This window comes from Camellia sinensis, chromosome 3 (assembly GCF_055761805.1).
Source record: "Camellia sinensis isolate YWXY chromosome 3, ASM5576180v1, whole genome shotgun sequence".
Taxonomy (NCBI): domain Eukaryota; kingdom Viridiplantae; phylum Streptophyta; class Magnoliopsida; order Ericales; family Theaceae; genus Camellia; species Camellia sinensis.
Genome location: NC_138963.1, coordinates 83,680,775 through 83,747,493, shown reverse-complemented (window position 1 = coordinate 83,747,493; position 66,719 = coordinate 83,680,775). Strand labels below are relative to the sequence as shown.

General features: G+C 38.2%; 2 protein-coding genes and 1 pseudogene across 3 annotated transcripts; 2 read left to right on the top strand and 1 right to left on the bottom strand.

Annotated features, from left to right (window-relative positions):
• Positions 1–15,856: 15,856 nt before the first annotated feature.
• On the top strand, positions 15,857–24,885 carry LOC145822641 (chaperone protein dnaJ 20, chloroplastic-like). The gene is made up of 2 exons (XM_082920191.1): positions 15,857–16,496; positions 24,478–24,885. Exons 1-2 carry the CDS (start codon positions 15,999–16,001, stop codon positions 24,619–24,621), a joined length of 642 nt encoding a protein of 213 aa, XP_082776317.1. The 5' UTR covers positions 15,857–15,998; the 3' UTR covers positions 24,622–24,885.
• A 14,813-nt stretch (positions 24,886–39,698) lies between these two features.
• LOC145821647 (uncharacterized) lies at positions 39,699–41,019 on the bottom strand. Its single transcript, XM_082918189.1, has 2 exons — positions 40,618–41,019; positions 39,699–40,535 (listed from the first exon to the last, which is right to left on the bottom strand). The coding sequence occupies exons 1-2, from the start codon at positions 41,017–41,019 to the stop codon at positions 39,699–39,701; spliced, it is 1,239 nt and encodes a 412-aa protein (XP_082774315.1).
• Positions 41,020–48,340: 7,321 nt separating this feature from the next.
• On the top strand, positions 48,341–52,790 carry LOC145822640 (fructose-bisphosphate aldolase 3, chloroplastic-like; annotated as a pseudogene). The gene is made up of 5 exons (XR_014364231.1): positions 48,341–50,870; positions 50,964–51,073; positions 51,173–51,263; positions 51,995–52,262; positions 52,533–52,790. The product of XR_014364231.1 is annotated as a fructose-bisphosphate aldolase 3, chloroplastic-like (transcript).
• The last annotated feature ends 13,929 nt before the right edge of the window (positions 52,791–66,719 follow it).

Genomic DNA, 66,719 nt, shown 5'->3' with positions numbered 1-66,719 from the left:
GCTTTAGCCTACTTGCGAGTAGCAAATTTCAAACTGTTTTTCAAACAAACAGATATGCAATGCTTCATTCCAATTTAGGCAATTTGGTCTATACTTGCTTGTTATGCGCATAACATAGTAAATCTAGGCTAATAACCGGAATAAGAACACATAACGTTTTCAAAAACGGATATCACGGTTAGTAGAGGCCGATCTTTGGATCGGGTGAGAGGGGGTGCTCATAGCTGACCTTCCCCAATCGTACCCAAGCTCCGGAGCCGAGGCAACTTTGGTGATGACGGACACGTGGCCTTTGGCACCGAGTCAGGGTTTCCTAAATTCCCCCATAAAAAAATATTTAGGTGACGACTCTGTATCTGGAAAAGCAGTCCATGTTTGGCACTTCTTTCAAAATCTATTTTTCTCAAAACAATTTGCCGGATTTGGACTCTTTGGTTCAGATTTAGAACCGTGACAATTTGAGAGTCCTGAACTGTAGTGAACCCAAAACGAACAGAACGAGACTCGTCCTCTTAGGGCGTTCGGCGACGTCTACAAGAACAAATGCAACTAGTCAGCCACCACCAACTACAACTGAGAAGGGTACTATACCTCCAAATGGAAAAGGCACTAGAAGAGGAGCATTTGCAATTGGAAGGGTGCTCGAATTAGGAGAGGCAATGGTGTTAGAAAGGGTGAACATGTTGCAATGGGTGCTCTAATTGGGAAGGGCAATGGTGTTAGAAGGGGTACTGCTACAACAAGTGGAAAAGGTAACGGTGTTGCTGCTACACAAGGAAGGGGTACTGCTGCAACTATTGGCAAAAAAATATGGGTGTTGTGCTACACAAGGAAGAGGTTGTCCACCTGGCTTTGAAAGGGCTGCTACTGCTGGTCTACCTAGCTTTGGAAGGGCTGTTGCTGCTAGTGAAAATCTTAAGTGATTCGTAATTAGATCAAGATTTAATTCCTCCAATTCCCAATTATTCAAAACACGCAATATAAATCAACAAGCGCTTACGAAAGTGGTTTAGATTGTTGTTTTCGAAAAATAATAAATCGACACAAACGATTTTTACGTGAAAAAACCACAATTGAAGCACCTCCAATTATGATAAAAAAAAACCACGGGTGAATACCACTTAATCAATCCACTACTGAAGAAAGAAAGATTACAAAGACAATCAACAAATTACCAAACGCATCAAATTTGTCTTCAAACCTTCTGTAACTCTTTCGTCACAGCCTTCGTCTCAGAATTGATCAGTATGAAGTTGAATCCACAACTTCTAATGTCAAATCAACGACTATGTACAGTGTCAAACTCCTTTGATGCTCCACGCTTAAATCCCCAGATTCCACCGAAGAAGAACACTCTTAAATATGAAGTAACAAACTCCTTGATGTATGTATCTTAGATCATAGGTTTCAAACCCTCTCTAATATATCAAGGAAAACTAGCAAACACCTTCAGAAGAAAACCTCAAACGAAACCCTAAGACTCTTAAAGAAGATCTAGGAAAAGTAACCCTAGAATTGGACCAACAAGCGAATATATAGAAACAGAGATCGTACGGTCCGCTTGCGCGTGGGAATGGACGCTCAAGCGGGGACTCTATATCGCGTGTTCCAACCCAGGGTTCACGCTCGAGCGAAAGATCCCACGCTCGAGCGTACAAACACATCCCTCAGTATTTTTGCACACACGCGAAATACTGTGAGTGTGTAAACTCCACTCGAGCGGGAAGAAAAAAACTGGAAAATGACAATCTGATTATAACCTTAGTTTTTTCCATGAAATTTGACAACAAGGGTCCTAACAATCTCCCCCTTTGTCAAATCCCGAACAAAACCATTCTAAAACAATTTTCCTAACAAAAACACCATAAAAAAAACAAACAAAACTAACACCAAAGACCATGCAATTATGTGATCAATGTCTTTGAGCAAACCACCTGAAAAAAAAACAACCACACAAACCAAAAAACTGTGGAACTGTATTAAATAACCAAATATAAAATAACAGAGAAACATACTATCCATCCATAAAAAAAAAACAATATACCCATCTGACCAACTGTATCAAGTATCAATTATATAAACAAGTATAGAAAAAACCGCTCCCATTTTTTGTCCGAGAGGGATCAAAAACTAAGCGAAACAGTAGCGAAAAGCAGGGCTGAACAACAATGATCACGGAGCGGGTGGCTGTGACTGTGACTGCATGTAGAGAAGAGACAGGATCTGAGATAACTGAGTAGAAGACTGTGCAACGGATTCCTCAACAAGCCAGGATGAGGCCTCCAATGCAGTGAACCGAGCATCGGCAGCAGTCTCGAGATCCGCGAGTCTAGCCTAAAAAATGTCCATCCACCCCTCGAGGCGATCAAAACATGAAACAACAGACTACTCAAAGTGCTGGAGCTGGCCCCGAACAATACGGACTGGATGCGGTTGCTCCCTCTCACCTACAGCATCACCTGCAGCAGCTACGTCGAACTCAGCCTCCTCTGCCATAGTAGCAGCATCACCTGTACCTGAACGACCCACCCTAGTAGAAACCCCCCGAACATGAGACTGACTCTGGGAGATAGTCTTTTTGGTAAAAGGCCGGGAAGGTGATGCAAACTCACCCTCATCAAACGTGGGAACCTCAAACTTGGCGAGAAGCCGGTTAATGAGGCATCCATAAGGGAGACCAAGGTTGTTACGCTCATATGCAGCAACCATCTTTTGGATTATCAAAGTGGCAAGATCAATGGAGGGATATTGTGCAAGACACTGAAAAATAAACCCTTGGTCCTGGTTGATTTCTGAGCTGTGGGTGGTGACGATAATATTGGCACACACAATGAGGTTGAACAAGCGAAACTGCGGTAGAAGCTCATTTTGTTTGATTAAGGAGCTGGAGGGCCAAGGACGAGAGGTACCACAGAGAGTAGTAGCCACCTCATTGAAATCACAAGTCGGATGCACAGAAAAAGGATAGAAGATGAGGAAGACTTTACTAATCCCTAAAAAGCTCTCTGATGAGATTAGTGGTGACTGTGACTGACTTGGATCGGACCCAAGTCTTGAATGACGGACGAATGTCATCAAGACTGTCCATGTTACAATAAAATTCACGAACCCAACTGAGGTTTTGAGGACCTGAGAAAGAGAGGATAGAATCTCCACCCAAGGGATCAAAAAGAGGACGGATATGGATAGACTCAAAGGAGTTAGGCTGAACATTGTGTTCGAGATGAACGGTACGGGATAGATAAGACTCTCAAATGGCTTTCTCAGCCGAGGGAAACCGGTCGGAGTTAAATGTAAGTCGAGGGGCAGTAGACTTCTTTCTCTTGAAAGTAGACATGACTAAACCAAGGACAAGCCAAAAGAATAAACCCACAACCCCTAACCCAAGACAAAAATGAAACCAAAAAAGAAAAACAAAACATTAGTAACACAGTCAAATCTATCAACATGAGTCAGACAAGTAAAGCTATAAGGCAATATGATCAAGGCATAGTATTCCCAATAGAGCAAAATGCAGGAAAGATGAATCATGGTGGGCAAGGCAGCCATATCCAAAAAAACAAATAGATGCAATGGAAAAACATTGATACAAACGACAGTGACAGACCTTAACCCAACATAATATGCCAAAGACTCAATAAAACAAGCAAGAGGCATACGACTAATAAGACCCAATAACTACGAAAACAAACATGAAAACAGAGATGAAATAGAAGATGGACATACCTTAGGTGTGCGAGAACAGAAATCAACAATGAAAAGGCCAAGGAAGACAATACACGGAAACGCCAAGGAGCCTTAGGAGAAAGGATGAAATTTGGGGAAGAATGAACTGAAGGGTCAAGGGAGGAAGTATTTAAACCAAATCAGTCCGCTCAAGTGGGAGCCAAAACACACATGGACAGGCTCGAGCACCAAAAACACCCTTGCAGATCTGCAAGACCTTGGAAAAATGTTGAAAGACTGAAATTCACGCTCAAGCGTGATATATTCCGCTCGAGCGGAGACAAAACACCAAGCTCCAAAACCCCCCTCCCTTTTTTTTTTTTTCTTTCAATGGAAATAAAAACAAAATCAGCTCAATCATAGAAGGGTGAACTGTATAACAAGGGAGAGTATAAATGGAAGACTGTAACACTGGGATGAAATGATCCACAACCATGAAGCCTGTATACTTGTTTATTTATTTTTTTTAAAAATATGAACCAGAAAATCATGAGCAAGTCAGATAATATTCAATCAATGATCATAAGCAACATGAGAATACATAACTCAATGAAAACAAGAGAGCTCACATATAAAATGTGTGTGTGTGTGATCCTTGAGAGGCCACAGAGCTAGAGTTAATCCTCGTAGTGATCAGATGGGTGGACCTTCGGCAAGAGTAACTAAACATCACAGAGAAAAGTCAAACCACTAGGAATCACAGGGTATTTGTTGAGTAAACACGGAGGCTCCCCCTCAATCAATGAGTCCCTTATTTTTTTGTTTATCATTATTATTTTTTCAACTTCACTTTCTTGTGGGCACTCACTGGTGGCATGCACGCTCTAGAGTGTGGAGACCAAACCAGAGAAGAATGAAATAAAAAAGGATGGCCTAGTTGGTGCCTCTAAGGTAGCCTTTTCCTAATGCCCGGACTACAACGAACTGAGGAAGAAATCGTGGAAGTGAAAAATGATGATAGATGGTTAAAAGACTCAACATTACCCATGATATACTAGTATAGGTCAATTTCTCTGAAAAAGTATAAGAAACACTGTTAGTGGTCCATAGAGAACTTTGATCGCTTGTGCGGAAAACCCTGCAACAGTTTATCTCAAGGATGTGTACAGAATGAGATCATGAAGTAAATGAGTATGGGCATTCAGAATGAGCTATAAACAAAGAAGAATGAGATCTTATAAGTAGCATGAGCAGTGTTCATATAAATTTTGATGCAAAGATAACAAGAATCAATGACTATGAAATTATAGCATCCAAGCACACAAAAAGCAATCACTCACTCCCCCTCAAGTAACAAGTAACACCCTAGTGACTGAGCACGACACCCAAGGTCTTTCTAAGGAACTTAAACCGAAAAAGATCAAGGGGTTTTGTAAAAATATCAGCTTTTTGATGCTCAGTGGGTACATGTTCAAGAACAACAAGGCCTTCTTCCACTAACTCTCGAATAAAATAATGACGAATGTCAATATGTTTGGTGCGAGAGTGTTGGATAGGATTTTTTGAAATGTTTATGGAACTTGTGTTATCACAGAAAAGAGTGAGAGTGTTCTGATCTATCCCATAATCATGAAGCATTTGCTTCATCCACAGCATTTGTGCACAACAACTCCCTGCAACAATGTACTCAGCTTCAGCAGTCGAAAGAGAGATGGCATTTGGCTTTTTGCTATGCCAGGCAACCAAATTATTCCCAAGGTAAAAACACCCCTCAGATGTACCTTTCCTATCAACAGCACACCCTTCCCAGTCGGCATCAGAAAAACCAGTAATGTCAGCTGTAGTATCAGTAGAAAACAAAACCCCATACCCCAATGTCCCATTATCATATTTAATGATGCATTTGACCACAAGAAGATGAGACTCTTTAGGACTGGCTTGGTAACGAGCACAAACACCTACACTGAAAGCAATATCAGGACGACTGGCTGTGAGGTAAAGAAGACTCCCTATCATACTCCTATAAAGGGTAGGATCAACATCAATACCAGAAGAATCTTTAGAAAAGTGAAGACTGGTGCTCATAGGAGTGCGTGCATGTTTGGCAAACTCAAGACCAAACTTTGACATAAGATTTTTGGCATAATTAGTCAGAGAAACAAACATACCCGAAGGAGACTGTTTAATTTGAAGACCCAAATAATATGACAACTCTCCCATCATGCTCATCTCAAACTCATGTGTCATGCAATTCGAAAAATATTTAACAAGATGATCAGCAGTGGATCCAAACACAATATCATCAACATAAATCTGAGCAACAAGAATATGAAACTTAGTATGTTTCAGAAATAAAGTCTTGTCCACACTACCGCTTTGAAAGTCATTATCAAGAAGAAAGGTAGTAAGTCTATCATACCAAACCTGAGGGGCTTGTTTCAATCCATGCAAAGCCTTTTCTAACTTGCAGGCATGATTTGGACATTTAGGGTCCTCAAACCCTTTTGGTTGCTCAACATATGCCTCTTCTTTTAAGTTCCCATTCAAAAAGGCACTTTTCACATCCATTTGATACAATTTGAAATCAAGAAAACATGCAACACCAAGTAAAATACGATTAGATTCGAGACGTGCAACTGGGGAAAACGTCTCATCATAGTCAACACCCTCCACTTGTGTGTAGCCTTGAGCAACCAGCCTAGCTTTATTTCTAACCATAGTACCATTCTCATCAGATTTATTTTTAAAGATCCGCTTGGTACCTATCACATTCATGTCTCTAGGTCTGGGAACTAGAGTCCAAACATTGTTACGTTCAAATTGACCTAATTCTTCATACATAGCGTTGACCTAACTATCATCTAGTAAGGCTTCTTTAATATTCTTAGGTTCAATTAATGAAACATAACACATATGAGATACCTCATCTCGAATCTGTCTTTGGGTTTTCATTCGATCCGATACTCTTCCAATCACCTGTTAAGCTGGATGATTCAATTTCACCCTTGCTGATGGTTTGAACTCAGGACTTGCGGTGACAGAAGCATCAGGAGTGATGTCTCTCCGTGCACTCTTTGGACTTTGACTTACTTGTGAGGATGGTGTTGGTTGAACTTCTTGTGCTTGGACCTCAGCTTCTCTTTGACTTTGTCGTTCAGTATCCAGGATTGGAGACTTACCATTGTCATCCTCATTTGTTGCTGGAGTAGGGGAACCTGTGTCATCTATAACCACATTGATTGATTCCATTAACAAAGAAGTTCACAGGTTATAGACTCGAAAAGCCCTACTAGTAGTTGAATACCCTAGAAAAATACATTCATCACTTCGGGAGTCAAATTTGCCCAAAGGCTCTCTATCTTTGAAAATGCAGCACTTACTCTCAAAAGTTTTAAAGTATTTTACATTAGGTTTCAATCCCTTCCACAATTCATATGGAGTTTGTAAAGTGTCGGGCCTTAAATATACGCGATTTATGACATAAACAGTAGTATTTAGGGCTTCAACCCAAAACTTTGGAGGAAGTTTCTTACTAAGGAGCATGACCCTAGCCATTTCTTGAACAACTCTGTTCTTCCTCTCAACCACTCCATTTTGTTGTGGAGTAATAGGTGTAGAAAATTCATGTTTAATTCCATGCATATCACAAAAATCCGAAAATGAACTATTTTCAAACTCATGACCATGATCAGTTCGGATTCTTATTATACGCCCAATGGAAATACCTTGTTCATTTTGGATTTTAAGGACTAAGGCCTGGAAAGCATCAAACATATCAGATTTTTCCCTTAAAAAATTTACCCACGAAAATCGAGTAAAATCATCAACAGTTAAAAAAATGTATCTTTTACCTCCAATGTTTTCAGTGCGAGTAGGTCCCATTAAATCCATGTGAACCAATTCAAGAGGACGTTTGGTTGTAAAGCTATTCACTTTTTTATGAGGGGCATGGGTTTGCTTCCCAAGTTGACATGGTCCACACACATGATTCAGATTCTTACCCAGTTTAGGTACTCCTCTCATAAGCTCTTTGTTGGCTATCTTAGTTAGGTCTTTGAAATTCATGTGACCTAATCTTTGATGCCACAAATTAATGTTACTTATGATAGCTGAGTGACAAGTGAGATCATTAGTAATAACAATCTCATAGCAGTTATCAAATGTGTGAACTCCATGCAAGACAACATTTCCCTTTTTATGCAAAATTTCACATTTATTTTTTGAAAACAATACTTCATGATAGGAATCACACATTTGACTGATGCTCAAAAGATTCGCTTTAAGACCATCAACAAGTAAAGCATTTTCAAGCTTGGGAAGACCAGCAACACTTATAGAGCCCTTACCAATGACTCTAGAAGTGCCACCATCTCCAAAGGTAACAATTCTTTCTTCATATTTTTCAAGAGAGGTGAAGTAGGATTTGTCACCTGACATGTGACGAGAGCACCCACTATCCAGATACCACATGCGTGAGTCACGTGCTTTTAGGGCAGTGTGAACAACTAAACAAGTCAAATCATCTTTTCTTACCCAAATCTTTTTGGTCTTAACAAAATAAGGTCTGGCGGTCTTGGTAAATGTCTTGGCATTGTGAACACTCTCATGAATCTTGGTATTCCGCCTAGACATGTAAGGTTGCCTCCTAACCCAAAAAGTATTCGAATTTCTACCCTTTTAAGACACCTTACCAAACAATTCAAAGCAATAAGGACGAATGTGGCCATACCTACCACAATGATGACAAATAAAGATAGGTTTTACCTCCTTTTTGTTGATCTTACCCCCGTTAGGTAGATAAAGAGAGGGATCACCCTGGTGTACCTTCAGTTTTCCCTTTGCTTGAGTTTTTAGGTCATGTGATGTAAAGGGCTGTCCCTTGTGAGCTGTTGCATTCCCATAGCCTAGCTCGCTTTCGTCACAACCTATTTTTTGAGACCCAAGGATGTCTTCTAATGATTTGGAACCTCTGTTCCACATAGCAATTGTGGCTCTAGCAATTCGGAGTTCTTCATCTTTCTAACAAACCAGCTCTTCCAATGTAGCTTGTGACATCTCAAGGCTTCCAAGCTTCTTTTCATATGTAGAATACACTTTCAAGAGTTCATTCCTTTCAATTTCACAAGATAGAAGTTTCCCACATAGGTCTTGCTTGTCACTGGAGATCTTGATGACATTCTGCTTTGCTATTACAAGTTCTCCTTTTAGCTTGACATTCTCGCTTTCACATGTTTTGAGCTTGAGAGTGAGTTTGTCATTGATTTTGGATAAATTCAAAGATTCATCGTAAAGCTTTTCGTAAGCTTGTTATAGATCATCACCATTAATCTCATCATTGTCTTCTGATGTTTCATCATTTTCTTTTTGCTCCTTATTCTCCTTGACCTCATCCAATCTAGCAACTAAGGCAGGAAAGTTGCTAGATGGTGGTGAAGATGAATCTCCATTTTCATGAAATTGGCTCAGAATGTCCCATGCATCTTTAGCCTTTATGTAGTGAGCAACCCGTTGTAATTCTTCATCAGAAATTGCTCCATGAATAGTAATTAGGACTCTCTGATTGCTCGGATTGTCAGTATTTTCAACATCCTCTTCAATGGCTTGCCAGCCTTCTGGGTCAAAAGCTTTCAGAAACGCCCTCATTCTGATCTTCCAATACAAGTAATTTCTCCCATCAAAGGTGGGAGCATGATGCAGATTCTGACCACGAGCAAATTCCACTGGTTTCGGAAGAGGTTGTGTGAAAGTGGACCAAAATGCCATGAAAGCACTATCCCCGTCTTCAACAGATTCAGTTTCTTCGGGTTCTTGCTCCGACCCGCTTTCATCATCCCAAGTTACTGTGTAAACTTTCTTTCGATTCTTTTTCGAAAGACATTCAAGGGCAATATGACCAAACCCTTGACATTCATAACACTTGACCCCTTGCCCTTTTACAATCTTCTTTTTAGTTTTTGGAGCAAGTTTTGGTGGAAAAGTTTTGAGTTTATCATTACTCTTGTCTTTTGAAATAGGGTCTCTGAAATTAGGTTTCTTTTTCTTTAAATTTTTTTTGAACTGTTTAGTAAACATAGCCATCATCTCAGACTCTAAATCAAACTCAGTCTCAGGAGTTTTTGTAGTCTCATGAGCACTAGTGAAAGCCACACTATCTTTTTGTTTTTTCTTAGAAATCTGGTGGGCTTCATAAGTCTGCAGGTTTCCAACCAACTGATCAAGCTTGAGGGTATCAACATTCTGAGTCTCCTCAATGGCTGTCACTTTTGATTGGAACCTCTCGGGTAATGACCTCAAAAATTTTCCAACAACTTTAGCTTTAGGGATTTTTTCACCGAGTGTGAAACAGGAATTCACGATGTCACTAAGTTAGCATAGAAATCATCAAACGTCTCATCATCACGCATAAAAAGGGTTTCAAAGGCAGATGTGAGACGTTGAAGTTTTGACCTTTTGACAGAAGTATATCTTCAAGAATGTCCCAAGCCTCTTTTACTACCTCACACATGTAGATACGACGAAACTCTTCAAGTGTGACGGAGCAAAAAAGGGAATTGAGAGCCTTACTGTTCTAACTCGAGTTTTGATAATCGGTTGTGTCCCATTTACCAAGGGATTTGGGAATCTCAATGCCATCAATGGTGACAGTAGGTTTACTCCACCCATAGAGTACACAGTGCCAAACTTTCTCATTGATGGATTTTAAAAACGCTCTCATACGAGTTTTCCAATAAGAATAGTTTGTACCATCAAGTAACGGAGGTCTATGGGTCGAGTTACCTTCACAAATTGAATCCATATCACCAATCACACAAAATCACACTCCTATAGTTTTGATAAAAACAAAGAGTGACCTGCTCTGATACCAATTGAAATCCTAAGTGATTCGTGATTAGATCAAGATTTAATTCCTCAAATTCCCGATTATTCAAAACACACAATCTAAATCAACATGCACTTACGAAAGTGGTTTAGATTGTTGTTTTCGAAAAACAATAAATCGAAACAAGCGATTTTTACGTGAAAAAACCACAATTGAAGCACCTCCAATTGTGATAAAAAAACCACGGGCGAAACGCCACTTAATCAATCCACTACTGAAGAAAGAAAGATTACAAAGACAATCAACAAATTACAAAACGCATCAAATTTGTCTTCAAACCTTCTGTAACTCTTTCGTCACAGCCTTCGTCTCGGAATTGATCAATATGAAGTTGAATCCACAACTTCTGATGTCAAATCAACGACCACGTACAGTATCAAACTCCTTTGATGCTCCAGGCTTAAATCCCTTGATTCCACCGAAGAAGAATACTCTTAAATATGAAGTAACAAACTCCTTGATGTATGTATCTTAGATCATAGGTTTCAAACCCTCTCTAATATATCAAGGAAAACTAGCAAACCCCTTCAGAAGAAAACCTCAAACGAAACCCTAAGACTCTTAAAGAAGATCTAGGAAAAGTAACCCTAGAATTGGACCAACAAGCGAATATACAGAAACAGAGATCGTGCGGTCCGCTCGCGCGTGGGAATGGACGCTCGAGCGGGGACTCTATATCGCGTGTTCCAACCTAGGGTTCACGCTCGAGCGGAAGATCCCACGCACGAGCGTACAAACACATCCCTCAGTATTTTTTATAGACATGCGAAATACTGTGAGTGTGTAAACTTCTCTCGAGCGGCACACTTTCCCTGCTCGAGCGGGAAAAACAAAACTGGAAAATAACAATCTGATTACAATCTTATTTTTTTCCATGGAATTTGACAACAAGGTTCCTAACAGCTAGTCCATTTGCAATTGGAAGGGCTACTGCTGCTTCAGTAGCTGGGACAGGTATTAGTGGAAATAGGCAATCAAGCTTGGCCAGTATCTTGAATAGGCTCAAAGCCAAGAAACCAGGAAAGGGTTCCACACAATAGTGTTTCTTTCACTATGTGTTTGTCACATATTTTGTCTACTTTTTGCGATTGTCTTACTCACACAACTCTTATTTTTTGTGGTTGACAACTTTTTAGGATTTGTGTTAGTTGTTGATATTGGTACTTGTCATGTTTAAACTATTCCACTAGTTGTAATGACATATTTTGTGACGCTTATTATAGGATACTTGAATTGTATCCTCATGGGATATTTTTTCATGTTTTGGTTATAATTGGGAATGGTAATTGTGTTATTTTGGTATGGTAATGCCAATTTTATTTTGGCCAATGTCGAAGTTGTTTCTTACAGGATAGTTTAATGGAAATTGTGTTGCACAAAGATAGTTGTAATGCCAGTTATATTGTTAATGTAATGCCTTTCCTTTTCTACAAACAGTACTTCATTTCAGTGCATTATAAACTTACAACCATACAACTATTACAAATCTCCAAACCACTTACAACTAGTTATAGGACAAACCCTTAAACCCTAAATACCATTTAGAACTAGTTACAGATTTTTTATTTTTTATTTTTTTTCATTTCATAGCCAACACTAGGACAGTGACAAACACAGGCATAAGATATAAACAAAAGCATCCCATCACATTCATCTTCATGACTCTTTGGTTAGCTTCCAACACCATCACCTTTGATCTTAAGAAACCATAATCTCCAAAGTTAACATCATCTCCAAATCTTGGCCTTTCTACTTCTTCCCTTGCAGAAGTCAAACACTACAACGAAATTGACTTTTCACGGCACCACATCAACGACATACAATGAATGCAAGCCGTAATTTCTCACTTTTATGACTTGCCTTTTTTGCATGTCGTAAATAATAGACTAACTACAACGTGTCTATTGTGCAAGCCGTTAATGGTAAAAATGATAATGTTTTTACGACTTGCATTGCGCGCCGTAATTAATAAAACTTTCTACGACATACATATAGCATGTCATTAATATATCAGTTATATACGACACACGTCTACCAGTCATTAAAAATAAGTCACTTTTTACGACTTACTATGTGGGTCGTGAATGGTATCCCAAAATACTTCAAGCGCCAAAACCCAATTTTTTTGGTGCCACTTATCAAAAAAAAAAAAATTAATTTATTTTTTTATTATCAAACAGACTGATACAATTCAAAAAAAAAAAAAAAAAGAACAAAAGAAAAGAAAAAAAAAAACACAGAGTTTCTAAGAAGAGAGAGAGACGTAGGTGAAGGGAAAAGGTTTCTTCAAACACTTTTTCAATCAATTGAATCAGTGGCGATCCATTGACGCAGTCTGCTTTAACTTACTACGAGAAGAAAGGTCCATTGACATAGTCTGCTATGACTGCTTCAACTTGGACTTGGCTTCAATTTGTAATCTGCTTCGACTGCTTCGACTTCGACTGGTAAGGCACTCTCTCTTCTCTTCCTTCTTCCTGAAACCCTTGTTTCGTCTCTCTCTCTCTGTCTCTCTCTCTCTCTATCTCTATCTCTGACTCTCTCTCTCTCTCTCTCGGTATATATATATATTTATATCCCCTCCTCCTTTATCTTCTCTGTTTTTCTATTTGTTTTTATGCACTATGGAATCTGTCTCTTTCTGTGCTTGAACTGATGGATGGATGAAATGCATCTGTTGTTTGTTTTTATATTGGGCGTTTCAGTTGTGAGAACTAGATTAATGTTGTAAGAGTTTTGAGCATTTGAATGAATATTTTATGCCTATGTGAGCAGTGTACTTTGCATCTAGCTTTATATCTTAAGTGGCTAGCTTACTGGTTCTAGCAAAGATTTTCTTGTCATAATGTCATTGTTGCACCATTATTTATTTATTCTTTTAATAATTTGCGGCAAAGGACTTGTTGCGTAATGTAGATGCTATGGATGTATGAACTGTGCTAGAGTGTTTGCAGGGCAGGATGCTTGACTCTGGACTTACAGTTTGGATTAGCACTATTTAACCCAAACAGATCTCATTAATAATTATTTAAAATAAAATTTAAGTGCACAAATTCCAATCACAACACACAATTTTCTCACATAAAGCGTCGTATTAAATAGTATCCAAATGCATCACTAAAAATTAAAAAAATTCATTCAATAATTAAGAGAAAATGGCACGAATCAATCATACCTATATAATTTAGCATAATCTCAATATTGGAATTGTCAGTAGGCTACAATAACACATATGCCAAATTAGGGCACAAACACATTCTCATGAAACTTATCAAATTTCTTGCTCAAAGCCTTCATTCGCTTCACATATCCCCGTAACTGCCAGTCCAAGATGTCAGTCCACTGTATCCAAACTCCAATATTCAACTTCCTGGGGTGCTAGCATATGATTGGGTGTGCGTTTGGGTGCCAACCTAGTTGAGATCCATTTGTTCGCTATGATGCTTGTGCACCCTCTCTTGTTTTTGTTGTAATCTTTTCCGTCAACAAAGTTTTCTTCTTAGTTTAGGTTCTTTAAGTGTCTAGTGGCTAGCATTTAACTGCCTGCTCATTGGCTTCTGGTTCTATCAAATACATGTTTTTTATAAGTAAATATTTCTGGTTTGATTAAACATATCATAACTTTACATCACTGTGAATCACTTGATTATTCTGAAGGTGAACCTTATTGTGAATTATGTAATATATATATATATATATATATATAATTTGTTGTGGCAATGTGCATCTGCACCTTATGCGGAAGTAGTTGCTTGTTTTCTATGAATTGGGAGGAATCAGTTGCTGCCTGATGGACTTGCTTTTTGATATCATTTTCTGCTATGTCCTATGTGAAGTTATTAATAGTATTTGAAACTGGAAGTAGTGGCAAACCTAGTTTGGTTTCCCCTAATGTGTGAGTATGCCAACATAGGTTCTTTGTTAAAAGTCTTTTTTATTGGGGGCAAGATCTAAACTAGTGGCGGTTCCTCTTAGATACACATAGTCATTTCTCTGTGTTAGAAGTTAGAAATGTTCAACAATTCTTACACCATGAACTAGGTTCACAAGTATTGGCACGCCCACATTTAATCAACAAACTTTCTTGTGTTCATGCTTGTAGGAATTCTTGAGTGGCAACATGAATTTATGAGGAGTGCAAACAGAATAATTAACCACTAAAATCATAGAATAGAAAGTTAGTAGAGGCCAATTTTCGAATTGGCCAAAAAGGGAATGCTATCATTCAATAACCTTCCCCTTTTATATCTAAGCTCCTTAACCTATATAAATTTTTCTTGTTATGACGGATTAGTGGTTTTCATTATTAAAGGTTCTTAATTCTCCTTTAAAAATTAAGTGACGACTTTTTGTTGTTTAAAGTGAATTGGTACAACAATTTGTATGGGAACATAATTTAGACACGAAAAAGGCTCGGTGCCCACACTATCAAATGTGATACATACGATATGAATATCACAATTAAAAATATGAATTTTTTTTCTTCTTCTTATATCTGTATATTTGTATTTGAAACTTTCTATATTTATGTAAATACTGAGTAATAACATAGAACAAACATATGGTGACAAAAGAGGGGCCAGGGAGGTTCATGGAAGAAAGTTTTATTTATTTTTATTGGATACTTGACAACGTATGGGCAACAGGACAGTGACAACAGGGACAGAAAAATGAGATACAACATACCAGCCCGCCAAGTTAATATTTTTAATTAGCGTTGCTTAATCATCCTTGGTTAGTGGTCAGTTAGCTTGATCTTCTAGATTAGCTAACTTTTACCAAACTCATACATGGCAAAACTCAAACTGTGAACCTATATCTTATCTACCATGCATAATATTTTATTGCAAAATATTATATATTATCAAATTTATTTTATTATTTTATTTAATTTCTTATATGTATTTATATAACAAAAATTGTTATGGATATGTCTAATATTCATTATGATTTTAAAAAAATAGTGAGACTTATTATTATAACATGAAAAAATCATAAAAAAAGATGAAAAGTTTTGATGAAATATTCAGAATTCATATACAAAATGTTCATACATAATAATGTGTGATTCATATCCATCTACTCAAAATTAAAATGCTAATCACAACGATTATAATCACACGAGCGCCATTACCATATCATTTTGTCTCTTTTTTTCTTTTTCGTTTTTGTATAAACATTTTGTTTATTTAGTAGTTTCAATTAATCAATGATGGCTGCTGGCTCAAATACGCCTAATTGGTCACATAAACTGTTGAAATTGATATAATTAGTAAAATAATAGCAATAAATAATCCATCTGTATGCAAGATCATAGAAACTTCCATACACCTCAACTGTAATTTAATACCAAGAATACATATGCATATATATATATATATATACATGCTTGTACATTAGTAGGCATAGATATAGCCTTGTTTACCACAGAGAGAGCGAGAGAGACAGAGAAATGAACTGTGGAATGATTTCTGGAAGGGAAGCTTGCTTCCACATCTGCACCAAACCAAACCTATCAACAAGAAAACTAGTCAGTGAAAGTTGTCCTAGCCTTCTCTTCAAAAACCCTCTAGTAAAACCAAGCATATCCATTAAAACTCCATATGGGTCAACCTATTACAGAACCAGAAGAACTACAAGAGCAGCCATTGACAACTTGTCCGAGACATCATCAGAGGCCACAGAAGGGACAGAAAAGAGTTTCTACGAGCTGTTGGGTATATCAGAGAGCGGTACGCTGTCGGAGATCAAGAAAGCGTACAAGCAACTGGCACTCAGGTACCACCCGGACGTGTCGCCGCCTAACCGTGCGGAGGAGTACACAAGGAGGTTTATTCGGGTGCAGGAGGCTTACCAGACTTTGTCTAACCCTAAAACTAGAGCTCTCTATGATACTGATTTGGCCAAGGGTTTCCACCTGGCTTTCACTCGACGAGGGTTCTATGACCAGGTTTCTTTTTCTTTCTCCCTCTGTCTCGCGTTTTGCGTGATTTTTGGCATTAAAATAATTAAAATGCTAGTGATAACTTATTAATATGTTAAAAGTGTTAAAAAAAAAATTTATGCAAAGAGTATGTTAGGATCACTACAATTTAAAAGGCCGCATGTTTTAATTTTTAAAAGTGAAAATTTTGTTATAAAAGACATTTAGTGATCAATTTTCATCGTTACGAGGATAGTCGTTAAAAAATCGTTTCGAAAAGTCAAAAACAAAGTTTTTAGTGACAAAATTTTGAAAATGTCACTAATAAATAGACTTTTAAAGACAAAATAATTTGGTCTCAAAATGATTTATTTTTGAAAATAACATTTAGTCTCAAAAGGATAATAATTCATCACTAATTTTTAATTTTTGTTGCTAGAAATATAATAATGACACTTTTCGCAACAAAAATATTTAGTTCTTAAAACATAATTTTATTCCTAAATTTTGGCTTCGAAAACTTAATTTTTTTTTTTATAGTGGATGTGTAAAAGTTATGTTTGCATTCCAACTTTTCATCATTTTGTGTTTCTCAATGAGAGTTGTTCTTATTTTTATTATAATTATTTTTTGTCAATTGCTAAGAAAATATTTATTACTTTCACTGTCTTATTTTGCTAATCTCTTTCGAAAATTTTAACTTTGGAAAAAGAGTGAGATCCCACCACTCCCAGTGTTTTGAGATTGGTTCATATATATATATATATATATATTTTGGTCCTCCTCTTGTTGCCTCCCACGTGCATGTGGAGGTGTTGGGGTCACCCCTCACTAGGGGTGTGGAGCATCACTCTTTAACTTTTTAACGGAACATGTCATTATTGCACTTTATTTTCAATTGTATTTATACTCATTTGCAAGCAATGTTGTTAAAATTGAGATATTAAGAGGGATCATTTGGAGGGATTCATATATATGAGATTGTAAAATTAGATCGATGATCGTAAAATTCTATCTCAATGTAAAATAAAACGAAAAATTATTGGTATAATATATCTTCTATGTTAACATTTAAATTAGAGGAATCATTTGAAAAAAGAGTTTATAGTAAAAAAATCATCTACTTACACACACACACACACACACACACACACACACACATATATATATAAGAAATGAATGATAAAAAAAAAAGAATTTTTTTTAAGGTCCATGATATTAAGATTTTATAAGATAAAATACATACAATATTTTCATAATAGTTAAAGTTCCTCCACATCTTTACAGAGAAAATTCGACTCAGAGAAATTTGGCCCCGACTCAGAGAAATTTCAATTTTCATAGAGAAATTTTGAAATTTCTATGTGATCATACCAGAGAAGAAATTTCTATAAGTCGGGGCCGAAATTTCTTTGAGTCAAATTTTCTCTATGAAAATGTTGAAGGGCCTTAGCTAATAAAAAAAAAAGGTAAATTACACTTTAACTCCTTGTGGTTTGCCCAAAAAACATAAAACCCACTATAGTTTCATTTGTAACACTTAAACCCCTAGACTTAACACTAAACTTTAATTTTTTAATAGATCTGTTTATTTAAACAGAGTTTGGATTTCATGAGTATAAAAGTGTAATGCAACACTAGGTAGCACTTTCTCCTACCAAAACCGTTACACTCTTGGACCAAAACACCCATTTTCCTCATTATATAAATATGCAACACCATCACCTTCCATACAAACCCACCACCATAATTTTTTATTTCTCCTCTCATCTCACCACCATCACCTTCCATGGAAAATCACAACAACCAACGTCACCACCATCACCTTTCCTGCGAAACAACAACCAACCAACATTACCACCAATACTAACACCATTTCTACGCTCTCTACAGAATAGTTTAAACTCACTTTCTCTTTTCTCCATATATTTCTTATCACCACCACTTCTCTCTCTAAAAATTATACTTTTCTCCTTATAATTCAAATTAGTAACAAACCCAATCCATGGAGTCAAACAATTAATAAGTGTAAACATTTAGATTTTTGAAATAGCATTGATGGAATTCATATCAACAAAACTCACTTTATCTTCTCCAAACCGCCTGCACGCACGAACATACCCGAAAATATTAGATTTTCAAATTCAAACACGTCATTTCAAGCCCTTGTATCTCAATCGTCGTAACTCCATTTTGCCTCATTTTTTCGTTGTTGGATTCACCTCATGGCCTAATTTTTATATCACTCCTCACATGCCTCATTCTGCTTCTTTTCAAGTGCTTTCGGAGCTCTAAAAGTTGCCCAAAAATAAAAAACAAAAAATTCTTCCTATTTACGACATTTCTTTGGCCCATCTTTCGGACTCTATAATTTTCTCAATTTTTAACGGTTTTATCCCGTTCTTTCACCAATCTCTTCACCTTGCTTCATACTTCATCCTACGCCATCTCATTTTCTCATTTCTTCCGAAAATGGGTAGTTTTGGCATGCCAAAATTTATTCGAAAATCAACTTCACACATTCCAAAGAAACATCTCTAAACCTATTTCTTTATTTTTCATCATCCTCCCTCTTTTGTTGCTTCATCTATAGCACTTTGTGAAGGGTGGTTCTTGGTTTTGACAAAGCTGGGCAATGGTGGTCATGACGGTCCAGCGATAACAACGGACCTTGCGGTGTGGTCGTCGTGGAGCTTGATGGTAGTGGTTATGGAACTTGGTTGTGAAAATGGGTGAAGGAGGTGGATTTGGTGTTGAAAGGTGGTGGTGATGATGGTGCTCACAATGAGAGAGAAGATAGAGAGAGAAAGAGAGATACGATGTAATACAAATGAAATGACTGTGTAAAATACCTAGGGGCATTTATGACTTTTTATTACTTCTGTTACGTCCGTCCGAAATTAAAGTTTGGTATTAATTTTAAGGGGTTTGAGTGTTACAAATAAAACTATATGGGAAGTTTTGTGATTTTTGGGCAAACCGTAGAGGATTAAAGTGTAATTTACTCTAAAAAAAATATCTTTGACCTCTCCTACTATACAAAGTTAAAGAAGGATGTTTCACTAATTTTTTTAAAAACAAATTGGTAATATCGAGATCATAGTGCGATAGTTTGTAATTCAGAAATGAAATTACATATTTTGTTGTAATGACACATGTTTTTTTTTAAAAAAAAAAATGTGTAACAATATTATAAAAATATATAATTTCATTTTTAAATCACAAATTATTCTAAATCTATTAATAGATTATATAATATTTGTCACAAAAATATATAAATATATATATATATATATATATATAATAAAAACAAAGTAAGAAGGTGCATGTGTTATCATCAAAAATAAATAAAACAGTGCATGTGTAGTAAAGGGATTTTTAAAAGCAAATAACCAAAGAAAGACCTTCTAACATAAATGAAATAAAGGTAAATTAAATTGGTAGTCGTTATATTTTGTATTTTGTGTCATTTTGGTTATTTTAATTTCAATTAGCTTAATTTTGACTCTTAATTTTAAATTTTGTGCCAAGTTTGTCCAATTAATGATAACGATCAGGGTTTGTGAAGAAAAATTATCACTGAATTAATTGAGATTAATTCACTTTTTTCTATAAAACCGTAGTAAATGAAGTTTATGTGCACATTTTTCATAATAATTATAATCAATTTGATTAACTTAAGATAAAATCATAAATTCATAATCAAAATCAAATCAATTGAAATTACAAAGAATAAAATAAAACAATGATGAAAACATAAAAACTATCAGTATAATTTGCCTATGAAATAGCATTTACTTTGAATTTTTTTCTATATTGGGCAAGCGATGAAAAAGAAATTGAAAAAGCAAACAAACAAGTAAAATTATATTATACAGTGATAAAATTCAAACACAATTACATCATACTTGTTGACTAAACACCTCGCCCAATACCTAATCTGAAATTGGATTTGGTTTGAATGTTGTCCGAGTTGAAATTTTAATAAATAATAGAAAAAAGAACAGAAGATTAAAAATAAAAAAAATAAGAAAAACGAAAAAAAAAAAAGTTATCATGATTGGGTTCTTAATTTGACCATTTTGATTGTGGACAAATTCACACTTGCCATTTGAGCAAAATTAGATGAAATGTGCCACTCATGATTTTCTATAAGCTTTTTGCATAAGTTTTATAGTCTCTTATAGCCACAATTATTTTTGTGGTTGATTCTATGTCCTCAACTTTATACTTGTGGTTGATTTTCTACTTGGGGTTGAAAGTTTTATGTATAAAGAAAGCGAAAGAATTGTGTATTGAAATGTTGTATTGAATGTTATATAAACTTGAAATTAACAATGTTCAGATGACTCTCTTATATAGAGGAGAGAGTGTTACAAAGGGGCCAAAAGTGGCCGAAAGAAGAAACAGGAAAGCATGCACTAAGGAGACAACATTATTAAAGCTAGTTGGTATTTTACAGCTAATATAGATATGCACTAACATATAATACATATAATATACTAACAGCCCCCCTCAAACTCAAGAAGGATAGATACTAACCAACTTGAGTTTGGAGAGAGTAACAAAACGTAAAAATAAACTGACAAATAAAAGTGGATAGGAGACACTGTATGATCGTGTCGAACCGTTGTAGAAGCTAACCGGAATCAATGTCGGGACAGTTTACGGAGTCATGCCGGACCGTTGTAGAAGCTGACCGGAATCAATGTCGGGACAGTTTACGGGGTCATGCCGGACCGATGTAGAAGGACAGTTTACGGGGTCATGTCGGACCGATGTAGAAGACAGTTTATGGGGTCATGTCGGACCGTTGTAGCAGACACTGTGGGGTCGTGTCAGACCGATGTAGAAGACAGTTTATGGGGTCATGTCGGACCGATGTAGAAGACAGTTTATGGGGTCATGTCGGACCGTTGTAGCAGAGGTTGTGGTGGTGCACCAAGGGGGCGACTTAGGGAGTGCGCCATGAGCGACTTATACATGATACTGTGTATAATCCCCCCTCAAACTCAAATAGGTGTGAAGATAGAAACCTATTTGAGGTTGAAACAAAGGGATTGATAAAGCTGACCGGTGTAGAAGACACTGTATGAGTGTGTATATAGGCTGCCAAAAAAAATATATATATACATGGATGTAGATATCGAGCCCTCAAAAGTCGTGCCCTCAAAAGGTGTGCCCAATCTGTCAAAAGGCGTGCCATCAAAAGGCGTGCCCGATGCATCAAAAGGCGTGCCAGATATGATGGCGAGGCACGTGAGTGCTTTGGCTGGCGTGCCCGTTTGTCTGGCGTCAAGAGGCGCGCGATGCGCGTGGCTGCCTCGGCTATTTAACCAAGACAGAGCCTGAGGCCGAGGCAGAAGCAAGAAACCTGCGAAATCCTCTGTAAAACTCTTCATTGTCCTGAGAGAGAGAGGCTGTAACACTGTTGTGCTGAGAGAGAGAGTCTGTAACACTCTGTTGCGAGAGAAAATGGCTTCGTCGTCCCGTGGTCTGCTGACTCTCTTTCCCGACCTCAACGAGTCAACAAGAGAGATAACGGGTGCAGTGTCCCGTGAACCTCAACCAAACACCACTGGGTTTGCTCTGTTGAACTTTCCGATGCAGTCGGTGGAGCAAAAAATGGCAATGCAAACGGATGTGGAGGCTAATCAGTATACTTTGAAGGCATGTGTGGAGTCCATGACGGCGGTCACAAACTTGTCGCACCGGCTGCAGAGTAGGACAAATGAGGTGCAGCAGTTAAACTCCCAGCTGACTCTGCTCCAACGCATGTATAAGGATGCGCGAGCAGAGATAAGCGTGCTAAGGGCAGAAAACAAGGAGCTGAAGCGGAAGGCCACCGTGATGTTTCGATTTGGAGGGCCGCCATATGCTGCAGTGGAGGAGCAGGGAGTAGTGATCATGCCCAATGGAGTGGGAAACACGGAGGCAACACCGGCAAGGGTCGCCCAGGACGGAGGCAAAAAGAAGAGACCCGTAGCAGAGTAGAGAAGAAAAATCCCACTGTGGTGGGTGTGGTTGATTTGTTTGTGTTTTTTTTTTTGTTTTTTTTTTTTTTGATGTAAAATGGTGAACGGGGTGAGCCCCGACATGAATAAAAGGAGGTTGGTGTGCAAGTCGTCTTCGGCTGTTTTTTTTTTTTTTTTATTCAAAAAATAAATAAATAAATAAATAAAGAAATAAAGAAAATAAAAGAAAGAAAGTGGAGAGCAAAAGGTGGATACTGCCAGTGAAAAACATGAGAGTAGTAAGGAGACCATTTTTTGTTTGTTGTGTTTTTTTTTTTTTTTTTTTGTTAATAATAATAAAAAAATGAGACCACTGGGGTGGGCGTGTGAATAAAAAAAAAAAAAAAATGAGACCACATGCGTTGTGTGAGTGGGTGGTCTGTGGCAATGGGGTGCTGGGTGTTGAAAAACTGTGTAGTATTTTTTTTTTTTTAATAATAAAAAAAGGAGACCACTGTAGTGTTTTGTTTAATAATAACAATAATAGGAATATAGTAAGGGAAAGCATGTGTGGGTTCTGAATGCGGTCCGAAAAATAATAATAAGAAAAAAAAAAAAAAAGGAAAAGAATAGTGAGTGGGGAACAGGAGTGGGTTATGGGTTGGAGAATCGCAGCTGGGATGGGATGATGGGTTCTCTGCCACTCCTCATGTAAGCATGAACTGATTCGGGTTGTTGGAGAACCAGTCTAGGTGTTAGTGGAGTTGGCAAATCCGTGTGGGTCTATTAGAAGGCAAAAACGCAGCATCATTTTGTTTACTCTCTCCCTCTTTATCCACATCCTCCAAGCCATCCTCAATCGGCTCCTCCGTAAACCCCCATCATCAACAAGCTTCAAGACACCTTCGCTCCCATCAGCGGTGGCAGCGAGCTTCCGAAGATTGAGTTGCCTCAGGTGGCGGTGCTGATCTGCTGCGTGGTGGTACTGGTGTGGCGGCGATCGGCCGGCCAGAAGTCTTCCAAGGTGGCCGAGCCTTTGAAACCTCTGACGGTGACGACGGATCCGGAGCCGGAACCGGAGGTCGATGACGGAAAGACGAAGGTTGTCATCTTCTTTGGCACACAGACTGGTACCGCAGAAGGATTCGCCAAGGCACTTGCTGAGGAAGGTAAAGCGAGATACGAAAAGGCAATATGAGCATTTCAACAAGATAGCAAAAATCGTGGATGAGGTCCTTGATGTAGCAGGTTGTGCTGTCTGTGTTTTGTGCACTCAGTAGGTTGAAGAAAGGAAATTTCAAGGTATGTGTAGAAAATTTTAGCAGATTAGGTTGAGGTCCGGCGGGCGGCCAAGGCGAGGTTGCCGCCCGCCGGTGAAGCGAAAAATACTAAGTTCTTAACTTAGCTCTGATACCATGAAAGTTTTATGTATAAAGAAAGCGAAAGAATTGTGTATTGAAATGTTGTATTGAATGTTATATAAACTTGAAATTAACAATGTTCAGATGACTCTCTTATATAGAGGAGAGAGTGTTACAAAGGGGCCAAAAGTGGCCGAAAGAAGAAACAGGAAAGCATGCACTAAGGAGACAACATTATTAAAGCTAGTTGGTATTTTACAGCTAATATAGATATGCACTAACATATAATACATATAATATACTAACAGGTTATTCGGCTATGCCTCTGCTAATCAGGACTCACAAAAGTTGCTGGAGTCTTACTCTACACAAGTTGTTGGAGTCTTACTTGCTGAAGTCTTCTTTTCCTCTGTTTTGGTGGTTAATGTTAATACTTTGTTTTACTGATTTTGGTTGGGTTTGAGGTTCCTCTAGTTGGTTTCTCACCAACTGTTGTGCCTCTGTTTTACTGATTTTGGGCTAGCTTTTTGAAGCCAATTTTGTCTGGTTTCATTTAGCCATGCTGGGAGCTTCCTCTGTATTTCAGTTTTTATATCTATGTACTTCCTTCTTTGCTGATCAAAAAAAAAATTAGTTCATGCTTTTGTTCATAATTTGAACACTTTTTTGTTTAAATTTTTTTTTCTTAATCAGAAATGTGAGTGGAAGGATCGGTGGCAGTCGCAACTGATGGAGCTGAAGCGCAAGAGTACAAATAAAAATTCAAATATGAGAGGCCAAGAAGATCATATTCATAGATCATCATGGGGTGCTCGAATGAGAAGCCAAACAAGTTAAAGATTTGGTTTTCGGTTTGACTAATAACTTTAGTTGTTCGTGTATGTACAGATGTATGCATGCATGCATGTTGTATCAGAAAAAAAGTCCTTTTCAAAAGTGTGACTCTAATCTCCTCATCAATTAGGGTAATTCAATTGTTTACAACACTTGTATCAAAAGTGTGACTCTAATCTCCTCATCAATTAGGGTAATTCAATTGTTCACAACACTTGTATCACATAAAAAAATTATGAAAATTTATAATATTTTTATAGACACAAATTCCCCAATCTAAACTATGACATTCAATGTACTAAATAAATAAATAAAAAATGAAAAATCCCAATTCTCCATAATGTTGTCAATTGAGCCAACTGTACAAATATTCTTGTTTCTTATTCATTTATCCCTGTATAATATACTTGAAGCCTTTTCCATTAGGAGGTTGATTCTCTCAAGCCCATAATTTAGACAGGAGGGAGTTATTTGAAGTTATGGGGCTCATTACATGCTCTGTTTTGATTATTCGAACTGTATATTTTATCGGACACTTTGTATATATCATTCACATAAAAAATGAGGTCGATTCGATAATCGTAACCTATTTAATTTATCACATTTATCACCAAAAAAATGAACGACAATTGTGTTTTTAAAAATAGATCATTCATTTGACAAACGCGATAAATTGAATAAATTACAATTATCAGATCGACCTAATTTTTTTCAGGTGGATGATATACATGAAGTGTCCGACAAAATGAACGGTTCAGATCATTGAAACGAGACCCATGATAAGCTTCATAGGTTTAGACAACTACCTTCAATCTAGATTACATACCCAACCAGGCCTAGCTTAATTGAGCACCATGACTCTCTGAAGGACTTGGTCCCAATAGGGAGGTCATGGGTTCAACAGTTCTTAAGGGAAAGTTGAATTAAGAGGCAAATACTTGGTGCTTTGCAAGGGTGGAGAGACTGACTCCCATAAATGCTAACCTAATAACTAATAAGTGATTTTTGCAGATACTCTAAGGTTGCCTTTAGTCAAAAATTGCTTTGCTGTTGTTGGAAGCTCTTTGGTTGGGAGCTGGTGATGAATTACAAATTGGGACATTTGGAAGTTGAATTGCTGTTAAGTATGTTGGTGCGGGTTGTTGGTGTGTGATGATGCTTTGAGCTGCTGTTATGAGGCTGCTCCTGGTGGTGCTGTTATTGTTGGGATCTGGGATCCCACCCAAGACCTTATAGAAATTATTCCATGCAGAAAAACACACCCACACTCAAGGAGACACAATATTTAAAGTGGTTCGGCCTCAATGCCTACGTCCATGGGAGAGTAGCCGGTTATCACTATAACAATGGAGATATTACAGAAAGATTACAATAGAGGAGGAGCTCACACTCTCCTCACTCACCCACTCACCCGTCTCCCTCGCTCACACCGAGGAAGACAGTCTCTCCGCCTCAGATATCTCACTCTCTGTGGCTTGCTCTGCTCTATCCGTCTATGTTCTCCTCTCACCCATCTTCATTTATACACTTTTAAATGGTGGATGGAGGGGCTGGCCAGCACATGGCCAACTTGTGCCAACTCCTTCTTCACATGGCTAAAGGCTTCCTAACATGGCCAGCTCTTGTGTGTTGGCTTTGCACATTGCCAACTCCTTCTTCACATGGAGAATCATCCCTCACATGGGTGATGATATCCCACAAATCACCCCCTCAGCCCATGTGAGGTGATCCACAACAAAACCTGCTGCCAAGGTATCAAGCACCCCCTGATTGGATGCCCTGTACCCCCTGCTCGGGATACCCTTGCATTACCGTGCAACTCCTTGCATGATGAACACGGGAGCAACTAGAAAACTTCAGAGTTTGACACATCAGCATCCTTAATTTTCCTTGCTCGGAGCTTATTTCTGAACAACCAGCCTTTGCTTTCTGCATTTCAGAACAACTTCCCAGCGATCTCGTACGCCCGTTGTCTGTGCTGCAATCCCTGATGTTCGGTTCTGTCTCACTTGTACGTCCGTACTGATGTTTGACAGTTAGCCCTTCTGCCAAGACAACTTCCACCGGTCTGTACAAGTTACCACTATGCAACTCCGTGCATAGTGCTCGCACCCCCTTATTGGAGTGCATTACAAAGCTCACTTTGCGACTCGAGATTGCATCCCTCCCTTCAATGCATCTTTTGAGAGGTTGCAAAATGTCTTTAACACGGGAGCAAAAGAAACTCTCTTCTTCACTGGCATAGTCTCTACAGACTTGGTTTCTTTGCTCTGAACTTTCTTCAAGATTGGCTTCACTGGCTCAGATCTGTGCACCTTTGAACTGCCTCCTTGCGTTCCCGTGCACCGTTTTCGCCATTCCTGATGAAAGCCTTGCTCAATCATACGCATTGGTTGCGTATGTTCTCTCTTTGTACCCTTCAACTGGCATTTGACAACACTCATCGTTGTCAAAACTTCTCCTTTCAGTCTGTACAGTTTGTTGCACAATTTGCCTTGCAACATTTCTCTATCACCTCTTCATCGTCAGAGGAATTCACTGCAACTGCTGTAGTTGAGGGACCTCCGTGTCCCTTAGCCTTCTCTTTGGCTTGTTGCCAAATCATCTATCCGTCGATGAATGGTCATCTCTTCTAATTGAACCAGATCCTCCGAATACCTCAACAACCAGGAAAGTTCCCAGGAAAGACTGGTGGGGTCACAACCGGTCCCACTTAAGAACCGGTCTCCTTAGACAGTGTCTTTTTGACAGAACTTTCCTAGACCTTTGAGATAATCATGTCTGCAATCCTCTGATCGCCCCTGACCAATCCTGATCTCCCTCGATCTGCCATTTGATCAAGCCTGATCTCCTCTGGTCTTCAATGATCTATCTCAATCTGTATCTGGTTGTCCAATCTGGTCAGAATCTTGCCCATTCTAACCTCTTCAGTGAATCCACAGCGTTCCACAATATCCGGCAACCTTCCTTCAACTATTGAAGATGACAAACTCCCATGTTTTGACAATCTTTCAAAACCGTTCAGAATTTCACTATTCTGACCTCGCGGTTGCGTCCGGAGCGGTCCGTTTAGCTAGGACCAACCTTTGCTGCACTTCCAAGGACCTCACTGAAAAAAATCTCCGAAAGTTGGGCCATACCACAATTTTTTGAAAATTCTGGGCCAAATTGCAATTTCCAGAAGTTCAGGGAATATTCCGTGTACCAACAGAATATTCTGTCCACTGCACCTGATGCCGTTCGTCTCTTTAATCTGCCTTCTTTTTACAGAAACTCTGTCTCCAGAATCTGACCGTACGGATGTGTCCGGAATACTCCAAATAGTTGGAAACCACTATTGGATCACCAAAAACGGACTCCAAATGGCTTCGATCTAGCCAAAACATTTTGTACGCCTCAGATCTGCGGTTACACCATACCCGCAGCACACTGGATCATTCCTCTGATGCTGACGTGGCAGCAGACGTGGTACGCGCGTGCCTTACACGCGCCTTCCCCCACTTACCTTCTTCCTTGAGACTGGGCCGATGCGCCGACTGCCTTCACGGCGCGTGAGGGCGCGTGCAGAGACTGGGCCTCACGCGCCTTCTTCAGGTGGCGCGTGAGGGCGCATGGGGACTCCTCTGGGTGTCTGCTTTATATGGTTGGACTCCTCTTCTCGAGCCCTTGCTCCTGGTATGCTCAAAACCTGATTTCGAGCAACTTGATTTCTGGGCAGTTTCAAACAACACGCTGTTTTTGTTCCGAAATGCCACCAACGAGGCTCTGATACCACTTGTTGGGATCTGGGATCCCACCCAAGACCTTATAGAAATTATTCCATGCAGAAAAACACACCCACACTCAAGGAGACACAATATTTAACGTGGTTCGGCCTCAATGCCTACGTCCACGGGAGAGTAGCCGGTTATCACTATAACAATGGAGATATTACATAAAGATTACAATAGAGGAGGAGCTCACACTCTCCTCACTCACCCACTCACCCGTCTCCCTCGCTCACACCGAGGAAGACGGTCTCTCCGCCTCAGATATCTCACTCTCTGTGGCTTGTTCTGCTCTATCCGTCTATGTTCTCCTCTCACCCATCTTCATTTATACACTTCTAAATGGTGGATGGAGGGGCTGGCCAGCACATGGCCAGCTTGTGCCAACTCCTTCTTCACATGGAGAATCATCCCTCACATGGGTGATGATATCCCACAGTTATGAGGCTGCTCTCCTGGTGGATGGCTGTTGTGTTTTGCAGATGGGGAAGATGTTTGGCCTTCTAGTGGTAAGTTGCTATGTTGTTGTTGTGTGCCTCTGTCAACAGATTTGCTTAGCAGGGGAGTGGTAATGCTAATGTTGCTGGCAACTTAGGGAATGGAATGCTGGTGTCTAAATGACACCTCCTGGCTGCTGCTGTAAGGAATGGAGTGACTCCAAGTAAAGTTTGTATCACACATGAAGGTTGAAGGAGTAGGTTATGTGAAGTAAGGTCTGCTGCTGATCTATGGGGAAGAGGATGAGTTGTGGAATTTGAATGTTGTGAACTGAGAATGAGCTGCTCTAATCTATCTTGCACTAGTCTTGCATTAGCCTGACTGACACCTCCTGGCTGCTGCTGCTGTGAGGAATGGAGTGAATCTAGGTGAAGTTTTGTATCACATTTGGGGTTGCACTAGGTGTAGTTCTGCAATAGTCTAAATGGTGGCTGCTGTGATCTGTTTTGTATTAGAAGTGGAGTGGAGGTTCTCTGTTGTTTTTTTCCTTTCTCCTTTTTTAGTTCTTTTGATAGGTTCCTCACCAATCATGGGTTAAGTGCTAGCAAATGATTGTGCTTTCTTATTAGTGTCAACCTAGTTGGGATTGGTAAGATTAGTTATAATGCTATTTGCACTTTCCTTCTTTATTGATGTAAGTTTTCGCATGTATCTTACTTTCTTCATCAATAAAGTTTCTTTTTACTGATAAAAAAGAAAAAAGTGATTTTTGCCCCCCCAAAAAAAAAACTAGATTACAGAGTAAGGGAAATCCACCTCCATTTATTTGGTTTGGATCTAAATCACATAAAATTATTTCACTATAGATAGGAAATCAGTTATTTTAATTTTGGGGGGGGGGGGGAATCTTGAAATGCATAACCACAAGTGAAAATTTACAAAAATTATCGATACATATTTTTTATTTTAACATCTTATTACAATTGGGTGAAAAAAAATATTATTGAGCAAACACGACTCAAAATTTATTAGTAAATAAATAAATAAATTATGAGATATTGATGTGCTCTTAATTTTCACATTTCCCTTCCATCTAGTTCATTTTGCTGGGTAAAAGTATCGACTAAAGCCATAATTATTTTGGACTAGATTACTTTTGACATTATCAATTTTTTAGAAATGTGTATCTTATTCCACTTTCGGAATATTTGGGGGGATTAATAAAATCATATCCTATGCCATGTTTCTTTAGAATCCCAAAAACATGGACTACGTAATAACCATAATTTTAGAATATTTTACTCTATTAATCACAAAATACATAATGTCGTCATAATTTGGCATAACAAAAAATATCGTAACCAAGCTACAAACTTTTGCAATACCAACTACAAAATTTTGAATGTTTTTTTACTTCAATTTATAAGGTAATTAGGCATTTTGTAATTATTATTAAAAACTTTTGTGATAAAATTATATATTTATATAATAAGATGCCGAGTTTTTTTTTATAAATATTCTAAAAAAAATAATTTAAAGAATTGACCCACTTTTTAAACTATTTGGAAAACTAACCTGCTTTTTGAAATTGTATTTTGAAAATGTAATTTTAAATTGAAAATTACATTTTCAAGATGCAATTTCAACTTGAAATCGCATGTTTAAAATACAATATATCTTACTGAAGTCTATGTCATCATAAAATTGCATTTTCAACATGCAATTTCAAGTTGAAATTGCATATTGAAAATACGATTTCAATTCAAAATTACATTTTCAAAATGCTATTTCAAAAAGTAGGTTAGTTTCCTAAATAATTTAAAAAATAGATTAATTCTCTAGATTGTTTTTTTTAAATATTAAAATAAAATAAATAAATAAATAAATAAAAACTTTAAGATACATACAGTATACACACTTAAACAGATGCATACCATAAATTTTTTTCCTATTTTGTATATATCATATCAATAAAGATCCGAACCCCCTTTGAGGGTCACCCCCACGGCACCTTTTGCCTTTGATTGGTCAATTTTTTTTTTTTCTTTTCCCCCTATCACCAACCCCCTGTGTGTGCGTGGGTGTGTGTGTTGTGTGTGCGTGGGTGTGTGTGTGGAGGGGCACCAAGGATCCTCTAGAGTGTTTTTTTCCTAAAATTTTCTAAAGTTGTGTATTGTGTGGTTGAGATTTAATGCTGAAAAATTGATGTGACTTGTCATTAAATCTCAACCACACAATGCACCACTCTAGGAAATTTTAGGAAAAAAAAAACTCTAGAGGATCCTTACTCTCGCGCGGGGCGGGGGGGGGGGGGGGGGGGGGGGGGGGGGGGGTGGTTGTGTGTGTGTGTGCAGAGTTTAAGGGGTCTTAATCATGGCCCATATCATATTCACCTCTTGGGATATATGTGTGCAAGCCTGAAAATGACTTTTGAATCTTTTTCGCGTAAGGCTTCTCTCAATGACATGTCCCTTGTTGGGGTTTGTTTGGCTGATTGAATATCATTCTAGGATCATGCGATGGGATTGAATTACTTATTACAACTTGTGGGGTGGTTGAGATTCAGGCTCTCATCAGAACAGATCCAGAATTTTGATACAGAGCGGGTGAACATAGATATTAATAATTATTTTTTTAATATGGATTAATGTTGTGTGAAAGGCCTCTAAAAACCTCAAAACACATGACATATACAGTGCATAACAAAATAAATAAATGAAGTAGAGAACAAACACAAGAGAAAACACATATTTATGTGGTTCTCTCAACTAGAAGTATGTCCACAGACAACGCAGACGATTTTACTAATTCAAATAAAAAGTTACAACAATATCTTATATTTACTCTAACTACAAATGTCTCATTATCTTCTCAGTTACAAATGAGTCACAATTAGTGTGTTTGCTTTGAATTTTTTAGATTAAATTTTTTGAAAATTGAGTTTTCTGATTTTCGTATTTTTTTATTTTTAGTGAATATTTTTAAAATTTTAAATATTTTTTTTACTTTTTTAGATGCACCTTACTTAGATGTATCTAAAAAGTAAAAAATTAGTGAAAAAATATTTTAAAAAATTAATAAATACATAAAAATACAAAAAAAAATGTACTGGATTCTCAAATTTTTTTTTTTTTTTGTATTTTTGGTATTTAGTGAATTTTTAAAAGGTTTTTTTCACAATTTTTTTACTCTTTAGGTATATTTATATTAGGTATGTCTAAAAAGTAAAAAACAAATTGCTTAAAATATTTAAAAAAATTCAGTAAAAACAAAAAAATACTGAAAATAAGAAACCAGAATTTTCTGAAAAGTGTTTTTGGAAAAATAGAACTGTGGGGATATATTTTCTGTATACCAACACGTGGCATGGTGACGCCGACGTGTCAGCCGAGGTGCCACGTGCCCTGGTAGTTAAGCCGAGGTAATCTCGGAGAAGCCGAGGTCATCTCCAAAGATATCGGAATCCGAGATATGGGGCAAGAGTCCTAAGGCACAAAGGGGATTGAACTAAGATAAGGATAACACTCTCAAGGAGTTTATCTATATCACTTAAAAGAGTCCAGAGTAAACAGTGAACTAGAATCCATAGAAGTCATACTTCTAGTGGGACTTGGATTGAGTATATTATAAAAAAGAGGCACCCCCATGGGTCTAAGGTATGTAACTTATACTTTGAGTATTCAATTTAGTACTTGATTATCTTTGAGAGATATACTGACTTGATCGTCGGAGTGCCCCCGGGTGGAAGAACCACCGCCGGAGCTTTTTCTTTCTGTTTCAGGTTACTTTAGCCATCTATTCTGCTTGTGCTCTCCAGCTGATCACTAAACGGGCAGTGTGGTCAGATTTTCACCCACACAATTTGGCGCCGTCTGTGGGAACGAAGGAAGAATAGATGGCCAGTAACGGACAGCAAAATATTGGGGAGGACGCTCCCACTGGGAGTGACAGCCCAATTGATCTTGATATCGAAGGAGATAACCGCAATGCAGAAGCCCGTGACCAGGGTCACAGAGAGAACGACGTCATCCCAGAAGGCGACACGTCAAAAAGAGCTAACCAAGGAAAATACTACAATGAAGATAACCTCCAGGTATGGAGGGACAGGTGCCTACGGAGGGATGAGGAAGTAAAAGAACTAGCAAACAAGTTGGCGGACCTCCAGTCAGTCGTCAACTTCATGATGCAGAATAATGTTATGCAGCCACCATACCCGCTGCAAGATACGCCGATGCCAGCGAACAACACTCAGAAGGAGGTAGGAAGAACAATCCCCGAGGTCCCCCAGCATACCAGAAGCGGAAGGCATTCACACCGGCCTTCCAGGGAAGTCGGACGGGAAAAACCGAGGCAAGAGGAGTCCCGACGGACACACCACATGAAGAATCCAGACCCCAAAGAACATCGACATGTTCAGGGGCAAGTACTCCATTTTGACACATCCCACGAAGAAAGATCCAAACGACCCCACCACGAGGCCGAAAGTAGTGTACCAAAAAGACTAAAATCCAAAGACAGCTGAGCTCCAGGGAGGAGCAAAGAAGACTTGAGGGACTACCTCAAGAGGAGGCAACAGAATGGAGAAGCCGAGGTAAACTCCCCAGTGAAACCGAAGACAGCCTTCTCGGCGGAACTGGACAAATTCGAACCGCCCAAAAGATTCAGTATGCCGAGGTTTCAAATCTATGACGGTAAATCAGATCCAAACTTTCATGTTGGGTTGTACCTAAATTCAATGGCGCTATACAGCGGAAACGAGCCGTTGCTCTGCAAAGTATTCCCCTCATCCTTTGGGGAAATTGCATCTGATTGGTTCCACAAGTTACCAAAAGGAAGTATAAAGACATGGGAAGGCTTGGCCGAGATGTTTGTGGCCAGATTCGTGACCAACAAGCTGCAACCCCTGAGGGTTGATGCTTTGATGGCTCTACGAATCACCAAGGAAGAAGGCCTCAGGGCCTATGCGAAGAGGTACTACGAGGTGTTCAACCGAATACCTGAATGCAACCAGGAAGTAGCAGTCGTATCCTTCAAGAACGGCCTGAAAGATGACTGCCCCCTGCGGAAGTCTTTGGCAAAAACATTGCCGAAAAGCATGGAAGAACTCATGGCAAGAATTGAGAAATATGCCAGGGCCGAAGAAGATACATCAGGAAACAAAGAGGTGAAACAAGAAAAGGGAAACGGCTCGCCAAAGCGAAGCCGAATCAACAATGGGCCGACCAGACAAGAAATAGAATTAAGAAATAAACAGGCGGTAACCACAGTATTCCGGATCCCAATCCATAAAATCTTGGATCGGATTCGAAATCAACCTTATTTCAGGGCTCCGGCAAGAGCACCAGGGGAATTCATGGGAAGGAACGTTGGTAGACGTTGTGCCTACCACAATGAAGAAGGGCATCCAACTCAAGGTTGCAGAGCCTTAAAAGCACACTTGGAGGACCTAGTAAGACAAGGCCTTCTAAGGGACCTGGTCGATGAGGCCAGAACAAAGGAAGAGCAGGCAAGGCTGCCACAAGCACCAGCAGCACCCCCTCCCCCAGCACAGCTACCACAAGCAGGAGAACCAAGGGTGGTCAATGTAATCCACTCAAGGGTCAATGAAAATGAAATCAGAGAAGAAACCCAGAGGGTAAGACATTTACAACATATTTATCAAGTCGGGGAAAAGAGACATCGGCCAGAAGAATGCCAAGGGCCAATAATAGCCTTTACTGAAGCCGACCTAGAACTGGTCCAACACCCGCATAATGATGCCTTGGTAGTATCCCTACAGGTCGGGGAGTGCCAAGTAAAACGCATCTTAATAGATCAAGGCAGCTCCTGCGACATCATGTATGTCAGATGTTACAAAGAGCTAGGCCTTCACCCCGACGACCTAGAACAATCAAGCGGCCCGATGGTCGGCTTTAACGGAACGCCGACATGGCCACTGGGTGCAACAAGCTTAGAAGTACAAGCCGGCACTAAGAAGATCAGAACGGAATTCCTGGTAATTGACACACCCTCACCATACAACATCATCCTGGGAAGGCCGTGGTTACATGCAATGGGGGCAGTCCCCTCGACATTGCATCAACTACTCCGGTTCCCAACAAAGAATGGGATTGAAGAAGTCAGAGGGGATCAACTACAAGCTAAAAATTGCTCCATGGCAGCAACAAAATCCACCTGTAGTGTACAGGAACCAAAGAAAGCAGAAGTTGAAGATGAGGACATGGAAGTCCTGGAAGATGTTGGGAAAGAGCCAGCCGAGAAAAGCGAAGAAGCGCTAAAGAAAATCCTCGTCCAGGAGGGCGACGAAGAACGATTTTTTCTTCTTGGCTCAGGCTTAGCCAGAGAAGAAGAAAAAGAACTGGAAGATTTTTTAAGGGCAAACATAGAGGCGTTCGCCTGGACACCTTATGAAATGCCTGGCATTGACCCCGAGGTCACTTGCCACAGTCTGAATGTCGACAGATCGGCAAAACCTGTGATTCAACGAGCCAGAAGGCCGACGTTAATGCACGTCGAAGCAGTCGAGGAAGAGGTAGACAGACTCCTTGAAGCCAGGGCCATCCGAGAAGTCCAGTACCCAACGTGGCTGTCCAACACAGTAGTAGTAAAAAAGAAGAATGGCAAGTGGAGAGTTTGTGTAGACTTCACCAGCCTCAACAAAGCTTGCCCGAAAGACAGCTTTCCTCTGCCCAAAATCGACCAACTGGTAGACGCCACCTCGGGACATGAAAGGATGAGTTTTTTAGATGCATACAGAGGGTACCACCAGATTGCTATGTACCCCCCAGATGAAGAGAAGACCGCGTTCATCACCCCGAAAGGCCTGTACTGTTACAGGGTAATGCCTTTTGGGCTGAAAAACGCAGGAGCAACCTATCAGAGGTTAGTGACAAAGATGTTTAGACACCTGATTGGCAAAACGGTAGAAGTTTACATCGATGATATGGTCGTAAAGACCAAGGAATCGAAAGGTCATCTTGCCGACCTAAAAGAGGTCTTTGACATACTCAAAACATATCGGCTCCGACTCAACGCCTCAAAATACGCATTCGGAGTTGGGTCAGGTAAATTCCTAGGATATCTGGTAACAAGAAAGGGCATTGAAGCCAGCCCAGACCAAATCAAGGCCATCCTGGAACTACAGAGCCCAACATCGGCAAAGCAAGTTCAAGTGCTCACTGGAAGGGCCGCAGCCCTAAACCGATTCATCAGCAAAAGCTCAGACAAGTGCAGACCCTTCTTTAACCTGGTAAAAAAAGCCACAGACTTCCTGTGGACAGAAGAATGTGAAGCTGCATTAGCCGACCTAAAAAAGTACTTGACCACAACTCCGGTCCTTTCTAACCCAATCCCAGGGGAGGAATTGTTTTTGTACTTAGCAGTCTCTGAACACGCAGTCAGTGCAGTGCTAATCCGAGAGGAAAAAGGGGAGCAAAAAGCTGTCTATTACGTAAGCAAAACTCTGGCTAACGCGGAAACAAGGTACCTACCACTGGAAAAATTGATGCTAGCCCTGGTAATGGCCTCAAAGAAATTGAGCCACTACTTTCAGGCACACAAGATTGTGGTTCTAACAGAGCACCCACTGAAGTCCTTATTACATCAAGGAGACTTAACAGGAAGAATAGCCAAATGGGCAGTAACACTAGGCCAGTTTGACCTAGAATTTAGGCCAAGAACAGCAATAAAGGGCCAAGTTTTGGCCGACTTCGTCGCAGAACTCACACCTGAAGCCATCACACCTCGGGCTCCGTCGAGCCAAGAGGAACATTGCCCCAACAAGCAAAAAGAATCCCAGTCAAAGACAAAAAAGCAAGAAAAAGAGAAGCTCAGACCATGCAGCATCTACATCGGCGATTCATTCAGACTATTCGTCGATGGAAGTTCAAACCGCCAGGGAGCAGGAGAAGGAGTACTGCTGATATCTCCAGATGGAGAAATTGTAGAACAGTCCATCCGCCTGGGGTTCAAAGCCTCCAATAATGAAGCAGAATATGAAGCATTAATTGCGGGGCTAAAACTAGCAGCAGCAGCAGAGGCAGACGAGGTAATTGTTTTTTGTGATTCACAATTGATTGTTAACCAGTCAACAGGGGAATTTGCAGCCAGGGACGAAAGAATGTCGGCATATGCAAAGGAAGTCATCCGACTGGCAACCCTATTCCAAAACTGCAGATTACTCCAAGTAAGCCGAGATGACAACACCCACGCCGACGCGTTAGCCAACTTGGCCAGCTCAATTCAAACTGGAAAAACAAGGACAATTATGATCGACTACATGTCGGCCCCGAGCATAGATAAACAAAGCATTGAACAAGAAGCAATGTGCGTGGGCCTTGGACCAAGTTGGATGGATGCAATCATTGCATTCCTAAAAGAGGGAAAGCTGCCAGAAGACCATAAAGAAGCACATAAAATTAGGCTGAAATCGGCCAGATTCTGTCTAACAGAGGAAGGCCATCTCTACAGGAGGTCCTTCACTGGACCACTTTTAAGGTGCGTACATCCTTTGCAGGTTGAAGATTTCCTTTACGAGATTCATGAAGGAATTTGTGGAAGCCACGCAGGGGGCAGATCGTTAGCCCACAGGGCCATTACCCAGGGGTATTGGTGGCCCTACATGCAAAAGGATGCCGAAGCTTATGTAAAGAAGTGTGAACAGTGTCAAAAGTTTGCACCTTTGATACATCAGCCAGCTGCCGACCTAAACCCAGTATCCAGCCCCTGGCCGTTCGCCCAATGGGGCATGGATCTGGTTGGACAACTTCCCCAGGCAACTGGGCAGAGAAAATACTTGCTGGTAGCAACAGACTACTTCACAAAATGGATAGAGGCAGAACCTCTTGCCAAAATCCGAGATGTGGATGTCAAGAATTTTATTTGGAAAAACATAATCACCAGATTTGGGATTCCAAGAGCTATAGTTGCCGACAACGGAACACAATTCGACAGCAAACTTATCAAAAACTTTTGTGCAAAATTCAAGATCAAGAATTATTTCTCAACACCAAGTTTTCCTCAAAGCAATGGGCAAGCAGAGGCATCCAACAAAGTAATCCTGGATGGAATAAAGAAGAGGCTCCAGGCAGCAAAGGGAAAGTGGGTGGACGAATTGCCCAACGTACTTTGGGCATATCGGACTACGCCGAAAAGATCAACAGGAGAATCCCCATTCGCCATGGCATATGGCACAGAAGCAGTCATCCCATTGGAGATCGGCATCCCAGGGATCAGAACCCAGGGAGTAGAGAATGGCACCAATGACATACTCTTAACCCAAAACCTGGATTTATTAGAAGAACGAAGAGAGAAGGCTGCAATTCAGCTCGTAGTATACCAACAACAGCTTGCCAGAGCTTACAACAAGAGAGTCAATCCAAGAGATTTTCAAGTTGGCGACTTAGTCCTAAGAAAAGTCGTCGGGAACAAGAGGGATCCCAGGGAGGGCAAGCTTGGCCCAAACTGGGAAGGACCCTACAGAGTTACTTCAGTACTTGGGAATGGAGCATATCGGCTTGAGGACAACGAGGGCAAAGCATTGCCCAGACCTTGGAATACTTGTAATTTGAAATTTTTCTATCATTAGAAAAACATCATTGTTTGGCCGATGTTATCAATAAAATCTTTTCAGAATCCTTTCAATATGATCGATTGATAAAGTTATGCATGGATGTTTTTGAAGACATATCAAACTCAAAATTAAGCTGATTCCTTATCTTCACTTGTTGAAATTTGTAGCAATTTACAAGTTGAAGTTAAGCCGATATGATTCCTTAATCCACTTGTTGAAATTTGTAGCAATTTACAAGTTGGAATTAAGCTGATTCCTTATCTTCACTTGTTGAAATTTGTAGCAATTTACAAGTTGAAGTTAAGCCGATGTGATTCCTTATTTTCACTTGTTGAAATTTGTAGCAATTTACAAGTTGGAATTAAGCTGATTCCTTATCTTCACTTGTTGAAATTTGTAGCAATTTACAAGTTGAAGTTAAGCCGATGTTATTCCTTAATCCACTTGTTGAAATTTGTAGCAATTTACAAGTTGGAATTAAGCTAATTCCTTATCTTCACTTGTTGAAATTTGTAGCAATTTACAAGTTGAAGTTAAGCCGATGTTATTCCTTAATCCACTTGTTGAAATTTGTAGCAATTTACAAGTTGGAATTAAGCTGATTCCTTATCTTCACTTGTTGAAATTTGTAGCAATTTACAAGTTGAAGTTAAGCCGATGTTATTCCTTAATCCACTTGTTGAAATTTGTAGTAATTTACAAGTTGGAATTAAGTTGATTCTTTATCTTCACTTGTTGAAATTTGTAGCAATTTACAAGTTGAAGATAGGCTGAGGTTATTGCTTAAATTCTCATAGCAATATGTGGGTCGTTTAAACCTAAGGGAAGATGCTTAACACTTGTTGAAATTTGTAGCAATTTACAAGTTTATGTTAAGCCGACGTATGATCACCCGCCGAAGTATACAGTAAGTTACAGGTTAAAATAGAGGCTAAGTATATTGTTCATTACTTGTTGAAATTTGTAGCAATTTACAAGTAGGTAGGACTAAGCTTACTATTTAATACTTGTTGAAATCTATGAAACGACTGCAGGACAGTATCTTGCCGAAGTAAAAGTCTCATGGTTATACCCGAGGTATGAAACCCCGAGGAGATTGCATAAAGAAAGCAACATGAGGAAATATGTAAAAATTTTCTAAACACAAGACTATATATCACAAGATTGAAACATTCAAAAGAAAGAACTGTTGCAGTTACATATTGAAGAAGCCACGTCGGCCAAAAGAAAGAGTTCTGCATTACCCAGAAAGTACAAAGTACAAAGTACAGAAAAAAGAAGGAAAAGAAGTACAAAAAACATTTTCAAGATTTTTCAGTATCAGCCACTGCAGGAACGGAGACCTCGGACGATTCAGGTGGAATCTCCTCGGCCACTGTCTCCGCTTGTATTTCGGCATCTATCTCTGCCAATGTTGTGTCAAGACTTCTTTCAGTCAGAAGGAGGTCAGACGATAGATACCCTTGAACAGACTCCCTGGGCACTTCCTCAGCATCATCACCCCCCTCATCTTGAGTTAAGTCCATAACCAGCTCAGCAGGAGGAGGGGACTTGACTTCGACAACACTCTTGGGTTTTCTCACCAAGGCCTCACCATCATCTTTTTCTTCATCTTCCTCCTCGGCCTCGGACTCTGATTCACCTTCAGGAGGAGGTGGAGGAAATGGTAACGGAATAGCGTCGGCCTGACGCAATGGCGAGTCAGCAGGAAGGTCAAGCTTCTTTATCAAGGACATCCAACCAAGGGAAAATCCCCTGTTGCATGCCTGCCTGACTTGAAGCTTGTAGTCCTCTGCGACGTCGGCCATACCTTGAGCATAGGCCTTTTCATCGGCCTCTTTGATTTCGGCTTCTTTAGTGGCCAGAGCTTGCTGGAGTTCTTTCTCCGCTTGAGCCTTCTGAACCTCGGCCTCTCTTTTTTCGGCCTCAGCAACCTTTTTAACGGCCTCAGCAGCCTCGGCCTTCTCAAGAGCTAGAGTTTGAACCTTGGTTGCAGCCTCGGCTTGATCCTCCAATTTTTTCATTTTTGCTTCAAGAGACCTAATCTCTCTCTTCATAGAAGATGCTTCCCTCTTCATATCAACCAACCTTTGACGATTTTCAAAGGCTTGCATGGAAAATGAGTGGGCATGCTGAATGGCCTGCAAAAAGAACAGAAATGTGAGACAGTACTCTCAGTGAAGAACGGAAGAAAGAATCACAAGTACAGACAGAAATACTTACTTGAGCAGAGTGTTGGAGCATCAGAGCGTAATTTTCATACTCACTAAACTTGGCATTTCGCTCCAAGTCATTTGGTAGAAGAAGAGCAGTGCTAAGGGCGACAGCAACGTTGATGTCATCAGCACTTTCACTAGCCATGATAGGCCTATCCTCCAGGGATAGATCAGGGGCCCAGGAGACGTCGGGCTTCTTCGAAGCCGAGGTCGTCGCAGACGATGACCTTGGCCTTTTTGTTTGTGTAGACCCTGAGGGTTGGCCCTCAGCAGATCTTTTGGCTGAAGTGGAGGTTGATTTTTTGCTTTCAGCTAGCTTCGAAATCGGCAGAGCATCCTCAGCCTCGGCATCTGTAGCCTTGGCCTTAGGCTGAGCCTTTTTTACCCTCTTCGGTTTGGGTGGAAGCATTGTTTGCGTTGGTCCGGCTTCGGCATCAGTTGGAATGTCGGCAAGAAGATCTTGGACGACAGGCCTTGGACGAACCATTTCGGCTGTTTTTACAAGCTTTCTTCGGCGTTTACGTTCTGGAATTGGTATTAAGTAGGGGGCCGAAGTTGATGGAAGATCGGCTGGGTCAGATGTGGATTCTTGATCTGTTCGGGATGTAGAAGCAGTTAGGGTTGTGGCTGTAGGTAGAGAAAGGCTCTTTTTCCTTTTTCTTGGGACGTCGGGTAAGGTGGATTTGTATGTAGGGATGAAGTTTAGTAATACTGGGGCTTTTCGTTTATGGATTGGGAGGCCAAGAAGTGTTTTCAGATCTGTTCCTGGGAAGAAGGATTGGCGAAAATTTTTCGGTGGCTGATGAAGATCTGCAAAGAAACAGGCGTCAGAAATAAAGTATTAAAGTCTTAAGTAAAAACAACTAAGTGTTGACTCAGGGCTCTTACTCTTGCCCTCTGTAAGTGTTCGAGGAAGAGGGTAGAGGTGGACATCTTCATCTGGGCCAAATTCCCAATTTCCAGACGCAATGAGAAAATCATCTCCAGCCCCCTTGTTGGAGTCTGGGAGGTCGGCTATAATTTTGTACTGAGTGGATCTCGGCTTAAGGTAATAGACAAAACCCCTATCCTTCAGATCGAGAGGGCACATAGTATAACAATATTGAAGGTCGGCTAGGGTGATTCTAAGGTTTTCTTGCCTAGCTAAGGCAATAATACCGTTAATTACCCTATAGGAATTGATAGTAAGTTGCATAGGGTTCAGCTTATAGAAATGAAGAACTTGACGAAAAAGGGGATCGAGTGGAAGCCGAAGTCCACATTCGGTAAAAGCAACTATTGGAAAGGGCATTGTATGATCTGTGGGCACGATGGTATCATTATCCCCAGCTAATTTAAGATGAACATCGGCTGGGATAGAGAATTCTTGCCTAAAGTATTCAAGTTTTGTTGGGGTATTCACCCTATGCCTCCACATACCCATTATGTTGGCTTAAACTAAGAGGAATATGTTTCAGAAGGTGGGCGTTTTTCAGGTTTCCCTAAAGATTAAGGGTTCTACAGACAAATCCCAAATCTATAAGGTATGAAGATAAAAATCGAGGGCACAGATCTGGGGCAGATACAAAAAAGAGAAAACAAAGATGAAGTTTCAGATTCAAGAACAGAGGTATAGTTCTCAGAAACAATAGAAATACAGAAAAAATCAAGGACAACGGCAAAGAGAATGATGAAAAAGCATAGAAGTTCAAGGTAAAAGCCACAAATTCAAGATACAAATAAATCCAAGACCTCGAACAAGATCAGTAATGGCAACAGACAGACAAAAGCACATAAAGAGAATGGAAAAATTAAAGAAGAAGATCTTACCAGGACAAATGAAGCCAAGGCTGCGCTCGCCAAACTCAGAAATTGATTGCAACAGCAAAGAGGGCTTTTGCAAAAATGAGGGATTAAGAGCAGTTCCAGAAGAAAGAATGAGGCAATGGCAGATTCGAAGGAGAATAAGCTTTTCAGATAGAGAAAACAAGAAGATGGAATGAAAAAGTGAAGAAAAGATAAGAGGCAAAAGGAAAGTTTTTGTCGAAAATGTGAAACGGCGGCAAAATTAGGGCAGTCATTACGCCTAGGGTAACGCACGCGTCAGACGGCGCAGACGAAATGAACAGACAGCTTCAGGCGCGTCACTAACACGCTCCAATAAAGACGAAACACGTAAGAGAAACAGTTAGAGATGCACGACAGCTCATGCGCATGGGAGAATACGATCAAAGCCTTGTTCTCCGAAGAGAACACGTCAGCTGAAAGTAGATAAACTTGGCAAAATAGTTTTTGAGCCATTACTCAGGAAAAAAGCGATAAAATTTCGGAATAGGTTCCATCACCTCAGAATGCCGAGGTAATAGAACCTAGGGGGCAGTTGTGGGGATATATTTTCTGTATACCAACACGTGGCATGGTGACGCCGACGTGTCAGCCGAGGTGCCACGTGCCCTGGTAGTTAAGCCGAGGTAATCTCGGAGAAGCCGAGGTCATCTCCAAAGATATCGGAATCCGAGATATGGGGCAAGAGTCCTAAGGCACAAAGGGGATTGAACTAAGATAAGGATAACACTCTCAAGGAGTTTATCTATATCACTTAAAAGAGTCCAGAGTAAACAGTGAACTAGAATCCATAGAAGTCATACTTCTAGTGGGACTTGGATTGAGTATATTATAAAAAAGAGGCACCCCCATGGGTCTAAGGTATGTAACTTATACTTTGAGTATTCAATTTAGTACTTGATTATCTTTGAGAGATATACTGACTTGATCGTCGGAGTGCCCCCGGGTGGAAGAACCACCGCCGGAGCTTTTTCTTTCTGTTTCAGGTTACTTTAGCCATCTATTCTGCTTGTGCTCTCCAGCTGATCACTAAACGGGCAGTGTGGTCAGATTTTCACCCACACAAGAACCAAGCAAAGTGAATATTTTTTTTTATCAGTTAAAAAAAAAAACTTTATTAATAAAAATTAAAGAACAATACATATGATAAATATCAATAAAGAGGGTTAGTACAAAAAGTATTACAGTAAGATAGAACGATCTCAACTAAATTAACACCGTAAAACAACCACAATATATATAGTCTTCACAGTTTCTAAATACATTGGTAATGAAAGAGATAGATATTCTAATACATAAACAATAATTAATCCATGCATGTACATGTCTTAATGATGGTTTATGATGATACATAAACCATCAAATGAACTTCAAAATACATCCACCTCCCAATGCATGTATCCAAATGCTATATATATTTATGACAAATCTCCATCTTGGTGAAAATTCCAAACAATATTGCCTTCAAATGCATCCTTAGGTGCCAACACCCTCGAAAGGATTCAAACACAAATAATGTTGATCAAATCCAAACAAGCCTTAAATCGATGCAATAAAGCAAAAACGAACCAAATCCTAATCAAATGAACTGAGCCAAATTGTAAAAATTCTGTTGTACCAAACAAAAGGACAGAATCAAAAAAGACCAAACTAGTGCTTAATATGTATTGAGCCAATCCAAACAAGTTTTCTGCAACATTAAATCAACGCCCGAACTCCACCATGATGCCAAATTTCGAATTCCGAACACAAAGCAAAGGCTCTAAATGAAACAAGTCATTTAGACTAACCGCTTGTACCGAGGTCTAGAAGACTACTCCAAAAATAATAATAATACTAATAATAATAATAAAATAAAATAAAATAAAATATAGATAAATTCTTCTTGAATTCTTTAGTTGGTGGTTTCGAGTTTTCGAAAATTCGTGATCACTCTGTCTATGTAACTAGAAAAAAGTTTGCTTCAAGTTGCGTTACTTAGTCGCGCTTTCCTAAAAACAATATTTACACCTACCAAAAGGTATGCAGAGGGTTGTACCAAATTCGTTTCCAAAATACAACGAAGTCTAATCTAAGAATCAAGTCTACCGACGTCTGCATTGATGACAGTAGAACAAAATATTCTTGATATGATCAAGAGAACCAAGACACTAATAATCAAACCCCTGCAGAATATGATTATCAGTAATAGAAAGTAAAAACTTTGTTTAAGAAACTCTTAATTGAAAACTCAAAATCAAGAGAGAGAGAGAGAGAGAGAGAGAGAATTGCAAGAATGATTCGAGATTTTTGATGATGGAAATGGCTAATTTCGTAACCTATTTATAGGCCTTGATGTATCTAATGGAATGGTCATGTCCTTTGATCACATCTAATCAGATCTGACTGTTAGATCGATGATCTATAGTACGAATCAATTGCACACCAAACAAATGCCTTAACTGATCACATCTGATCACGATCGGGTGCCATCTCATCTGTATGATTTGCGTATTTCTTTTCTAATCAATAGCTATGATCAAATCGTTTTGGATCAGTTACGCAACCGTTCGATCAATTAGTTGACTCATCGCCAATGCACACCACATCACTGCTTTGCATAGCTAACTGTGTTCCATATCATCGCTTCAATCTATCTAAAGCAAATAGAAAAGTGCCCTTATAGCACCGATACATTTGTGCTAAGTGCAAAGTGTGCCACTCAACCCACGCCATACACGTGCGTGCATATGTGGATGGCACCATCTTTGCGGTGTGAATGCATGCACACTAGCATTCATTCAACAATTTCATATTCAAAGGAATATTTCATATAACACTTTATTAAGTACTCTATGTTTTTCTCTGTTTTCAATGTGGGACAAAGTCCCCAATCTTGTTTCTAGCTTTCTGAAGAAAACAAGGAAGGTTTTTAAAATACCCAAAAAATTAAACTATTAATTTTGAAAATCCCCAACACAAATTGTCCTTCCAAAGAATTCAAAAAACAATACTAAATGCAAATCTTCAAGTTCGGGCAATACCGAACACAAATATGGTCTCAACAAACTTCTTGATATTAGAATCAACTTTTTTCTTATTCTTCAAAAGTGGACACTATTGAACCAAGATGAACAAAACTACACCTAGAGGAGATACCCAATGAACTAAACAGAACATAATACCGAAACAAATATGTGCTCGAACCAAAAAATCAGAATTGAGCAAACTCCAAAAGAATGAAACATGCTCTCAAACAAACGAAATGAGCTACTAATCAAACAAATTCTAACCAAATTTGGAAGTATCAGGCAAATCCCAAATCAAAAGACAATTAAAAATTCATATACTAAATACAAACTCCAAATTTTAAATGTGAAATGGAAGCTTCATGTTCAAATTTCAAATTTCAAGTTCCGGAAGCAAATCCAAATTCCAAATTCAAGATAAAAGGCACACCAAAGACTCAAAATAACCAAAGAGTCTTCAAAATCTACCACAAATTGCTCAATTTGCTCAAACAAATTCCAACTTATCCACAGTCGTAGTGACTCAATCAAGTTTCCAAATGATATATCTTCTACAAATCCAAAAGCATATGCAAAACCTCAAATTTAATTTCAAAAGATATATCCAAAAAATGACGATAGGGAAAGTTACAAACAAAATATCCAAACCAAAACTTACCTCCTAAATTAAAGCTACCCTGGTGGGTCTCCATACATTTGTGTCAACATAATCAAGAGTCCCTCGAGTGTGGTGAATTTCAGTTCCAAACTTAACTCTAGTCTGTTTGCCAAGAACACAAAATTCAAATTTACTTGTTTTAGCACTTTTCAATAGACCTTGCTTGACAAGTCCCTGCAAAGCCTTCTCTCTTGCATGCCCTAAGCACATGTGCCACAATCTCATAGTGTTCGAACTAACTTTATTTCCATCATTTGCAAAAATTGCTCCACATGTAACTATGCTTTCAACAAATCGAAAAGCATACCTCCCAAATTGATGCTACCCCGGTAGGTTCCCATACATTTGTGTGAACATAGTCAAGAGTCCTTTGAGTATGGTGAATTCCAGTTCCAAGCTTAACTCTAGTACGCTTTCCAAGAACACAAAATTCAAATTTACTTGTTTTAGCACTTTTCAATAGATCTTACTTTACAAGTCCTTACAAAACCTTCTCTCCTACATGCTCTAAGCGAATGTGCCACAATCTCTTAGTGTTCGAATTTGCTTCATTTGCATCATTTGCAATAGTTGATCCACCTGTAACTGTGTTCCCAATCAGAAAATATAAATTACTTTCTCAAACACCATTCAAAATAACAAGTACACCAGAGACCATCTTTAAGATTCTACCTTCCACAATAATCTTGAATCCCTTTGCTTATGGAGATCCAATTGAATGAGTTTCCTCTTTAATTCTAGGACATATCTAACATCTGATAAAACTTTAGTCGAACCATCATGCATCTTCAATCACATTTTTCCTATCCCTTTTGTTTTGCACGCACTATCATCACCCATCAACACAACTCCACCATTAATTTCCTTGAAGTTGTAAAAACAGTACTTTTATGGACACATATGATAGGAACAACCCGAGTCTAAGATCCATTTGTTAGAATGGCAAGCCATCGAAGAAGTTGCCATTGCAAACTCAGAGTCATCTTGAACATTTACAACTTTTGCTTTTGAATTTCTCTCTTTATTTTGCAACTTCAGACAATTCTTTTTCCAATGCCCTTTATTGTGACAAAAAACGCACTCATCTTTAGAAAGAATTTTCCTTTTAGATGATACTCCCCTTGACTTCAAATGAGACTTTTCCTATTTACAAAATTTCTTATCATTTAATCTATTCCTTACAATCAAAGCTCCGTTGATCTTTCTTTCAAAACTCATTATTGATTAAAGCATTACACACATCATCAAATTTAATTTTAGTTTTTTCATACAGTAAAGTAGTAGTCAAATAATCATAAGTATTAGGTAATGAATTTAACAACAAAAGTACCTTATTCTCATCATCAATTTTCACATCCAAATTTTGCAAATCAGCAAGAATTTTGTTATAGTCATTCAAATGCTTAGTTGTGAATTGGAAACGAAAGAGTTTCTTCTTCAAATAGAGCAAATTTTCGATGCTCTTGGTCATAAACTTATCTTCTAATTTCTTCCATAACTCCTTGGCCAAAGTCTCTTTCATAACAAAATATTTTTGATCTTTAGCAAGACAGAGTTTGATGGCGCCACAAGCTTGTCGATTGATCTTTGCCCATTCCTTCGCATCCATCTCTGAGGTTTTTCTTCCAAAGAAATGTCTAACTCATGTTGAGTTCGCACATCCAAAACTTCACATTGACAAATGATGAAGTTATTTGTTCCATCAAATTTTTCTACATCAAACATTGAATTAGAGACCATTGTCTTTTGTTGTGGTTTAGACGAAGATTCTTCCGAAATCTTTCTTCCAATTTTCATAAATCACCAACGAGGAAATCAGTGGAATCAACTGATGCCAAGGTTAGAACCTTATGTTTTGATACCAATTTGTTGTGCAAAAGCCCTTGCGAATACCTCACATGTGACTTGATAGAAAACACACCACAAAATAAACAAATGAAGTAGAGAATAAACACAACAAGAGAGGACACATATTTACCTGGTTCCCTCAACTTGAGGTACATCCACGGACAATGCTGATGATTTTACTAATTCAAAGAGAAAGTTACAACTATATCTCATACTTTCTCTATCAACAAATGCCTCACTCTTGTTCCCACTCAACTTGTCTTCGCAGTTACAAATGAGCCACAATATATATAGTGTTCACAAGTTCCAAATACATTGGTAATGAGGGGGATAAATCTTCAAATACATTAACAATAATTAATCCATGCATGTACATGTTGTAATCACTACTAAAAATATAACTTTTTGCGTCCATTCTTTTGCAACTGATTGGTTGACCGTCGCAAAAAAACACCTTTTATATCAACATCTCATTTAACATAACCCCCAAATCGTGCTCTTTAACTTGAAAAAAAAAAAAAAAAACCAAATCGTATAAAACTTGCCCTAGACCCTTTCACTCTTATTTCCCAAATCTGTGTCGATTTCGCTCTCTCGATTTCGTTCTCGATATTCCTCTCTCGATTTCGCTCTGTTTCTTGTTCTATAAATCGCCATGGTCGTCTGAAGAAGAGACCGGCAACGGTATGAACTCCCCTAACTTCTTTATCTGGTAATCTCTTCGTTCTCCTCGTTTCTCTCTTGAATCTCCTCTTTCTTTGTTTCTTCTTATTTTATGATCTGAATCTACTTCTAGGGTTTGAATCGACGTGTTCACCAATTCTTCTGTTGCATGATGTTGCCTGTCATGATTTTGAAGCGGTTATTTCTTTTTCCTCTTTCATCAATTCTGTTATTTGAATTGCTTTGTTCGGTTATGTGTGTTGAATTTAATCGGGATTGCTAGAATTGATCACCTAAGTTTGTTGATGCTCATGCTCTATTTTTTACCTTCTATTGCTTCAGATTCGTACAATTGATGAGAGGTAATTTTAGTGTTTCGTATATATGTTTGTGATGTCATTGAATAGAAACAATGATGAGATTGACTATATCTTAGCAATCTATGTGTTTTATCCACAAAACCTAGGATGTCTGAGAAATTCTTTGCATCGAAATAGATTGAATTAATTTTTCTTAGGTTTTGTATCTAGAGAAAATGTTGACAATATGAGAACTCTAACATTTTTTGTCACTTTAGTGTTCATCAAAGAACAAGAGAGAGGGGGGGTGTCGGGGGGAATTAGGCTCAATTGATTTGAATGCATTTCTATTTCTAAACTTTGCACATTCTACTAAAATTTTATGATATATAATACTATCTATTACTGTCTATGGTAGAGACTTTGAGCTCTAAAATTATATAAAAAATTCATATAACTCATCAATGATATATAAAATTATAAAATGATTCATAAACCCAATCTACTCGATTTGGACAAAAAGCTTAGTTTGGTGTGGTTTGGCTTTTTAAATTGGCGCTTCAGTCTCCGTTTCAGAGTTCTTGCTTGTAGATAATGCTATTAGTTTTTGGCGGGGCCAAGAAGGTATAGTTAAGATATCTCTGGTGTCCTCTATGCTTTGAGGCGTGTATAGCTTAAAGATCAACTTCAGGAAGGCTAGTTGATTTTGCTCTTCCATTCTTCATATATTTTCTTGGTCCTCACAATCTTAATCATTCTAGTCAGCCAAACAGTACCATCATTATTTGCCCTCTCGGCCTTACTCATTGGCTTTGAGCTTTGGGCCTTTCTTCTTGGAATGTTATATGACACGTTTTCAATCCTAGCCATGCTTGTAAAGAAGATTAAAATAAAATGCATGCAGTGATAATTTGTTAGATCAATTAAGATTGCCAAAGTACAAAACTGATCAACTTTATAGTATTATGAATATGTTTAAGGTTACCTGTTTACTCTGTTGCTTGAGTAAAAATCTAACCTCTTCTAATTAATATGCAGACGTGCTGTCCTGGAACAAAAGCACCTGATTTAGAAGAAGATGATAAATTGTATGAGGACTTCAATATGGATGAAGTTGACTTGAATATTTAGAACTATGAAGAAATATTTGGTGTAGCTCTTAATGATCCAAAACAACTGTTTGGTAATGATGGAATTGGTAGCTTGTTTGGAGTGAAGGACATATCCGGTGCTGATTTGAACTGTTGAGGCACATATGCAGCTGAGGTACTCTTGCTTTCTCTTATGTTGCTTAATCTTATCCTTATAATTCTCAAGTGTGTTTACTTCAACTCTTCACTGCACAAAATATTTTCTACTGCTTCATGCTCCAGCTTTGATAGCTTTTAAAAAAAGAATTAGGGCTTGTTGAATTGGTATTGGGAATGAGGAACTAGCAAATCTTGTCTTCTCATGAAAGGGTAGAGTTACTTAAACTCATTAATGTTTCTTGAAGCTTAGATTCAAGAGGTCAAGCCTCAAGTTAGTACGAGCTTGGCATTCATTAACTTGAGGGAGTGCTTATTGAAATTTTCTCAAGAAACTGTTTTCTCCTTTTACAAATTGTTTAGTTATTTTCAAAAAGATGTTATAAGTTGAACCATTGTAAAGTTAGTATAAATCATGGAATTTCCACTTTCTCTTGATGCTTTGTATCATTAATTTATCACACTTTCTATATATTGGAGAGTATGAATCAAACGCCACCTGTGGGAAGAGATTATCATCTATTGGCCTGTACAACACTAAAGTGAACAAGCAGGCTTATAGACAGCTTTTGTTGACTACTCCTGGCCTGGGTGAGTATATTTTTGGTGCGATTCTGTTTGAGAAGACACTTTACCAGTCAACAACAGACGGGAAGAAGTTTTTGAATTGCTTGCGTGAGCAAAACATTGTACCTGGAATCAAAGTCAATAAGGTATGCTTTCTCGTTCAAGTTAATTACACTAAACCTTTCTTTATATCCTTGTCTTGTTAATTTAACTCTCCCACTTTTTACACATGTTTTCAGGGTTTAGTTCCCCTACCAGGGTCCAACAATGAATCTTGGTGCTAGGGATTAGATGGATTGGCTTCTAGATCTGCCGAATACTATAAGGAAGGTGCTCGCTTTGCAAAGTGGTAAGGCTCCAAAAGAATAGTAGTACTAGTTTCAATTGACATGGAAGAGTAAATGTCATGATTTAATACTTTATTTACATTTCTGTATGAAATTTATAGGCACACAGTTGTCAGCATTCCTTGTGGTCCTTCTGCTTTGGCTGTGAAAGACGCAGCATGGGGACTTGCTCATTATGCTGGCATTTCTCAGGTATGACCCCCCCTCTCTCTCTCTCTCTCTCTCAGAGTAAGAAATAGAGGATATTTTGTCTAAATTGAACAGAGGAAGGAAATTGTTGATATAGCTTTGTTGCACAAGTGTATTATGCATAACGCGAAGTTATTAAATGATAACTTCATTTTTTAATTATTGGCAACTATAGAGTGCAAATGGGCTAAGTAAAATTTGTCTTGTAATATATTTGACAAGTGCCTGCTCGGCAATGGATTCAGGATGATGACAGGAATTATTCATCTAAAGCAAGCATAAACATTCATGTCAACTTCACATTCTATCCTGATTGAGTGTTTACATCAGAACCTCCTTATCCATAAGTTATGATTTGTATTGGAGTTGATAAAACAGTGAGAGAATTTTGCAAAGTCTAAGTTTGTTGACTGTTTCTCACATATATTCATTTAAGTTCTTGTCACAAATTAATTCACCATTTCTGCTTGATTGTGTGTGGTAGAATTCTGAATTATTCTAGTCTTCAATATTTCGGCTTTGATAAATTCATAGAAGTTTTCTATAAGAATATTGTCTTGTCATTCTGCAATTTAGTATAATAAACAGATTAGAAGTGAAGCTAGTAAAGCATAGGGAAATTTTTGTTCGATACAAGTTTGTTTATCACTCTTAATCATTTAGTATATTTTGTTTTCCGATGATAAACTAATTTTCCAGGATAAAATTTTTAAACTTTTTGGTTTCTTGTGTAGGATAATGGTCTTATGCCTGTTGTGGAACCTGAGATTCTTCTTGATGGGGAGCACCCTATTGAGAGGACACTAGAGGTGGCGAAGCGTGTTTGGGCAGAAGTCTTCTACTAATTGGCTGAGAACAATGTGATGTCTGAAGGTATCTTACTTAAGCCCAGCATGGTAACCCCAGGAGCTGAGCATAAAGAGAAAGCTTCTCCAGAGACCATTGCCACATACACTCACTATGCTTGAGAGGAGAGTGCCTCCTTCAGTTCCAGGAATCATGGTGAAATTGCCTGAACCATTTCTAATAAATTTACATGCTTCATTACTTTCCTTTCTGTTTTTGTTACAATTTTGTTCAAACACTTGGAGCTTTTATTCTCAATATTTATTGAACAGAGAATTAGCTTTCCAATTTTTCACACTAAAACCATGCTTCTAGTCTGAGTTCATAAACAAAAAAATGTTCCTTTAAATGATTTTGGTAAAAAATGTAGCTAACATGTGGGCTTGTTTGGTGCAATTTTCTCTCTCTCTCTCTCTCTTAAAGCAGATGATGAAATCAGAAGATGTCTGTAATCTCAAGAGTTGCTGCTCTTCTTCCGGCTCTGTAACAAGACTATGAAGGATTCTTAGAATTAGAACTATGATAACTTCAAATGTTCTTTGTAATTGCAAGAGATGAAAAACCTTTGTAGGATTCTTTCAGGAACTCCTTGTTATTGTTGTACATTGTTTTTTTTTTTTTTTATTGAAGAAAGAGAATTTTATTAAGGGAAGAAATGGAAAATAATGCATGAATGTTGAGATTTTTGCAAATGTCTTTACGTTTTTGTATATAATATTTGAATATATACATATATGATTGTAGGTATTTTTTTTTGTTTTTTTTTTGCGACAGAAGATGGTCGCTAATACCTTGTAGGCATTTTTTAAACTCTTTTGCGACGGCAAAATAACAGTCGCTATAAGTAGGTTAGGCGGTTGCAAATAATTTGTGACTGCTGTTTTGCGGTCGCAAAAAGTATTTGCCACCCCCACATTCGCAACCCTCATTTGCCGTCGCATGGGCCGTCACAAAAAGTCTTTTGCGACTGTTTTTTTATTATTTGCGACGGCTTGTAGCGGTCGCAAAAAGTACTTTTTTTAGTAGTGAATGATGATACATGAACCATCAAATGAACTTCCAAATGCATCCACTTTCCAGTGCATGTATCCAATGCCATGCATGTGTCCAAATACAATATATATACATATATATGTGTATGTGTGTGTGTATCCAAATGGAATTTGAGCTAATTCTCAACAACTACAATATTAATTTCTATCAACATAAATAGTGAAAAATAATTTGAAAACATATATGACTAAGTTTGTTTTTTGATATCCTTATTGATTCACGAAAGATTGAAATTGTAAGATAATATATCTACTAAAGTGATATGTTTTGAGTTGTGTACAATGATTCTTCATGTAATAATATAATCGATGTTAAAATCCCGAATAATGCATTTCTCAATAAATGTAATCAAGTAATTTGTTTAATTTTCCTCCAACTTCTTCTCTTCTTGTAGGCGAATATCGGTAGCTGACATAATGCATGAAAAACTAATTTCTTTTATTATATTTTGTTCAAAATTTTTAATTTCATCATGTTTTATAGATATAGAAGAGTGGCCACTTAAATTTTTCAAAAATCTTAGAAGAGGGTGGCCACTTAAAATTGTTTAAAAAAAAAATGCAGGGGGTGAATATGTATAATTTGGAGATAATTCTTTACTTTAATAAAGGAAAAAATTTAAATTATAGGGGGTGATCGTCCGCTCTTCTCCCCCTCCCCCCCTCCCCCCTCCCCCCTCTAAATCCATCGGCCTCACTCTTTTCTCGTGAAGATAGGTTGAGGTCGAATGACATAAATCTTGGTATTTTGTAATTATTTTTCTCTCTCGAAATTACACAACTTGTATGGTTCTTTTATTCTCTAGTCCATTAACTACCGTGATGTAGTTGAGCTTTCTAAGGCCTTTCCATACACATACTTGTTGGATAAAAGGGTTGAAGGATTCAAGCCATAGGAGACAGTGCATCTACACCTTTCGTTTGTAGGAGTGAAGGGATAAAGGAATGACTTTCTTGAGATTTGAACAAAATTGAATTTCAATATAAAAAAAAATAAATAAGTAAATAAAAATAATTAATTTGAGGAAAATATAAATTTATTTGGATGAGAACAAATAGGGTTGCAAAATAAACTAAGATGTTCGCGAGTTTGAGTTCAATTAAGTTTGACTCGTTTATCTTTATTCAAATTATAGAATAAATATATTATTTATATATTAAATAATATAAAAATATGTATAAATAATAGCATAAATATATGATTTATATATTAAATCATATAAATAACAGTAAAAAAATATTTTCGAGTTTTGAGCCAAACTTAAACTTTATTAATATTAATGAACTGAGCCAAGTTTAAATTTAATTGGTTATTGAACTGACCTCGAGCTTGATAAACAAATTAGTCAAGTTTATAATCCTTAAGGATGGAAAAATGGTTGGTTTGGATGATCATGAAAGGATTATCGGTTGCAATTTCAGTCCGGTACAATGTAACTTGGCTGCTAGATCTTAGGTTTAGCTAAATGTCACGGATTTTTTTTTTTTTTTTTAATGATTGGATGTCTAGGTTAGTTTGCTCGCACCTCTTAACTAATCTCATGACTTTAAAATTAATGATCAGATAACCTTTGTCGCTCCCTTATGGTGATACGAACTTAAAATAGTAATTCTTTACTACTCAATTAATTTTTTAGAGTTCACAGTTTTGTTAATATATAAAATGTTTATTTGTTACGAAATGAGGTGGTTTTATTATTGAATTATTTTGTTTTATTCACTTTTAAAATAACCTATCATAGGTGGCAACATTTTATGCATTGATTTGTTTTAAAATGAGGTGTCACTCTCACAAGAGAAGTAATAGAGACTATCAGCTCCTGCTGAGAGGCCTAGCAATTTGTACACAAAAATAATAACGATAATAATTCATTACAAGGACCAAGCCATCGTGGTCAGCTTAGAAGATGGGTAAGAAGTTTCTCTTTCTAATACGGGGTGTTCGGAAATTGATATTTTTGTTATTTTTAAAAAAATTTCAGATTTGCAAAAAAAAAAAAAGAAGGGTAAAAATAATGTAACAATTTATATTGATTTTTTAATTAAAAATCAAGTTCTTAAATCTATATTACACAAGTAAAAACGTTATGAGATCTTTGTTAATGAAAAGCTCAATATATTTTTTTTCAAATTTTTATAATGTAAAAAATATATGTATCGTCAAATTGTTGGTTCTCATCAGTTTTTTTTCTTCTTTTTTTTTTAATTTTTATAATCAATATGGCAATACCTTTCAAAGTTTGTCCATTAATTAATGATGAAAATCTCAATATTTTTTTCTCAAATTGTTGAATTTTTATCATTCATTTATTAATTATTGTTCTATTAGGAAATAAAATATATATATATATATATATCTAACAAAATTATCAAAAAATAAAATATGGACTAAATTTATTGTTGTTGTAACTCACGTTACACAAATTTTAAATATACACAACACTTTATTTTTGGATAAACTACCAATAGGTCCTAATAGTTGGATTTAATTTTCATCAAGTCCTATTGAAAATAAGTCCTAATAAAATCGGCACTAAAAATAATTTTTTGTGATATTGTTTTGCATATGTCGCTAAACATTGACAATTAGTGACTTTTTTTGTCACGATTTTTATAAATTATTGCTAAAACTAATAATTAGTAATATTTTTTTGTAACAAAATTTTTAAACTTTCGCTGAAGGTTGAAAATTAGTGACGTTTCTTTGTGGCAATTTTGTTAAACTCTCGCTAAAACTTAAAATTAGTGGCATTTTTTGTGACAATTTTCAAACGGTCACTGAAAATTAATAATTAGTGACTTTTTTTTAATAGTATTTGATGAACAATATCATTAATTATCATAAGGCCTATTGAACAATAAGTCCACCTATTGAGACCTATATCTAAGTCCTCCTTTATTTTTTGGAGAACTGACTGAAAAGTCCTATTAGGAAGATTGGTGGACCAGTAAGAGTTATGAAGTTTTTGGAAAAAAGTCATGTTCAATTTAATTGTTACCACAAAATCTTTTTATTTATTTATTTTTTTTTATCGGTGTTTTCATAAAATAAAAATAATAAATAAATAAATAAACGGTCACTTGTTAGTTTTTAGCGATAGTTGAAAATTTTGTTGAAGAAAACGTCACTAATTGTCATTTTTTAGCGACATATTTAGAAAATCGTCACAGTCACTAACACTTGTGAGGCTTTTTAATCTATACGAACACTTGTGGGATTTAATGGTGCATATAGATCCCTATAACAGGACTTGTAAGTAATTACTCTTTTTTTTTTTATAAATTTTCTGCCAATTTTTTTGAGCTCCCTAATTTTTTTTTAAGGCGAATTATACTAGCAGTCCTTGTAGTTTGGAGATTGTGTCACTTTGGTCCCTAACTTTTCATATAGCGATTTTGGTTTTGACCCAACGCTTTTTATGTTCTGGACTCGGATTTGTGGTTTCTGAATGTTGTTTATATCATTTCCCGTTTATTCTTGCTTAAGTTTAGCTATTGAGTTGGTTGGAACATGTTTGTAACAGGTTGGTTACTTGGTTTTCAAACTTTTGTTGCTCAGACTTTTGTTCTTTCACTCGAGTGGCACTTCTTGCACTCGAGCGAGCTTTACAAACTCTCAGTACTTTTGCAGGTCTGCAAAACTACTGAGAGAACGTATTCTACGCTCAAACGGTTCTTTCTGCACTCGAGAGGGTTCAGCTCGAGCGGCCTTTCTTGCACTTGAGCAGTGGTCTGTTCTCTGCAAAACTACTGGATGTGTGTATTCTACGCTCGAGTGTCACTTCTTGCGCTCGAGAGGTAATGTTTTTTGTTTTGTGTCTTGGCGCTCAAGTATCACTTCTTGCACTCAAGCGGAACAACTTATTGTGTCTAACGCTCAAGCGTCAACTCTTGCGCTCGAGCGGACTGTGCGTATATCAGTTCACGAAAATGAATTTTTCATCACTTTTTTAGATATAATTCCCTCTAAACCCTAAAGTTGAGACCTCCTCTCTCTAAAACTTTCTCTCTCCACTTTTTTACCTAGATTTAGTGGTTTCTACACCCTACCCTCTTTGATAAAAAGATAGAGCATTTTAAGGGCTTTATTCTCATCCGAATAGACTTGGATTTCGATGTGTTTGAAGTGTCTTCATTCTCTCCCTCGACTTCTAAACTCGAGGTAGGGATTTTCTACACTCTCATATGGCTTTTAACTTGATTATTTCTTGATGTGTAAGAAACATTGGGTTTGGAGGTGATTTTAGCAAACCTAGGGTTTGGGGTTTAAATTCAAAAGAAGGGTTTTCAAAAAAGATGCCTTGAAACAGGGTCATGGAAATGAATATGAACTTGGGATGTGTTAAAATATATGATTTGGTGGTTGGGATGAGGTTTGGAAGGAAACGGGGTTTTTTCCTAAATTGTTCAAATAATTATTTTGCTTAAATAATGAAACTGGTAATGGGAAAATAAAATTCGATGAGTGTTTATGTGAATGGTAGAATTGGATATGTATTACCTCTCACCCATGGGGATTTGGACAATTTATCTGTCTTTGAGATTGTATATCTGTTTTGGGCTATCGGTTGAGGATAGCTATGACTGTTGTAAAAACTGCATGAGGATTAGGTAAATTGAAACTAATCTCTTGTTGGTCGTTATTGAATATGACTATATTTTAATATATTGCATATTTATGATGTTTGGGAGGAGAAATGGGATGTACTCCATGTTTGGGAGAAGAAAGGGGATGGACTCCATTGAATTAAGTTGACCTATTGTAGCTCGCTTTTCATGCTCCTTTCGAATATGACTAGCCCTACAATTCGGACTCCCGTGGTTCTGAATCTGATTTCACAAGTGCAATGTGAAACAGTGAAAACTCAAAAGAGTTTAAATCCGGTAATTCTTTTTGAAAAATCGATGTTTGAATCAAATGCCAAAAATGGAGTGCTTTGCCAGATTACAGAGTCGCCACCTAAATATTTTTGAGAAATTTAGGAAACCCGAGACTCGTGCCAAAGGCCACTTGTTCGTCATTACCAAAGTTGTCTTGGCTCGGAAACTTAGGTACGAGAGGGGAAGGTCATGAATTAAGCACCCCACTCGCCCGATCAAAGATTAGCCTCTACTAATTATGATGTGATTTTTATTTACATTATATGCTCTTATTCCGATTATTAGCCTAACATTATTATGTGATGCACACAAGTATAGACTAATTTGAAAAAATTGGAACACTTTGATTTCATGCATGTTTGAAAATTGTTTTTGATACACGTCACTTGAAAATGTGAGTTTGTATGTACATTAATCAACTTATCCCAATTTTGGCAATTAGCCTCCATCCACTGGCATTCAAACAGGTATATCATTTAAGCACTTAGTCTCATGGTATTCATGCTAGATATGACAACAATCACACGCATGCAGTATGCTAAAGTAATAAGTGCTCATCTCGTACTCCAAGGCAAACCAAAAGAAACAACAAAGTTAGAAAAAATACATGATCCTACGGATGCAAAATGGCTAATGCAATGCATGCAAAGATGTAACTAATAGGCTCGGCTAATAATATGACATGTGATTTAAGCACATATTCAAAGAAGTGTTTAACTAACAATACAAGTTAGAATGATGAGCCAAGTTTTCATGCATACAAGACAAGTGGATGCTAATCATGAAAAATGCTAAATAAACGTGATGCTTCTATGCTACCATCGTAAGCGGTTAAATAAAAAGGAGAAAAACGTGGGGTTGGAAGACATACAACTTATTACATGTTAGCCCTCGCACAAGAGGGTCAAAATCAATGTCCGAATGTTCGGATTTAAACTAATTACTACAAAGCCAAGTGAATGAATAAATAACTAACTAGCTAAGCTATAATTAACTATATAATTTATTACAACAAAATAAGCTAACTATCTAACGAACCATTGCTATAACAATATTGATTACGATGATGATAATTACAACAATATTGAAATCATTAATTTAAAATTTTTCAATGGAAGCACAAGGATGGCATACTCGTAGTGGTTTCAGAAGTAACTCTGTCTGCCTTCCTTGGAATCTATCATGTTTCACCTTTAGTCACTACCCTCTACCTCTACAAAACACACTACCTTACCAAACATTAATGGCCGGCCGGTCCCTAATGAAGCCCGGCCAGGCCTAAATGAGGCCGATCGTGCCTTAATTTTATGCAAAGCTCTGTTTTTGTGTTCTGAGGTGAAAACAGTGCTGACAAAGTTTTCTGAGCCATGTTTGTCTCTTCTACTCTTCTCTCTCATGGTAAGCCTCAAGAGAAAAGCGGATTTGGTTCCAAAATCATCAACAAGCACATGTTGATGGCTTGATGATTTTGAACACAATTGGACAAAAAAAATTAATAAATGCCATAAAAGGTGACAACCCCTCCCTCTTATCAAGAATTTAGATCAAAGAGGTAGGCAGAGACGCTTCAAGGTTCATCAAAACATCATGAATTGACGTATGACGACCCTTAACACGATGGACTCGGCATAACATCCGGCGGAATCCAAGAAATTCTACACATCTTTTTTATGTTGGTTGACTTGCTTTTAAGCCAATTTTATTAATCCATTTTTATTTACCTTTCCATTACTTAATCAATTTGTACAATAATGAGAGTTACGTTAACTAAACGGAGAGAAGCATCAAACGAGAAGTTGTTTTCGACATTAAAGAGACGTAATGCCCTGATAATGAACCTCCAAATGGATCAAACCATGTAGCATTGTATGTATCTTTCTCATGTTTAAACAACATTCGGTTAAAACAACTCTCAAAAAGAAAAGAAAAACCAAGAAAGAAAGAAGGTTGTAGAAATGATTATGCAAGGTTGATTTACTACACAAGTGAGACTCTTTACATGAGATTAAGTAAGAAAGAGCTATCAACTCAAATGACTCGGTGTCTAAGGCCTAAACAACCAAAGCCATGAGGACTTACAACTCAACAAACATAATATTCAAAGCATAAACTATTTATATGAATTAAACAACCCATAACAACCCCTAAAGTGTAAAAAAAAAAACAGTAGCTAAAACCGTGTTAAAAAAAGCACAAAAAGATAGGTAAAAACAAAGATATACAAAGCTAGTAAGCAAAACTAAGGAGGGGTGGCTAACCCCTTCACTTTTGGGATTTCTAAACCATATTTTAGGCTCTGACAACAGTCCAAAAACAGCCCCTAAACAGTGGCTAAAATCAGATAAATAAGTGGGAAACACAAGGATATAAGCTTGGAATAAGGTTCAAGGAACGGTGGTTAACCCCTTCACCTTTGGTAGCTCTTAATCACAAATTTCAGCCTACAATAACAGTCCAAAAACAATGTATAAAGCAAGGAAAAGAGTAAAAGAGAAATAAGGAAGAAGATGCAAAAGTTATACATCTTGAAATAGAGAATGCTTGTAGTTAAACAAACTTGATTCCAACACCCTCAAGTTTTATGAATTATGGTTTCAAACTTCAACAAAAGCCTCAAGAATAAGCTCTAATGGTGTATGTATTGTGTATGTATAACTAAAGAAGGTTTGAAGGTCAAGAAAGCTTTTGTAAGGAAATTATGTCTAAGTTTCTACAAATATCTCTTAGAACAATTCTCTATCTCTAGGCTCTAAAAATATGCCTTGAATTCTCTACAAGAAAGCTTCAAATCCAAGCTTTACTGGTGTATGGAGGATGAAAGTTGATTTGAAGAACAAAAGAAGCTTGAAGGTTTAAGAGCTCTCATCAATGTCTAAGCCTTTTGGAAAGTTTTTCTAACCTTAAAATCTGAAGTGGGAGGTCCTATTTATAGAGTTTGAGCCAAAATGGTTAAAGATATCTTCAAATAGAGATATTTGTTCAATTCCCACCAGCTGTCTGTCTGGCGCCATTGAGACCCGGCCGAGCCTAAAAAGCAACCCAGGAAAAGTTTTCACTGAGACCCGACTTCAAACGGGCATATCTCTCTCATCTACACTCAATTTTAGGTGATTCTTGAGTCTAAATTGAAGCCCCGGAAGTCTACTTTCCAATGGTATGGCCTCACATCTATGGCAGAATGCAAAATGATACACAATGCAATGAAATAATGCAAATTATATACAACGTATGTATAACGAAATCATCAAACCACGAGCAGTGTTTACCACACAAATATCATAAAGAAATGGAGATGCAAATCAAACTACGTCTTATATAGAAAAGAAGTGTGGGCACGAGCCAAACGACGCCTAACACAGGCTAAGTGCCTACATCCTCAATACTGGCCTCAATGCAGCATGGATGTTTACATAAAATATAACCATATTTTAACATGAAAGGGGTGCGAGCACATGCAAAACTATATTTTTCGTAGAAAGAGAAAGAGTACAAGTAATTGGGTGGTATGATATAAGTAAGGAATGATCTACTGGGGAAAGATAATAATCCTAAATGTTAAATGCAACAAGACAAAGTACGATGCAATGGATGCAACGGATGCACTGAATAAAGGGTGCAGGCCAAACTACGTCTTACCTAGAGAGGGCATAGATACAAAACAAACCACGTCTAATGCAGCAAAGGTGTCGTCACCCTCAATACTGGCCTCAGCGTAGCATGGGTGCTTTTACATGACAGAACCACGTTTTAACGAAGAAAACGTATGAGCACATGCCAAACTAAGCTTAACATAGAAAGGATGCACAATGTAATGGATATAATGGATAATGCAGTAGATACATACGATAGATGTTATATGTAATGCTATAGATGATACTTAATAAAATGCAATGTAGTAGCCGAAAAAGTGAAAGTACCTTATAGGGGCAATTGGCGATAACTCACCTTATACTGTTGGGGATCTTCCCCTTCCGCTTCATCTACTTTTCTCCCTAGCTATGTTTGCAACTTTCCCTATTCTCCAATAAGATGACATACTAGGTTGGTTCAATATCTAGAATTGAGGCGCATACAAGCTACCTCAACCTATGGGGCTGCCATACAAATTTCAAGCCGAAGATACACCTCTGGGTATTTAAACCAAACTTTAGCCTCGAAAATTCCGAACCTTTGGGTTCTAGGCATCGCCATTCGAACTCTAGTTTGCACCGTCTCAGTTAATCTCCTAGGAACTCACTACAAACACAGCCAGGTGGCTATACCAGACCTCTTGATGCCGTTTGGGCACGACAAACACCAAAGGAATTGCACCTTTAGAGGATTTAAGGTCTCCAAGACCTAGTGAGTGCACAAAACAGTGCGGGTGAGGTGCACAAAACAGTGCGATACTCAAGGCAAATGCACAAAACAGTGCGATACAAGCTGCACAAAACAGTGCGAACTCAAGGTACACAAAATAGTGCAACACAGGGATAGTGCAAACTCAAGGTACACAAAATAGTACGATGTAAAGTGCACAAGACAGTGCGATATAGGGTAAATGCACAAAACAGTGCAATGCAAGGTGCACGAAATAGTGCGAACTCAAGATGCACAAAACAGTGCAACACAGGATGCACAAGCTGGTGTGAACTCAAAGTGCATAAAATCGTGCGATGCAAAGTGCACAAGAAAATGCAATACAGGGTGCACAAAACAGTGCGATAAAATATGAATATGTATGAATGCACAAAACAATGCGATGCAAGGTACACAAAATAGTGCGATATAAAGTGAATGCACAAAATAGTGTGATGCAAGGTGCACAAAACAATACGAACTAAAATGAATGCACAAAATAGTATGATGGGGGTAATAAACAGTATGTAAAGTAGCGCATCATGTACATTATGAAATGTAGGACAACTTGCCACAACTTATTGAAATGTAACACAAAGAGAGGTAACTCGACAAAACTCTGTTAAGTGCCGAACAAAGTCAAAAGCAAGAGCAACCAATCACACAGTTCAAATCAACCAGAGTGCATGAGCATGCAGGCACAATACAAAACACATGTATTAATCAGAGGGAAGATGACAATCCCAAGAGAGTTTTGAAATGGTTGGAGACAACTTTCGAAAGTTGAATCATATCAGAATCACCGTGGGGGTAAACCTGTCCTAATCCAAGGGAAAGTGCACGACAAATGGCTTTAGCAGACTAAGAGATAGGTTGGGTTCATGCCCCTTGTTCAATTGATGACCCGATCAGATGCATTGAAAATTTCCTCTAGTGTCCAGTTATTGGCCACCAGTTTTTAACATTATGTAGGCACCTATGATGGGGATCTTCAGATCCTGGAACAGTTGCCAACCAATCAGACTCATGCTTCTCTTCTGCCTTATTGAGAACTTACTCCAGTCCCCTCCGAAGCAGTGATAGATTCCTCATATACACTTTACAATGATCATGAATGCGATGCCCCTTGTATAGGCACTCTCAGCTCGTTTATGAATTCCACAGATGGACTTCTTCTTCTTTTTCTAAGTTTTGAGTGAACACTCGTGTATAGAATTTTGGCGATGCCACTCTGTTAAACTTTGAGCGACAAACACACCATAGTGACTCGATCAAGAGCACTTTTAAGTGACAGACACATTATGGTGACTTGATAAGTAGCGCAGACTGAAACAAACACCAGGCATGACATAACAGAACTCATAATTGACCTAAAAGCAGAAAAAGACTCAAGGTAACTAATCATTCTTAGTACCCCTAGTATTACTTATGCTCCCCTTAAAACTCAATTTTGATTCATGTTTTTCTCAAGATAGAGATTCTACTGATAAGTTCAAGTATTGAAAATTTCTCCACTTGTTGATTCAAGTTAGTTCTTTCTTACCCAACGCAAGTATGTGATATGCGTAGCAGTCAATGTAGCTCATAGATTGATGTGAAGCTGACGACACGAATTAGGCAAGATGATGATTGGGTCGAGATGAACAAGATGGATATGGTTGAGACCAAACTTCAGAATGAAGTTGCCTACATATCCCAAGAATGGGAATCAGGTCAACGTAGTTTATGACTAAGGTTCACTCGGGTTTTGACACTTTTCTTTTGCGCTCTAACTTTTGCCAAAGTTGCCCCTTCGGGGTTTTCAACGTTGCGAACTCTATTTGTTTGATTTCTTATTTTTTATGTTGTAACTTTTGCCTAGGTCGCCCTTTCGGATTTTTGGCTTAGCGAGCCTCTCAAGGATAGCATTACAATATTTGTGGTGCATTTGATCAATAGTCATCCTTGCCCTAATACTGGAACTGGTTTCACCTTGATTTGAGTTTGGTTTTCCATTCTCTTATGCATGTCTTTTTCCTTTCTTTTGCTCCATTTTCAGAGTTGGTTTGCAATGTGGTACTTCCTCGCATTGGCTTTATCGAATTCAAACAAAAGTTCCATTCCTCATTCCAATGGATACCCCTGGCTTGATAGTTGACTTCTTTTTCCTTTTCTTTTTCTTTTTCTTTCCAGTTTCTCCTTTTAGTTTTTCTTTTTTTTCTTTTCTTCTTTCTTTTCTTCTTTTCAGTTGCGTTTATCCATTTTTGAAGTAATGAAAACACCAGGAGGAGAATTTCTATGATGGTGAGGTCTAAAAGCCACCTTGTACTTGCAGGTCTAAAAGTTGCCTTGTACTTGCCAAAATGCTCACCTAACGGCGAAGAGGATCCCCAGGATAATGTAGAATATCACGCACAATTTTGAACATATCTTCGTAGGTTTTACAAAAGAAGCAGCTTAAAATTTTGAAATCATGAACAACTTTGCGTCAATAAGTCAAAATTCACTCAAACCATTCGGGGGATCCTTCTCAACACTCGAGCTTATTAACAAAATCTCATTCAAAAAACAATTTTGAAGTTTTCCTAGTTTCGAAGGGTCACAAGCATTACTATGGGCACAACAAAATGATCAGAAGATTGACTCCCACTTTCTTATTATTAAAACAACAAAACAAAGACCAGAGGGTACATAAGAGCGACTTAAAGGAAAAGACTCAACTGACGTGACAACGCACGAAATGACAAAGAAAATAAAACTCATAACACAACTATTTGTAGGACACAACTCAAAACAAAATAAGCATCTCTGAGACAAAATGGGGTTTTCACTCTTCAAGTCCATCTGCAGAATTTCAAAAACAACTTCAAGCAGCCCACGAGAAGGTCTAGTCCTGCCTTCAATTCAGCAATACTAACATCCACACCTAGAAGGATTGATTTCAAACTTTCGAAATGAGTTTCACAGATTGAGCCTCACAATTGTCCTAGTTGTCCCCACACATCTCCATGGTCATGCCGGCTAAGGTCAATGTTGGTTGTTAGCAAACCGTGGATAGGATTTATGCTATGGGGTGGCAATCTATTGCAGTTAAGGAGAGGTTTATTAACAGTTTTAGGATTTTCAGGTGGAGTGATGACCTTATTGTCAATCAAGTCTTGAATTTCATGGCGAAGACGAAAGCAATGATCAGTATGGTGACTGTACTACTGATGAAATGTGCAATATTGGGTAAGGTCATGTCTAGGTGGGAGAGGATTAGGGAAAGTTGAGGATTGAATGGTTTAAGATGCATTTTCTCCATCAGTACCCTTAATGCACAGGTTAGGCTCATATAGAGTTGGGCAAAGGTTCGTTTTTTGGAGGAGGAAGCATTAGGTTTAGAAACATTGGCAAATGGGTTGGCGGTGTTGGCTGGGTATTCATGGACTTGGGACTAGAATCAGGACGGGTGTTTCTAGTAAAGCATCCCTTTCCAATGCTTACCCCCTAATTCAAAATGCTCCCAACCTGAGCGATAAAAGTGTTATCCACAGTCTTTACAACGACTGCGAGCATTTGCTGCTTGTTCAACCCTTTGACCTTCAAAGTCTCAATAGACCACTGAAGATGTGCATAGGGATAAATACTTACCCTAGACTCATTCTTACTACTTGCTTCAACCATGTTCGCTTTTGATTGGCCTAATCCACTTTTAGTTTGTCCTAAAATTAACAGAATCCTTTGATGGGGTTGAAACCCCAAAGGTCAAATCTGTCACCGTTCCTTGAAGGCCTTCAACCATTCTCAACATCTCAGCAATAGTGGGTTCGGCCATTTGGCGCTCTTGATGTGTCTGAACCGGAGTGAGTGTATCCATCATGCACAAATCAGTGCTTTCTAGAATGAACACCTTAGGCTTGGGTAAATGGGCCGGGGTGATATATATGCTGGGGTTGAAGGTAAGTGGTAGTGTGTAGATGAGGTTAAGGTGAGAATGAGATACTTGGTTGTGGATGGGAAGTGGATTGGTGGTAACATTGGGTTCTTGGGGTGGAGCTATTGTCTGGTTATCGATGAGATTTAGGATGAAGGCAGTAGCAAAGATCGGTGCCATGGCCGCACTGCTAATGGTACGCACAGTATTTAGTGGGGTTATGTCTAGCAGGGAATGGGTCAAGAAGAGGTTGGGGATCAAGGGGTTTGAGATTCCTCTTTCCACCAAGACTTTTAGTGCGCTAGTTAGGCTCATATGGAAGGGGTGAAAGTTCTGCCTTGAGCTCAAGTTGGCTAGTTATTTGTGGGTTGGTATTGGCAAAGGGGTCAACAACCTTGGAATTGGTGGCAATAGTATTGGTTTCAGTGGGTTTGGGAATAATGCTAC

Bases quoted from the DNA above. Each gene is read 5' to 3' on its own strand.
- LOC145822641 (XM_082920191.1), top strand. From the start codon at position 15,999: ATGAACTGTGGAATGATTTCTGGAAGGGAAGCTTGCTTCCACATCTGC. The intron at 16,497-24,477 runs GTTTCTTTTTCT...TTTCTTAATCAG, and splicing joins GACGAGGGTTCTATGACCAG to AAATGTGAGTGGAAGGATCG.
- LOC145821647 (XM_082918189.1), bottom strand. From the start codon at position 41,019: ATGCTTCCACCCAAACCGAAGAGGGTAAAAAAGGCTCAGCCTAAGGCC. The intron at 40,536-40,617 runs GTAAGTATTTCT...TTCTTTTTGCAG, and splicing joins TGCTCCAACACTCTGCTCAA to GCCATTCAGCATGCCCACTC.